Source organism: Cavia porcellus, unplaced genomic scaffold (assembly GCF_034190915.1).
Source record: "Cavia porcellus strain 051 isolate PalLab524CR breed Dunkin Hartley unplaced genomic scaffold, mCavPor4.1 scaffold_15, whole genome shotgun sequence".
Classification (NCBI taxonomy): Eukaryota; Metazoa; Chordata; class Mammalia; order Rodentia; family Caviidae; genus Cavia; species Cavia porcellus.
In genome coordinates this window covers 12475310-12547398 of record NW_026947498.1, presented here as the reverse complement: position 1 = coordinate 12547398, position 72089 = coordinate 12475310, and positions in this window count along the sequence as shown.

The following is a 72089-nucleotide window of genomic DNA, read 5'->3' as shown; positions in this document are numbered from 1 at the left end:
GCCACAGTGGTGCCAAGATCCCCGAATGCCTTTCCCAGGATATCTTCTCCTCAGTGTGTGCAACTGAGTTTTAATGTACAGCTTAAAAAAAAAGGCCCAGTTCCACTACAAAAGGCTGATTAGTGTAATTGTAGGATGAGTACCCTCCTCTCAATTTTCAGGTTTCAGTGGTTCTTTGGAATGTTCTTTGCACGGCTGTACTCTCTATAAATAGCTATGCATTTGAAATTCCCTGATAAGCGTCTCCAAAAATGAAATTAGATGAAGATCTAATTTTATCTGCTAGACTTTGTGCATGGTTCCAAAAATATTATAATGGATATTTGATTTATTATCATACCTTGATAGTTTAAATTTCATTGTATTGCCAAGTAATCTCTTTTTTTATGAATCACAATGGAACTTCATCTTCACAGTGACCTGACAATTGCTTCAAAAGTTTATTTTGTTCAAGCCCTTTTCCCACTGCAAAATTTCTTGTCTTCTTACATGCTAATATCATCCAATGTTCTGTGAGGACCCTTGGTCCTTTTTAATGCTGCTATAATAAAATACCACATAATACAGGTGAATGATAAACAGTAAGAGCTTAGTGGACTCACATTCCATTCCTGGAAGCTAGGGAGCCCAAAATCAAGGAGTAGTACCTGAGGATGCACTTCTTGCTACATCCTAACATAACATAAGGAATCATAGTAAAAGACAAAGAAGAAAAATAGACTGAACTCACTTTTTTATAACCTATTCTTGTGATAATAGATTTAATTTTTTCATGGCACTGATGCCTCCCATAACCCAATCACCACTTAAACATCCTATCACTTAATATTGTCATAAAGGCAATTAAATTTCAACATGTGTCTTAGGGATCAAAATTTCAGCATGCAGTATACACCAAGTTCTTTGTTACTTTTAGTGAATACATAATAGTTGATTGACATTATAAAATACTACCAAATAGAAAATAAATTAACTGACAGCACTTTTTCAGAATTGGCATTTGCCTCTTTAAAATTCATCCTTTTTACTTGGTTGTGAGGAAAGCAATTTCAGCTGCAGTTGGAAGGCAGGCAGGATGCATAACTCTTTGCCGAGCACCAAACTGACAGAGTTTTCCCCAGCTTTTTATTAACTCTTTGCCTTGGAATTTCAAATTAGATTTAAATTTCAAATTAAATACGAAGTTCAAAGTTATTATTTATGTAAAGAGTTGATGAATGTTCTTTTCTGGGTTTGTTTATTTACCATGCATATTTTCAGCTTTAAGTTTTATGAGGTTTGCATATTTTTCTTGATGAGATTTCTAGATCCCTTGGACTCTATGTTTTCTGAATTTTCTCTATCACAAGTGCAAAAAAAAAAAAACACAATGTAGATGAAAGCAAATATGTTTTGAAAATAATACTAAGCATGAATCTGATTTAAAGTTTTCAGTTCAATACAATAAAATCAGGGTATCAACAGGTCTTCATTTCTAGGCTAAAAAGAAAAATACGAATAAAATGTTTGATAAGTATTCATAGAAAGCTTCTCTTTGTCTTACTCCTTCTGTCTCCCCTCTCTGTGATTTGTATATTAAAAGTACAATTTCCAAAGTCTAAATATACTTTGTAAATTAAATGATACCCTAAAGAGATGGTATTTCAGGATAAGAAAAAAATACTATTTTAAGAACCTATTTTATCCTAGATTCCAGTGCCTCAGTTAAAGAATAATATCTGTATCTGGGCCATGCTGGGTAGTTCATAGGCCTAAATTGAATAATAAAGTAAAAATTAATGAATATGAGTTGAAATCTATAAGCATAGTAGGTTATATTTTAAAATTTCTCTGGCTTATATAAATTAGATATGGCAAATATCTATATATAGACATATAAATATAAACTATATAGACATATAAATGACTGTCAAAAAAGAAGACATTTATATCCACAGACACTAGAAAAACACAGGTACCATTCAGGACACACTCAGAGGCGCCAGGGCCCAAGGTCTGTGTGGACACAGACAAAGTGGAACCTGACTAAGAACTTTCATCATGAGCTCTGTAGCAAGAAAATCACGAGTAACGGAAAATGGGCTTAGAATTGACTGAGTTTAGGAACTGCAGTGGACCACTGGCTGTAGGTGCCGTCCTGCATTATCTAGTATCTGGCCATGTGACATTATGGTGGGGAAATATTGTCCAGGAGTGGAAGAAGCTGCTAGGTAGGTAGAACTCTGAACTGGTTAACTAACATATGAAGGGTGGCGCATTGTTCATGTAATGAACAATGTAACTTTATAATGTAACTGACTCTAGGGAGAGTCCTTCCAGTGTCAGCAAAGCCCTAAGATGGTAAATGTCTATATAAACAGGCATGCTTAATACAGATCGCATGACTTGTTATCTATTATTTTTGTTTGATAGCATTTTTCTTTCTTTCTTTCCTTTTTTATATGGAAAAATCCTCACATCTATTGAGTATGAGTGTAGAAAGGGCTTCCATCAAGCGATGCTGTCAACCTGAAAGTCAAGCCACCTCACTGCCTGAAGAGGGTAATTGAGCTGTCGACAAACACATGATTCAAGACTGTTCTTATCTAATTGTGATAAACGTTTTTCCTTCACTTGGATTTCTCAGTGAAGAATAAGACAAGAGAAAGTCTTTTTGCTTAACAAATTTTAGCTGATTTTTTCAAATTACAATCAAAATAATCTTGAGAGAACGTCTTTAATTTCCACAGGAAGACACTGGAACCAATCCTAAAATAAAAATTAACCTTAACCCTGACCTCTACTAATATCAAAAATTCTTAAGTGGTTTCAGCTAGGCCTATAAACAATAGACAATTAACTCTCTTATGAGTAATGAATTTTCTATCACACACATTGGTATAATTGAATCTGACATATCTACATGATATTATTATAAAAGTTACAGATTTGCATGCATATATAATTTACATATAACTTGCAGTTGACAGACACTAATGGAATAAAATTGAATGAAAACGAATTGAAACATTTTGTGATTTTAAGTAATATAAATATTTTAAAATGAATGTGAGATCAAACTAGAAATTGTTAATGAACTTGTGCTCATCTACTTATTTTTCACATGTAAATACAGCCTGTATATCAGGCTAAGTCTCAGTATGAAAAGTAAGTTCAATAAAATACTAATAAAATTAGTATAAACACATGAACAAAAAATAAAATTTAGTAAATTCATGCTTCTCTGTTACACTGCAATATGATCATAAATATTTTTTAAAAAGCTAAATCTTTGGATATCTTGCTTATAGGAATTGGATAGATACCAGTTTAAGACTTAGGCAAATTTCCTTTGTACTTCTCCTGCCTAGAATACCAAGAAATGTTATTTCTTTTCTCACTTAGCAACTAAAGGTTTATGACCCCAAGTAGTATCAAAAGTGATAAAATATTATTTAGATTTGTATCTAGAAATGCTTTTCCCTGTACACTTTCTCATCACTATTCAAGTCACCTGTACACTTTTATACAAGTGGCTCCATTCAGAGTTCTAAACTCTGTTTTTCCATTTTATTTTCTCTAAGTTTAGCATGTTTTGAAACCATCCATGTATAAATTAGAAAACTCATATATCTCCACCTTATTCAGAACTACAAAGATAATAAGAATTCACATTTTAATGATGCAGTCTTTTCCTCTATACTACATTCTAACTCCACAAAAAGTAACGTTATCAGAAACATATCAGAAAAAGAGTGGTTGGATCATCAGTGCTTTGCTCTTTCCTTCTTGCTATCTATGCTTAGAATCTACACAATACAATGTACACACTGAACTGCTTTTGGGTGAATCTGCAATGGCCTTTTCTCAAGCCTCATGTGTGCAGAGGAAGGGTCATACAAGGTGACTGGATTGTAGGACTGGTGTGTTCATCAATGGATTGATCCACTGACAGCTTCCTGTCAAGAGCGTGCTGTGAGGAGGTGGGACCTATATAGAAAAGGGGAGTTACCAGGGGCATGACCTAGAGGGGTACATCTTTCCCCACTCCCATTCCTCTCTGCTTTCTGGCCATGATGACATGAGCACTTTGCTCTCAGCGGGGGACCTTCCATTATCACCTTCTTGCCTCCAATCGGCCAACTATGGACTGAAACTTATGAAACTGTGAGCCAAATAAAGCCACTCCTCTTTTAAGCTGTGAGGTTCAACTGTTGTCTCCATCAACATGAAACTGACTAAGACAAGGATTGCTCCTCTGAATAAAATCATGAGACTTCTGAGCTTGTTCTCATCCTGTTGATGTCCCTACGCCTCTGCTTATGTGCTTAGCTGTAATTCCTCAGATCCTACTGATGTTCTTTACAGACTAATTATTTTCGAGACCTTAATAGCAAATGATTTAAATTGTAATGCCTTTAGCTTTCATAGGTTTTATGATTTTTAAGCAAATAAAATGAGATGGCATATGATACACTGAAAACATAAAATGATGTGTAACATCATCTGTCATCAGGGAAATGCATAATTGAGACAAAGTCCAAAACACTAAAAAATACCAAATGCTGGCAAAGGTTTGCAGCATGAGGAGCTCTTGTGTATTGCTGACTAGAATACAAAGTAGAACAATGTTTCAGCACAGCTATTTGGCAATTTCTTACAAAACTATACACATCCTTACCCTAAGATCTAGCAAACACACTCCTTTGTATGTATCCAAAATTCTTAAGTAAACTGCATACAAAAACGTGCACATGATTATTTATAATAACTTAATTCATAATTGCCAACAGTTAGAATCATTCAAGATGTCCATCAGTAGATAATTGAATAAATTTAAGTATCTGTAGAATGGAATATTTTTCAGTGCTAAAAAGAAATTATCTGCTAAACTATGAAAAAATACAAAGAAAATACATGTAAGTGAAAGAAGTCTATTTAAAAGCATTTAGACACTATATGTTTCTAACTATATGACATTCTTGAAAAGACAAAACTATGAACACAATAAAAATATCAGTGGTTTTTATGAAGTATGAGGGAGAAACGGCAATAGTAATGACAAGAATCTTTAGGTAAACTACTCCGTGATGCTATAACAGTTGTCATTATACATTTATTAAAAGCAGAGAAAGTAAAAGACCAAGCATGAACTCTAATATAAACAATGAATTTTGGATTATAATGATATTTGGGATGTATGTGGATCAATTATAAGAAATGAACCACTATAATGGGGACTGTGCATAAAGTACTAACAGAGTCAACGCATATTTTGCTCAATTTTACTGTGATTCTAAAACTGCTCCAGACCTTCCCAGGGGGAATAGAGGTGTCTCCTCTCAGCACACTGAGGACAAGCAGCCAGTGGAGGGAAAAGCCCAGGACTTGGTAACTGACACCTAACTGTCATTTTTTGGCCTTCTTTGACTTTTCTTTCTTCTCCTTCTTCCTCTTTTCCTTTTTTCTCTTCCTTTTTTTTCCTTTTTCAACTCTATTACTTTTTCTCTCTTTTCTAGATGCCTGCAGAAAATTAATCCTATCCCCAAAACCAAAAGAACAAGAGAGTTCAGATATTTGGAAATATTCCTTTATTCTTTCTTTTCTACCCCCTTCTTAATGTTCTATATACCATTCTCCATAAATCTCCCCACCACAGAGTAAAAACGGCCTACCAAGGGAAAATGCCTTGGTTTACAGACACTTAATTGAAGATATAGACTTTGCTATGATGTTCTAAAGCACAAAATCAATAGTACCACAGTTTGTCAGTTTCTAAATTGTGATTTATGCTATAGTTATTGCTAATTTTACTATGTTAGCTAGGATGCCCTACCTGTAGTATTCAAATGTTCTATCCTCTGTAAAAATATTTGGAAGTTCTGGGGTAATAGTCTCACCACACCCCTACACACAAGGACCAGAGACTGAGCCAAACAAGTGTCATCATCCCAATCTTAATAAATGAAAAAGACAGAATCTTGGGACAAATACAAATCATGAATCTTGTAAACACAGAATACATTATTGATGAACAGACTTTTCTTAGGTCTTGTATACGAGTTAATATAGCTGCCTCCTACAAAAACTCACAAGGATTTTGATAAAAAACAAATTACAATTTTTTTTCAAATATAAAGTGACAAGACAAAAAAGAAAAACACAATTTTACAGTTTCAGCCCACCCAGAACAAGTCCAGAAGCCTTGAAAACAGAAGAAATTGGAAGACACATACTTAACATTTCTGCAAAAATAGCAGTTGAAATAAAGAAATAAATTCATGAGGCTACAGAGGAAATCAAATCAGAAATACTCTCAAATAAAAAAAGAAATGTCAACATCTGTGAAGGAAATGCTCAGTGAATAGAGATAGAAAAAGAAATAGTAGATGATAGGAAGAGGATAAAAACCATAAAAGACCAATATAGGGAGGAAATAGAATGCATGCAAACAGATATCCCAGAAACAAAAAATTCTACCATAAGCTGGCAAAATCACTTAATGAAGCTAAAGGCAGAATTTCAAATCTTAAAGACTGTATTGTGGCAAGCAACCATGAAAGTTCACTTGAAAAGAACAAAATATCAGGAAGCAAAAATTCAATAATCATGAAATGAAGCAAAGAAAAAAAGCAGAAGTCAACATAGATGACATTTTTAAAAATAAAACTATTTGCAAAATTAATAGCAGAAAATATTCCAAGCATGGGGAACGAATCAGACAAACAGATAAGCAAGGCATACAGACCTTCACTTAGACATAACCAAAATAAATCTACATCCAGAAATATAATACAGATTCCAAACATTAATCAGGACAACAAAATATTAAGAACTGCTAGAGAAAAGAAACAGATTTCTATGAAGAAAACTCCATCAGAATTATGACAGACTTCTCAATACAAATCCTAAAGTCTAGAAGCTGGAGTGAAGAATTTGAAGTCCTGAAATAAAACAAATTCCAATCCACACTTACTTATCCTACAAAATTATCCTTTGAAATTAATGGAGAAGTAAAATATTTCTATGACACAGAAAGTAACCACCAAACAAGGCAATCAGTTAAACAAAGGGAAAAATTTAGGGAACCAATGCAGGAAATTAACATGAAAAGGGAAACCAATATATATCAGTTATACCATCAATGCAAATGGCCTCAATTCACCAATCAAAAGAAACAGACTGGCAGAATGAATCAAGAAACAAGATCCAACAATATGCTATGAACAAGAAACTCATTTAACTGAAAACTGAATTCACAGACTAAATATCAAAGGATGGAAAATTAATACTCCAAGCAACAGGAACACAGAAAAATATAGGGGTAGCTATTCTCTCTGCAGATGAAGTAACCTTTCAAACCAAGAATGATCAAAGGTAAAGAAGGTCACTACACACTGGTTAAGGCAAAAACTCAAGAAGAAGATTAACAAACATAAATATATGTGCACCAAATACAGGGGCACATAACTATATAATACAAATCTTAATAGCCATGAAAAACCAAATGCTTGATACGACATATTAACAGGGACCTTAATACTCCATTATAAAGAGATAGATCAAATAGACAAAAAGTCAGCAAAGAAATAACAGAACTGAATCAAACCTGTGACCAAATGGACTTAGTAGACATTTACTGAGTGCTCTACCCCAAAATATCAAAATATACATTCTTCTAGTTGCACATGAGACATTATCTAAAATAAATCATACAGGGGCCAGGGATTTAGTTCAGCAGCATAATCACCTGCCTAGCAAGTATAAGGTCATGAGTTCAATCCCCAGTACCAAAACAAAACAAGACAACACCAAGAACAACAAAAGCAGACCATATGCTAGATCATAAAACATGCTTAAGTGAATGCAAAAGAATTGAAATTATCCCATGAATATTATCTGACCATAGTGCAATAAAATTGGAAATTAATAAAATAAATCACACAAAATATACAAATACATGGAAAGCAAATAATAGGCTCCAAAACAAGCAATGAATCACAGATGAAATTAAAGAAGAAATTAAACTATCTACAATCAAACAAAAATATAAATAAAACAACAGAACCCATAGGATTCAATAAAAGTAGTTTTTTATAAGGTTATAAAATTCCTGAAAAGCTTTTAAAGTTTTGCCTTGTCTTTTTCCAAATGAAAGTGAATTTCACATATGTTATAATTTCAGAAGCAAGTTTTTTTTTAAAGTTCAGAGAACCTATAGTTGCAGTAAAATTGATTAAATGGTTTCTAAATGTCAGCTACATGTAATTTATTTTCCCAGTCTGTTCTATTCCTTGTGTCTACTTATTTTATGATAAAAACCCTTCTTTCTCTGGAAAAATTCTACCATTTTTGTCTTCTTAAATATTGATTTAGTTACACACAGTTTCTTCACATTCACATAAGACTTAGAATCAGCATGCTATGTACTACAAAGTGTCCTACTAAATTTATTATGGGATAAAATTAAACTTATGGATTACTTTGAGAACAATTGATATTTTACAGCAGATTCTTTCAAACTTTCCTCAATATGAAATAATTTTTCTAGTAAACATTGACTTCTTCTGTTACTTTTTATTTGGTTCCTATAGTAATTTTTTCTTTAAAATTGTTTTTATTTAGTACTAGTTATAGAAATCTTTATGTTCTTATACTCAGCAATGTTATGAATTTTGTATGTATCATTTTCAATAGTAGAATCTCAAATTTTTATTTTCTATGTAAACAATTCTACGATCAGCAAACACTTGTGTATTTATATTTTTTTATCCATTGACTTTTAAAATATAATTAAGTTCATTGATATATTTTAGATATACTCAATGACCATAATGAAAAGATAACCCTTGCTCAAGCATAGCATCAACACAGTTAAAATAATCGTATGCTCAAAACTGTTATATAGATGTAATGCAACCCCTTAAATTATCATTAACATACCTCACAGAACTACAGAAAACATTCTTAAAGTTCATTTGGAACCAAAAGGGATCTAGAATGGCAAAAGTAATTCTGGGCAACAAAAAAAGGCAAGGAACATTATAATTCCTAACTTAAAATTACACTCCAAAGCTCCTGTAATACAAGGGAAAAAATAAACCAAGTAGTGGCAAACAGATCTGAGGAGCAATGGAACAGATTAGAAGACGCAGAAACAACTCCAAGCACTTCTGCCAATGTATTTTGACAAAGGAGCCAAACACATTCACTCAAAGAATACAGCCTCTTTAATAAATTGTGCTGGAAAAACTGACTTTCCACATGCTGAAAATTAAAACTCATGTCTATCACCAAGTATCTATTGGCTTTTGATTCTGAACAAGTTTGCTGTCGGAGCTGAACACTCTTGACTGGTTCCTGGGCTCCTCACACAGACACATACTCATGGTGGCCAAGTCAGCAAACCAGCTTCTTTTGATGGGTCAGTTGAGTAAGTCTGTTAGATGAAGCACATTTGTCTTTCATTATTCAAAGGATTACTTAGCAGGACTTCAAAGGAACAGAAATGCCATTATCACCTAAAACCTAGGCTAACAATGAAAAAATAATGCTATTGCTATGTTATTTCTAACAAGTCAAAAGAGTAGTCCAGATTTAAGGGAAGAAAATTTTGCCATATATTTTCTCAAAAGTAGTTATGAAATCACAACACAAAAGGGACATGGGTTTGGGTAAAGTTATCAGTTCACAGTGCATAACATGATCATTATACTCTCCTGCATATTTTATTAGCATTTTTGTTCACCTTATGAAATAAAGAAGCACTTTATCATGTATTGTTTGGGATAATTTTTTTATGCTCAAATCATTTATAATATAAAGGTTGGTTTACTTTACCAAAAAGTGACCATGAAATAAATCATCATATGAAGTGATGCTGGCAAAGAATATTAAGATACCCATACCAAAGTCTTTATATTATTTCTTTTAAGGTCTTTGAGATACATCCTACATATGTGTATATTGTGGTCAGAATTTACAAGGAAATAGATTTAATATAGAACATGTAATTTGTAGGATTATTTTGCAATATTCAATCACAGAGTCAAATGCAGAAGAGTGCCAGAAAACTGTCCACCCACTATTGACACAGAAAATCTAGCTGAGGTCCTAGATTCCATGGCAATGTCCTCCACAAGAACAATGTAAGGCCTAGAGCCTAGGGGCAATGTCATGCAAGCTCATGCAAGGTTGCATCAAGGATCTAACTGGGAAGGTCCAAAGGTCAATGTTGGAAGCTAGAAAGTCTATACCAATAGAATGAAAGACATGTGACAACAGACTGAAGGATCTGCACTGGAACCAGGAAGCAATGCTCAAGGTACAGATTAGAGCTCTTCCAAGAAGAACCACAATCATCCTCAGGGAGAGCAAGGGCCCAAGCACCTCTGATGCTAACAGTTGAGTTCATATCAGGAAAACCAGCATGACAAGTGTTTCCAGGAGAATCAACAGCCCGCCATCTCCCCTACAGTTCTGCTTTTATACTGTTGGCAACATTCAAATAAATGAATATAATTACATCTTTCGAAGCACAGCATTCATAATCCCGGTTTGAGCAAGTTGCTTGCTTTCATATTTTCTGCAGTCTAACAATGCTCATGAAGAGCGTACATTGTGACAGCACCCTGGTCCTGCAACAGGCATTGAGGCTAAAATGATCAAATTTGCTGTTATTTATTCCTCAAACAAATAAACCTCAGTACACAGGAAAAAATATTGATAATATTTTCAATCACCACTACTACTTTTATTTTCAGATTAATTGTATTTTGTACAATGAGTGAAAATATGTCTACTTCATTTTCAAATTTAAATTTTTTCATTGGTAATAACTTACATAAATGAATGTTCAGGACACTTAGAGAAAGAACAATGGAAAAGAAGGTCTAGATTGCAGAATTTATCACAAATCCTGGCCTTCAACTTTACAGTGGATTAGTTTGCTCAAGAAGCTCAGCAGGGAGTGACTCTTGTCATGTGTTGCGTTCATGTAGTGGTATATAATTTCTATGATCCCAGCATGCTCTACTGTCTACATGTCAGGAGCGTTATGGTTTGACTCTTTATTAGCCTGAGAGTTCTGTAAGTTATTCTGAGTACTTGGTTATTTTTCAAATCTATTGTCCCATCTTACTGCAGTTTCTTAAAAATGTACAGTAATATCTGATAAAACAATGGAAAAACAATTTCATATGCATTAAATCCAGGAAATAAATGCTTAATTTCTCCAGAGTGTCTTGGTTTATACATATTTGGAAATGTGATCAAGAGCATACTCCTAGCGCATCAGACACTAACTGACATGCATTTTCCCTTCATAGCATTAAATATATTTCTTAAGTAACATTTTTAAATGAGAAGAAATGATTATTCAACTCCCTTTTAAAAGGATAATATTGAAAGAATGTAATGTGGAAAATTCTTCTAATCCAGTGAGTCTTACACGTTTATGTCAAATCTGTTCTCTATATCATCTCTGAGAATTTCATGACTGTTTCAAATACATTTTTTGGAATATCCACTCCTCTCCAATTTGAACACAGTGATTGTTCAAAAATTAATATTAATTTAACATTTACCTAGCCAAAATCAGGTTTCTTCTTATTAAATAAATGGGGTACATATGCTTACTGGGATATCTGTTTAATGTCTGGAATTGGTCGAATTTTTCCATGTGTGTTTAAGTCTTGAAGTAAATTTGCCTATGTACATGCAGGTATTATTTGAAATTCTGTTCCACAACACACACATATGCATATACACACACAGAAGGGACTCCTTCCTTAATGATTATGATTTGTATAGTAAGTCTACAACAATACATTCTCACCCCTGGTATTCATAAAATGAATTAACGGTCACACTAAACAATGTAGCAAGGGTTGAAAATCTAAATTCCTTAAAACATGCTTTTAGTAGCTCATTCTCTCCTCTGTCAGAGATTTTGCTGCAGTTAGAGAGTTAGATGAACTCTCTCTGTTTGTGGGTGGAGAATTCTTTGGGTAGGTTCCAGGACTGAAAGGTTTATTATCACTTTCGCATCATCTTTGTAACAGTTAATCTAGTTCTTTTAAGGCCTTTCTGCAGACAGTCAAATCTTTGGCAGCATTTTGGCATCAAGGATTGATTCTGTAGTTGTCACTTTTTTTTTTTAGAATGTGGAATGAAATTCCATTATACTCCATATAGGGATTCTAATGTTCACAAATCTAATGTACACTGCTCTGGACCTAATTTGTTCTAAATATAATAGAAGCAAACCCATTCATATGTAGTATAGGCCCCAACTGCTTCTGTTAATACATTAAAAACTATTTAGCGGCTGCTATTTAACAACTATCATGTTAAAATGAAGATGTTAGCTTCTTAAGTCATCTTTCTCAAAATGTCAAAATCAGTGCTACAATAAATATCTTATAGATCAAATGTGCACTATTAGGGAAAAAGCTAGGATCATTGAACAAACCATATATTTTTATTTTGTAATGACATTGGTTGTTGCTAACAACTATAATATATTTATAGAATCTGCCACTTATCTGGTAATGAATTTACAGAACATGAATGTCTGGGCTTTGTTTTTTCAATATTTGGCAATATATAATTGCTTAAAATTGATAGTTTTTAAAGTGCTACAAATGGATGAATATATTTATTGTTTTCCAGTCAACATGAATTAATTAAAATCCATTAGTGAATAAAATGTGCCAATTCTTTTCAGAAAATTAAAATCTAGGGTGGAAGTATTATAAAACAATAAATGATATTTAGTGAGGAAAAATTTTTCTGAAGAAATAAAAATAGGAAAAGTAATAAACACTAAATTTTCAAGACATGGTAAAATTGAAATTAATACCTTTAATGGAGAGAAGCAAATTTTTAAATTTTTGCTTGTTAGTTATCTAAATTCCATTTATATCTAGAACACTACTATTTTAATCTTCTTTTGTGTCTTCCTCAGTGAAATCTTCCAAAATTATTATTTTAATCTCAACATCTATTAAGTGCTCACTGTATGTACAGTTACCAGTACAAAACACAATCAATTTGGAGTGGAACTGCTTCAGCTTCTTTTTCGTCCTCACTTTTAAAGAATACATTTTGTGGATAAAAGCAACAAATTATTATAAAGGAAAATATTCAAACTATGATATAATATGACAAAAAAGAAAAAAAAAAGTAAACAATTTGTTTTAAAAATATGTCAAAGGTGGGGTAAAGAGCAGAACTAGAGGTCTCCTGTACTCACAAATAACTCTGTAATATTTATCCAAACCTACAGTATATAGTTCTGTGAGGAAATAGGAGTACAGAGAAACTTGTGGGCTTTCAAGGGAGTCCCCTCATCTAAACCATAACCAATTCCAAATGCATGAAAAATCTGTAAAAGAAAACTGCAAGATGGCAGGAGAGTTAGCCAAAGAAAGAGGAAATGTGGGTTGAACTTGTGGTCAGTTTAACACCAACTGAACCAAATCAGCACGGAGCTGAGTCCATCTGTGAATTGCTGTCAACATAAAAGGACATCTGGAAAAGAAGAAGCTGTTGCTGTTTGGTAATGTTGGTTCTCCTGTTGCCATGGTTCTCCTGGGGAGCTTTTTGAGCTTTTTTTCTTATATGAATGTGGCTGTTCTCATCATCAGAGGAACTCAAGACCTTGTTGCTGAGAAGGATGAGTACAGTTCACTTTGGGGGAGCTCAGGTCCTTACACTGAGCATTGCCTCCTGGTTCCAGAGAGGAAGACGTGTGCTGCTCAGTCTCCAGGAGGAGCTTGTCATGCTGCTCCATGATATGAACTCGGTTGTTCTCATCATTGAAGGAACTTGGGATCTCATTGCTGAGGATGGCTGTGTTCTTTACAGGAGAGCTTTAGCTACTACTTTGAGCTCTGCTTTCTGGCTCCAGTGCAGATCACTCAGCCTGCAGGCACTGATCTTTCACCTCACTGATACAGACTTTCTGGTTCCCACTGCTGACCTTTGAGCCTTCCCCAGTGCAGATCCATGAAACAGACTTTCATGAGTCATTGTTATGAGCTCAAGGTTTCCAGTCGCACTCGTGGAAGATACTGTCATGGACTCTAGGTCTTCAGTTGAACTCGTGCAGGATATTGCCATGGGATCCAGGCCCTCAGCTAAATTCTGTAGGTCTTTAGTATGTGGACAGATTTCCTGCACTTACTTTGTATTTGTATTTATCTTAAAGTAACTATTATAAAAGTATTCTGTAAATTATGTGTCCTGTATTGTCTTGTTCTTGCAATCCAAGACTTCAATAGTAAGGCTTCTCAAGGTATCACATCATCATGTTCTGAGCACTAGAAATGGACCTAAAGAGATTCACATTTGCCCTACTGAAGTTCAGTCTTGTTTCTGTCTGACTCTCTTCTATCCCTTTATCTCTCCATTTTTTCAGTAGGAATATTACCCTGCACCATTACACTTTGGGAATCTCTATATTTATCATTTCTCTCTATTACCTCTATATCTATCAATTCTGTCTCTATCTCTATCATCTCTATCTCTATCTCTATCTCTATCTCTATCTCTATCTCTATCTCTATCTCTATTATTGTTGCTGTTGCCCTCATGTTGTGTTCTGAGACAAGGTCTTCCTATCTAGTTCAGATTGGTCTTAAACTCACATTGTAGCCCAGGCTGGCATGAAACTCACAGTGATCCTCCTACCTCATCTCTGAGTATATAACCTACTTTTAAAAATTTACAGGTGTTCCTAGCTAAAGGTCTGCCTTGAGTCTCAGAGGAAATTCTGACTTTGACTTCTAAACAAGGTTCCAACTTTTGAGAATTTAGATACTGATTTATGGATTTTTTGGTTATATGAAAGTTAGTTGTATAATGATTGGCTGAGTTGTTAGCTTCTTATTGTGTTTATCTGAATAGTAAGTGTGATCTAAGGAAATCTATTTTTTTGTCAACTGGACAAGTATTGGGATGGACCAATTAAGCTTATTATCAATTTGATTTGGATTCAATGTTTCCTAGGGTATTTGTAAAGCTCACTTCTGTTATTTCTGTGTGGCACCTTAAGGTATGACCTTGGGTCTATATCTAGTTTCTACTCCCTTTCAGTGGACTGGTCCTTTTTTGTTTTTCTTCCCAGCTGCTGTGAGCTGAGCAGCTTTGCTCCATCACATATGTTCACCATGACATTTCTGCCTTGTAGCCAGAAATAATGAACAATTTCCTCCTTTAACTTTGGCATTAGGATTTGGCCCCAGAAAAGGGAAAGTTGATGAAAGAAGCTCATGGCAAAGGCAATATTTAGCATGTACAGTGGTGCCTTAGGTTACAAATTTATTTTTTTTATGATTTTAAAGATGATGTTTGCCTTTGTGTTTGTGTGGGAAAGATGGCTATGATCACATTTACAGCGTTCACAAACAAAAATTTGGGAAGTGCTTTTATTTAAAAACCAAATTTTTGGCAAATAAAAGCATACGTGAACTGAGGCAGTACATGACCTTGGGATTCTTTCCTCAGTATTACAAAACATGTTACTTTGGTTTAATCTTTTGTTTGACAGTTACTTATTGGGTGATTTTTAGGTAAGTTCATTCATATGTCTGTCTGAAATTTTCCATAATAGTAGCTTTTTACTGATTGTTATGATGATTAAAATAGTTAACATCACTTAAAACTTTGCCTATCATATTTTAAGATATTTCCATTATCTTTAAATCTGCAGTCTAGTTATTTACTTTTAAAAAAGAAAATGAAATTTATTCTTAGTATCACAATATCTGTGAACATAGTATTTGCTGTATCTATGACTTTTAAACTCATTTTTAATCAACTTTCTTGTTCTACATAATAAATTAAAATATTAAAAAATAGACTCACAATTCCTGTTTCTGTTTTTCTAATCATATTATATAACATGTTATTATATTATATAAGATGTTAGAAACATAACTCTTAAGGTAACCAATTGACATGCTCAATCTCATGGAATCGTCGGAACACTGAGATCAATAGGAATGATCACTAAATTATTCAGATGAAAGATTGAAGTTGATAAAGATAACAAAACTTCCCTTATATCCTACAGTTATCCTACAATTAAACTATAAATCTAATTCTCTGAAATTCTGGTTCCTAATTTATTAGCCATTACATGATACTACTTTTATTAAACATAGGATACAATAAAACATAAATTATATTTTCCATTTCATACTTCTACTTTATACACTTTGCTCAAGTTTAAGTTTTAATAAGGATCCTAGTCAAAGTTTCTTGTTCAAATGACAAACTATATATGCACTCTGTTCATAACAGGTATTATTGGTTAACGAGATTTATAAATGAGCAACTAAAACATAGAGAGATTTACCCTGTTCAAGGAGGTGAATTTCTAATATCATTTACTAATGCTTCACTAATTTTAGTACTTTGACTTTTAAGAAAATGACATGATAATGGATTTTAATAGAGATTTGTTAGAATTTAGCAATTAGTTAGTCATTTCAGCTCTGTTGCTAGATACCAAATGAAAGAGATGCTGAATGACAAAGGTTAAATAAAAAATTACCTTAATGGATTTCCAAAATCTCATCCTTTTCTCTTTAACCTTGTTTGAGAATAAAAAAAAAAAGTATAATTCAATATTTAGTATAAATGTATCATGCAGTGGTTCTTTTTTGGATTTGGAATATAGGAAAAAGAATAAGAATAAATAAATAAATAAATAATGTAAAAGATAACAAAGTATCCAAGAAAGTTTTTAGTCATGCCAAAACTCTATGTTTTGAAAACTGGTACACACTACAAATGTAGTACTTCCCATTCATTCTAAATCAAGTTTAATGGAATATTTAGTATTACTTTATAAAAAGTGAAAAAGATAGTTAACTAGAAGTAACCAGGAAAAAAGCCACAATTTAAAGTTTTCTTAAATTATTTATAATATAAGGGAGATTTTCTGTAACATCAAAGAAATGAAACGCTGAATATTCTTGTTCTGATCATTAGTTTGGGGACTGTCATGGTATAAGTGAAATAAAATTAAGTTTCTATGAATATTTTGCTTTTCTGTTTTTTTTTTTATTTTTCACCTAGAAATCATTACCCATATCAAAAAAATCAGTGTGCCTAGCAATATAAAACAAATATTAATAGGCATAAAACGTCAAATAAGCACTACACAATTGTAATGGAGGATCTCAATAACCCACTGTCACGAATAGATCAACTAAATAAAAGATTAAAAAAATCAGAACTTAGCCAAAATTGTGAACAAATAGGCTTAATAGATAACTACAGAGTGTTCCACCCCACAGCACTGCAATATATATTCTTTTCAATTGCACATGAAGTGTTTTCCCAAATAGACCGCATACTTACTCATGGAATAATCTTAAGTAAGTTCAAAGGAACTGAAATTATCCCATGCATATTATTAGACCATAGTCCAGTAAAAATCAACAGCAAATGAAATAATAAAAAGCACACATAATCTCATGAAAATTAAATAACATCTTCCTGAACAATAAATGGGTCACAGGAAATTTTTAAAAAATTAGAAAATTTCTACAATTTCATGATAATGCCAGTACAACACATTAGAACTTTGGAGATGCAAAGGAAATAGTCTGTGGAGGAAATTTATTGCAGTGAATTCCAGCATAAGGAAAATAGAGCAAACTTGAATAAACAACTTAATGAATCTCAAACTTCTAGAAAAAGAAAAGCAAGTCACGCTCAAAGCTCATATAAGAAAGAAAACTATGATGATTAGAGCATAAATTAATTTAATCAAGACTAAAACTCTATGAATTGAAGATTTGTTCCTTTGAAAGAACTTTGAAAGAATGGGCAAGCCTGTAGCCAATCTTATCAAAAAAGGAAAGAAAAGAAATCAAATACATGCAATTGCAAATAAAAAGATAAAACCACCACATCCTGCAGAAATACAGATAATTAATACCTATTCTGAGAACCTCCTCTCAAATTGAATAGAAAGCACAGAAGAAAAGGACAGATTCCTAGATACATATGAATTACCAAAGCTGAATCAAGAAGCTATAAAAATACTAATATAAGCCAAGGAAATTGAAGCTGTAATTAGAAACTTATCAACAAAGAAAACACCAGGTCCTGCTGTACTTACCACTGAATTCTATAAGAAATTAAAATCTAATGGCACTTCTCAAACTCTTAAATGAAATTGAAAGGGAACTAATATTTCCAAAGTTATTCAATTAAGCAAACTTTACCCTAATAAAAACGAGAAGTATCTAACCAAAAACATAGAACTATAGTCCAATCTTTCTAGTAAACATAAACACAAAAATTCTCAGGAAGATACTGACAAACAGAATGCAGCATATTATCAAGAATATTACATTATTATATACCATGACCAAGTAGGATTCATCCAGGAATGCAAGGATGGGTCAAAATACATAAATCAATAAATGTCGTGTACCGTATCAGCAGAGCCAGGAAAAAAATCACAGGATCATCTCAATAGGTGCAAAAAAGTCAAAGCTCAACAATCATTCATAATAAAATCCTATAAAAATTGGAATAAATGGTCTTTAATCTCAAGCTGATAAAGGCCATTTATGACAAGCCAATAGCTAACATAATAAAAAAAAAATGGTCAAAAACTAAATGCTTTCATGTTAAAACCAGGAACAAGGGAAAAATCTCCACACTTACCATTCTTATTCAGTATATTTCTTAAAACATTAGCCAGAGTAATTAGATAAGAGAAACCAAAAAAGGGACAAGGATAGAAAAGAGAAAAATTAAATTATGATTATCTTCAGATATGATACTCTACACAGAAGATCTCAATAACTTCACCAAAGGACTTCTAGATTAAATAACCAAATTCAGTTGCATAGCTACAGTAAACACTCAAAAATAAATAGCATTCATGTACACAAATAACAAACTTGAGGAAAGCACACCTTTCACAATAGCATGAAAAATACGAAATACTTAGGATTTAATCTAACATAGTAAATAAAATATCTCTGTATTGAAATCTACAGTGCTTTTGTAAAGGAGATTTAAGAACACAGCAAAAAATGGAAAGGTATCTCTTGTTCTTTAGTAGAAATGTTTTAGTTACTTTTCTCATTGCTGATATAAAATACTCAACACTCAAAGATAACAGGGGAAAGGTTTCTTTAGCTCACAGTTTGTAGAAGTTTAAGTCCATAATTAGCTGGCTTCAAAGCAGAGTGGCACATGACGGAGGGGCACCACTTCATGGCAGTGGAAGACAGCAAAAGTAACAAGAGAGGGAAGAAAGTGAGAACAAGCTTCTTTCTGTCTCATAGATTGTATACAGGCTGCCTTCACTAGGGCAGGTGTAGCACTTGGACCATAATCTCATCACGTCAGAAACTCTATATTCAGCCAGCTCTGAAAAGCATGCACCCGATGACTACATGAGGCTGTGGTCATATAAACATAACACAAATCACATGGTTTGTTGACACATAAACCACAACAGCATATAACCAACATAGTGGAAATGGTCATACTATTAATGTCATACAGATTTAATGCAACTCCACTCAAAATACCAATAGCATAACTCACAGAATTAGAGAAAACAATCCTAAAACTTATTTGGAGTCAGTCAAACGGACCAAGAAAAGCAAAAAGAGTCCTGGGCATCAAAGGAAAGGCAGGAGACAGCGCAATCCCTGACTTGAAATTTGTACCACAAAACTACTGTAATAAAACCAGCATGGCACAAAACAATACAAAAAAAGAGCCGATGGTCAGTAGAACAGAGTAAAAGTTGTAGAAATAATTTCAAACATACCCAGTCATCTTGTCTTTGACAAAGGGGCCAAACAGCTTCCCTGAAAGCAAGATACCCTTTATAACAAATGGTGCTAGTAAAACAGCCTTCCTATGTGAGGAAGAGCTATGAATCTCACGATTTAAACTAGAACTATGTATCTCATGATGCACTGAAGTAGTATGAAAATGGATGAAAGATCTAAATATTAAAACAGAAACACTAAATCTGCTGGGAGGAAAAATAAGTAGAACTCTTGAAGATATAGATGTAGACAAAGACTTTATGAACAAAACCCCAATTGCATGAGAAATAAAAAGAATCAACAACTAAGATCTCATTAAAAAGCTTTTACACATGAAAAGAAATCACTAACAGTGAAGAGACAAAACACAAAGTGGGAAACACTTTGTATCAGCTGATCTATAGACAAGTAATATCCAGAGTACGTAAAAATTGAAAATATCAGACCCTCCAACTTAAGAGGCCCAAATCAATGTTGGGCCTCTAAATTTATGAATGAAATGAAATCCACTTTGCAAATAAAGATATTAAATAATATCCAACATTACTGGTCTTTCAAGAGATGCATATTAAAACAATGCTGAGATTTCATCTCACTCCAGAAAGTTTGGCTGTTGTCAAGAAATCACCAAATAAGAAATGCGGTGCTGTAAGGAAAAAGGAGCCATCTTTATATTTCATGTCAGTGTCTTCCACTCTAAGTAAGGACTATGAAGATAATACTAGGGGCTGCGGATTTAGCTCAGCAGCATAAGCACCTGCCTTGCAAGCAGGCAGTTGTGAGTTCGATCCCTGGTACCTATAAAAAGGAAAAAGACCAAAAAAAAAAAAAAAAAAAAAAAAAAAAAAAAAGATAACAATACTCAGTGCATAACTATGCATAACTATGGTACTCTTCTATTAGCCTAATGTGAAGCTCCATCTTGGTTTTTTTTTTTTCTACTTTTCCTCTTCTTTTCTTTCTTTAACATATTTTGCAAAATGAAACATTTTTCCCACTCTTGGTGGGAGTTGCAATTGCCGTGGAAATCAGTGTGGAGATTTCTCACAAAACTGAAACTATGGCTTCTATTTGACCCAGCTATTCTCCTTCTTGATATCTTTCTAGAAGAATTAATATATATGATTCTAATAAAAACTTTTTTTCTTTCTGATGTCAAGATAACCAGATATATGATATAGATAATATATATTTGATATATCTACATGTTATATATTTATGTAATTCATGATAACTAAAAATTGAAAATAGCCCAAATACCTATCAGCTGATCCATGGTTATAGATATTGTTCTTTTTATTCTATGGTGTACTACACAGCCATAAATAAGGATAAATTTGAGACATTTCTAGATAGTGGATGCAACTGAAAACTGAAATAATTTGGGAATACATATATAAATATCGCATTGTTTCTCTAGTATGAGAAACAGAAAATATAAATAAGAATCAAAATATATAATAGATACTATGAAAGAGGAAGAAGATGTTCACATGTGAAGAAGAAGTAGGAATGAGAAGGGGAAAAGAAGAAGAGAAAAGAAAAGTGAGAAAAAATGAAAACAAAGCTTGTGTAAGTAAGAAGGGTTTAAGGGAGAGAAGGGGGGTGAGAAAAAAGAAATCAAAACACATCCTGCACAGGTACAAATTTCCTGTGATGAATGTGATCATTATGTGTACCCAAAAAGTATCAATGTACTTAATTTAAAAAATGGATCTCTTCCTTGCTTGATATGGACATTTATTAGTTTATACCTTCCTGTATCTAACATGAAGGAATTTCTAATAAAGCTGAAAGAAAAATAATGATCCACTGGGGGTGTCAACGAGGGGCCAGAAAAATCCAAGAGAAGCAGTGACCTGTGGAGCTTTATAGGCACTAAGCATTAAGCTAGACAGAGTGTGTAAAATAGGCATTTTCTTGAAAATTGGATAGAAAAAATGTTTTATTAGGGTTTTTTTTTAGTAATTTGAAAATGTAAAATTACTTTTCTTTGGGTTTTCATGTATTATTTTATTCCACTATGCCTAGTCAGGGAAGAGACAGGGAAAAAGAAATAATTCAACCTCAACAATTTCATTTGAATCAGCAAAGACCTTCATATGTTCTGTAAAATTTCCTTGCACAAGGGCTCTGCCAATCTACTTGAAATAGGAACAGTCATGAATTTTTAGGCCTCTTTTAGCAGAAAACAATTTGGAAAGAGTAATTTACAAACCTTTAAGGCTTTCACCTCATTATTTTTGTATGCAGCTTGATCAGCTTAAAAAAGCGCTTTGTACTAAGTTACTTTCAAACATAAAAACAAATTAGGATTTATGTGCATACAATTTTATTGAAGAAAACAAAATTTTATTTTGTTTTTCCATAAAACTGTTTCATTTTAGGTTTAGTTCTCTGTTAATTTATAGCTGCTATTCTGGCTTACCAGCTAAGTAACATTAAACATTGTTGACTGAAAATAAGAATATAGGCCTCACATCCTCATATTTTTAGAAAAGGAATCCAATTTGGCAATAAAACAGTTTTTATGCATACCCTGTTCATATATTTAGTATTGCTTGCCTTATACTGCATACATAAGAACAAAAGTTTCTGTATATGACATGGTAGACCCATGAAAATTAAAATACACTCATTTAATATTAAAGTGATACTTCTTCACTTGAACCTTCTGACAAGTAATAACCTTGAACAGTGGTAAGTTGAGAGAGTAAAAATAAAACATATTGCATAGCAATATCTTTTTACTACTCTATAGTTCCAGCAGCATTCCAGGCATTATGATAATGACTTGCCATATTATTCACACTTCTCAACACAATTCATAAAAACAGATATACAATCTTTGATTTATGTGATTTTACACCAAGAAACCTAAATTTTAAGAGAACCTAAATGTAAAAGTCATTTACCTAAAGGAGAGGCAGGATCAAGATTTGAAACCAAGTCTTATTGACTTTGATAATTATAATACTTATTACTATGATTAGTAATGTTATTTATAGTAACACTACATTACATTTAGAGTGCAAATGAAAGAAAGTCATAAAGGACAAAGTAAAGAAGAACCTAGAAATAAAAGCATATGCAATATTTAATTGATATGGAATAAGTTGGGAAGAAGATATTTGCACATTACATGAAATTTAAAAGTACAAAATATTTAAAAACTTCTGATCATAGTCATGTAGAGATCTAAATATTTTACAACACAAATATTTCATTTTGAATCTGAGGTTGAGAATTAAATTTCTTGTTATCTCAATTAATAAAAAGTAGTCATTAAATTAAAGATAATTTGAAATAATTTACTACCTTAATAGTTGATTTTAAAAAATGCCAAAGTATAATTAGCATTACTCATGCCACAACTTAAATATTAATGGGCCTTGAAACTTTTCAGTGAGATTAATTCATCTACTGAACTAATTAAGCATCTTTCCTCAAACTCAGTCTCCCACTAAGTCTCAAGACTTGGGCAGAATGTTTGTGAATTTTCTACCAGATATAAGACTCATGGTCTCCAACTTCCAGTGGAATTCTTGGTCCAAGCTGAAACTTCCTGAGCCTGGTCTTTACCATCTGCATTTATATCAGCACCCTGGTCCTGAGGTCTAACTTGTATTGTGGAACAATCTCTGTTGTAGCATATTAGAACTTCTCTACTCAACATTTCCAAATCTCCCTGATAAACTTACATGGACTTCTAAACCACTTGGTCAGGTAGCCACACTCATGACTCCGTTTTTTTGTATTAAATCATGGTACAGTAACTTTCCTGCAGCTAGGACACAATACCTGACATCTAGACCTTAAAGAGGAAGTTGATTTTTGCTCATAGAATTAGAAGAGTCTATATATGGTTGGCAGGCTGAAATACAGAAATGGCATGCTAGAAGGTCCTGGCATAAAAGAAAGCAGTTCACATCATGGCTATCAGGAACCATAAAGAGAAGGCAGGATCCAGGGAAGGAGAGACACCCTTCAGGATCATGTGTCAAGTGTTCCAGCTCCAGTTGGGATGGTAAGTCAGCTACAAGTGCTGCTAGGATCCAAACGCCTTCCGAAAATTCCACCCCTGAACACATAATAGCTTTGAGGGGGAACAATCTAGATGCATAACACAATAAATAAATAACTGGAGTGGTCTGTGTTCATTAATTTCTTCCCTTGAAGGAAATGCTGTCTTTTCTTCCTGGGGAAAGACCATATAAACAAGTGCAGATCATGTAGCCTTCTGCTCATGTGGGCTTTTGTTTGTTTGGCATTTTTTTTCAAGGAATAAAAGTTCACTTGCAAGTCACAACCTAAAATTCTGTACTTGAAAATCATGGAAACATGGTATGAGATGATAGAATACAGCGAGTCCTGAACATTTAAATACAGTATTAACAAGATTTTCAGCAAAATTCCAATAAATTACAATCAGAATTAGTGGGAACAGATTCCATTCAAAGAAAAGATGACAGAGAAACAAAAAGGTAATTGGAGAAAAATAATAAGCACACTAGAGAAAACTGAGCCCCTGGCATCTATGCTCAAAGCAAAACTAAGGAAATCCTAATCTCCTAGACAGATACACTAAATAACGCCAAATAACTTTTACCTTACTATCTATTGCAAGATTTAAATCATAACAGATAAATATCTGAGTGACTCTCCTTTCAGCCAAAAAATTGCAAAGGCATACTCAAAGGTTAGCAAACCACAGGATGAATAGCCAAAGTCAACAACAAAATTAGGCCTAATGTGGTAGATACTTTGGAATTACCACGCCAGGAGTTTAACATAACTGTGATAGCTATGCTAAGAGATCTCGTGGAATGGGGAGACAATGTGCATGAATAGGTGGCAATAGAAACAGAAAAGTTGGAATTCTATAAAAAGAATCCAAAGGATGTAAAAGAAATAAAAGCACTATTACAAAAGAACAGGTTTATCAGAAGACTGACAACAGTGGGCCTATGTATGCAGCAATTGAGAAGCTTCAAAACAAACAAACAAAAAAACTTCTTTTTAGGGACAGAATACTGAACAACAATAGGAAAATTTTAAAATTATAATATATGTAAGGAATGCCACAAGAAGGAAAACAAACAGAAGAAATATCTGAATTAATGGCTGAATGTTTTCAAGGTTTATACCATACAATCCAAAGATCCAAGGTACTGAGAAAACATACAGAATAAATGTACAAGAAAAAATATACAACTATGAATACCATGCATACAATATATGAAGCAAAATTAAAAGTTCTTAAAAGAAGCAGAGTAAAAAGAGTACCTACAGAAAACCCAAATAAGTTGTACTGTTCTTCACTTCAAAAATATGCAAGCAAAAAGAAATGGAATGAAACCTTGAAGGGCTAAAAGGAGAAAAGTCTTCCAAGAATTCTACTTCTAGCAAAATCATTTATCAAAAGTGATAAGAAATAAAGAATTTCTTGGACTCATGTGACTTGCAAGAAAAGTTCGAATAACTTCTTCAAAGAGAAGGAAAATGACATAGGTCACAGATTTACATAATATAAAGACCAACGTTTTTAAAATGAAGAAAAACTATATTTTTTTTTAGTTTGTTAATTTACCAATCAGGTAACTACTTGTTCAAAATAAAAATAGACAACAATGTATTGGATGATTATAGTTCATGGGTAAGTGAAATGAATATTATAATTACAGGAGACTAGAACTGGGAATACAATGTTAAACCATTTATATTATCTGTGGTATGTTGAAGATCCTTTAGACTCTTCAGTGTAAAATAGAAAGAAAAACACCAAAAATCATTTTTGGAACAATGGAGCTAAGTTTAGGAGATCCAGAGAGGTACCACAGGACTGATTCAGGATTCTCATCTCCTAAAAAAATACAATTCAACTTTAAGTGAAGCTATACATGAAGAAACTGTAAATATTTCCTGAACAAAAATATGCTTCACATTAACAATGAGTATGACAGGTGTTGATTATTAAGTGCTCTAGTCAAAAAAAAAAAAAAATTAGCGATTTAAGGAAACTTTGAATGGTGTCTTTGGTCTTTTATCTGAATGTCTCGGTGATGTCATGGATGTTTGCAAATGTTTAAATCATTACATTATATTCATTAATTATGCATGTATATGTATAAATATATGTTTAGTGTTCATATGTACACTATACATTTATCATATATACATGTATAACTATATATAATGCTATATATAGAACACTCAATAAGGCTAGCCTTCATTGTTTGATCACTTTTTCATGCCTATCTTTTGTAATTTGAGCAATTACTTTGATGATAACAATTTGCAATGTGTTTACCATTATTAATCTACTATTACTTTGTTTTGAAATTCTGTACCAATGTTTTTGTTCTTTTTTCACTTTAAAATTTAAATAATGAAGAACAGTTTTATGATTTCCATAGTATGCACAATGATACCGATTTTAAAATGTGGAAGACAATCAGGCATATCAGTCCCCAAAACTAACTTTCCAAAAATGGAATACAGAGTTCAGAATACAGAGACAAATTTCAAATCGCACTCATGAATGAAAGCTAACTTAATTTTCTAACTGACGCGCCAACAAAATTCTCCAACAAAAACATTTTTAGACAGGTGAATATGTCTATAATGATAGCTTGCTAATGAAATCTGTCAATCTTGTTATTTTTGAAATCAATGAAGACAATCTTATGGAATATGTTTATCCATTTTACGAGGAAAAGTGAGTATCTATGATTATTTAAAAGAATCAAGATTCTCTGACACATGATTGGAGAGAATTAGAAAAAAATAACTACTTAGGAATCAAAGAAAACCCTACCAAACACTGTATTCTGTATCTCAAAGTGGTTATTAGAGCTGGATTGAAGACGTCAATTTTCTACAGCTCCTTGACCTATCAGGGATAATCCTCATGATGAGAAAAAAGGGACCCTTCCACTTGTAGTCAGCATGAGCCTTCATTCATATAAGCAGAAAATACAGCACTTTCTAAAATCAATAGCAAATTTATTAAACAGCCACTATGTATCATAGGATATACTCTACTGGCATCTGCAGATAAAAAAAAAAAAATGAATGTAACAGCCTGCATGCCAGGAAGTAGTCTCATTCTATTATAACTTCTTCATAATAAAACTCATAGTTTTTAATTAAGTGGACAATATAATGTATTTATTTATATTTGTGTGTTCATACCTTAAATACCTCAATATTTTCTGAAAACAAAGTTTAGTAAAAATTCTGCCATAAATTTAAGTTAAATTGGTTATAAACTATAAAAGCAGTAACAACATTTTATACAGAGAGAAACTTTAGCCCAACTGCCTCTTTTAGATAAAAATGTTCCATATCTTAGCTATGTGATCTTGGACATGTTGCTTAATTCCTCTGTGTTTTATTCCTTTCTTCTGTATGGTACAATGTACAATGTACCTAGTACTCTAAGGATGCTACAGGCTTGTTTTATTTATGAGAGTTAAAACCTACAAAATATTTAAAATGATGTTCAGAAAATCAAAAAGCACTAAATATATGTCTATGTTTGCACTAACAAACCAGTTGTTTCTATTACTGGTGTTATTACTGATACTGTTATCATTTGGTCTTAATCTTTATGAGTAACAGGTTCATTCCTATCCTTATAAGCAACAGAAATATTGACTGATAATTCAATTACACTTTACCAATTGCAAGTGTGGATTACTTGAATGATACATCTGTATTATGGGTCTTTTAATATTTTATATTTATCACCAAATCCTATCTAGATTTGGGAACATACCTAATTCTTTTAGACAGTCACTAGCATTTCATTAGGCATAGAGTTCTGGGGCATTTTTCAACAGAAAGTTATGCAAATATTATATATTTACTGCTCAATTAAACTCAACATTATTGAAATGTAATATGAATGATATTGCATACCAGATCACCACAATTTCAAAGAGGCACAGCATATATATGATGTCAGCTTTATTACAAAAATTATGGTAATTGTATGCATCCTCTGGGAAAGATAAGCTACAATTAGTTAAATTTTTCACACCTAAGATCTGTAGGATGTCACTAGAGGAAAAAAAAATGAAATTTTTAACTATCATGCTTTCCACCCTGCAATCATTTCTCATTTCTGTGAAACTTCATTTAAACTAAGTGCACTGCTAACCTTTAATATATAAACATAAAATATATTATTAAGGTTAATAGAATAATGAATATTAGAGGAATACACAGGAACATGCCCAAGAATGCATTCAACCACTCCATGTATTGCATAATTACATACACCCATCAATCTCTTCTGATCCAGAACTTTTAAGACTTTAATGGAAACAATTGTTAAAAAATAATCTCTGTAACAGGACAGATAATAATATTTTAGTTTTGTGGGCCATTGGTCTGTGTCGTCACTATTCAGTTCTGCCAATATGACATAAAAATGACACAGAAAATATATAAATGCAAATGCATGAACATGGCTTTTTTTCTAAAAAAATAAACTTTATTTATGGGCACTGAAATACTATTTTCATATAATTTTCATATTGAATTTCTCTTACATTTTCCGATAAATTAAAAAAAATGTAAAACAATGACTTTCCTTAAAGTTCACAAACAAAATAGGTATAGCATGTTATACTGAGTGTAAAGCATATAAATTTCTGATCCCCTAGCATTTGAGAATTAGAATATTTTCCACTTAATAAATTCCACTGTTACTGGAATCATGACCAAATACAGTACTGATAATACTATGTCTCAAGGTATCCATTATAGCATTCATTTTGTTGTTATAATTTATTTACTTAGTATCTTTGACAACTACACGTTGTAGTTTCACATCTAACATTTAGTATTATGACAGAATGAAGTAAACAGTTAATCACTGAGAATATTTCTTTCCTAAGAGATAGCATACAGGAGATGCATACTATCAGTAATGTTCAACTCTTCTTATACATCCACATAATCTCTGGAGAAGCCAAGTCTCAACACTCAAGACAAGTGGATTCCACAGATGAATGCAATTTACACTCAAAGAAGGAGACTACTGACCTTCTGAGATCCAGAAATATATGCCTCATATGTTTAAAGATTTTTATTTTGCTTAATAACAATGAAAAAGTTATCATCAAGTATGCAGTATCTTTGGGGTGTATCACAAAGAATGCAGTAATTTTTGAGACAGGGCTTCACTATGCACATCAGGATCATCTTCAAGTTACAGCAAGCATCCTACCTCAGCCTCCTGAGTGCTGGGATTACAGGCGTACATCACCATGCTGGCAGAATGCAGTGTGATTAAGATTAAGAAATAGTATATTTAAACATTTATTAGAACCTTTCATAGAAACTTCAGAGGTATTAAAACTTTTCATGACAGTAAAGGAATGAAAAAAGTCTTCATCAAATTTCTATTGAGAAATGCACAAAATTAAATGGCAAAATAAATAAACAAAACAAAGAAACAACATGCCTTGTATATATCAATTACTAGAGTTTAAAAAGTTCTAGAAAAGAAAACAAAACAGTTTGAAAATTCTCTATTTTTCTTACTATTTTTTCCTAGCTCACTCTACTCACGGTACTTTAGAGTTGAACAATTGCAGCATCATTCTCCTCTTTCAATTGTAATCAATGGAAATATAGTTCACAAAAATGTGCAAAATAAGCCACTTGGATTCCACAGTGTTATTCTTTTGCTTCTAACACTTTATACTGTCTAGTCACTATCTTCTCTGTGTTGGTCTGCTGAATTCTATTCTTAACTGTTAATTTCCAAAACAATAATCAAGGAAATTAGATGATGAAAAAAGCTCAGTGTTGTAGAATTTTTCTTAGTAAAGGAAATGCACACAATACTTGACAGAGCAGAACTAGTGTCATAACATTTGAAAGTATGAGGAGAAAAAATGTAGGGTGTTATGATCTGGGTTGAGTGTTGGGGATTTCAAAACCAGAAAGCACTAAAATAGAATACAGCTATGAGTTAATAGATATGAATTTTTGAAAACTCTGAGAATGAGTCTTGATAAGCTAGTTGTCTTCAAAAGTATTGTCATCAAAAGTTAAGTACATATTGATATGAGTAAAGGACTTTTGTGTTTTTTTTTTTTCTTGTTTTGCTTGCTTGCTTACTTTTAGCAACTTGAGACATGGACACATACAAATATGCTCAACACACACATTTTTATCACAAAAGAGAAAAAAAATGACAGCACATAACATAGTTAAACACAATGTAAGAAAACTGTGTTATATTTATAGCAGTGTTCATTGAATCTCTTGGTTATGCATTAGCCCAAGCTAGAAAATGGTTTATTATAAGAATATGGTTTATAAAGATCAGATTCACTCTTAGTGAGTTGAGGTCAGTGTATTGATATGCCTACTACTTAGCCCCATATCCTTTAAATATGCTAGGTTACATGACATTAAGATTGAAGATGGATTTAAGAAGTAAGAAGTAATCACCTGAATTTAAGAAGATAGCCCTGGATTATCCTGGTGAGTGCAATATAATCAGAATATCTAAAATAGAAATGAGACAGAACTTCTAAAATGACAATTTGAGGATTTCTGTGGCTCACTTCCCAGTGGAAGTAGTGAAAATTATGCTTAAAAGATTATCACTTCTGGAAAGGACAAGAGGGCACACAGCAAGTAAAAAAAAAAAAAAGCCAATTGTTAATATGATCTATGAGTATTCCTTCAAAAATAACACGTGTGCAATAATTTAACTAAGATTATGTGGGTCAGTGGTAGAATCTTTGTCTGTCATATATGAGGTGATGGATTATTCAATACCCAACTCTGTAAAAGAAGAGAAAAAGAAAAAAAACAGAGCTGAGACTTCCTTAAAGAAGAAACTACAGCAATGAACAGTAACTTCTGCTCACATTTGAGAGCTACTACAAGTTCTTCCAGGCCCACATATGACTTTAAATTTTCCTAGACTTTTCTCTTGTTGCTTGGAAAAAATACTCAACACCTAAAATGAAGGCAACATTTATTTTGTTCACTGTTTGTGGTGGTTTCAGCCATAATTATCTGGTTCCAGGGCAGGGTGACAGGACACTGGGGTAACACTTCTAGGTAGCAGCAATCAAAGGCAGTGAGAGCATAAAGGAAGAAAACAAGCCTCCTCTCCTTCCTTTTATTGTGCACAAGCCACCATTTTTCCCCCCAGAGTGGGTGTTGCACTCATAAAATCTTTGTGCCCTCCTCTTGCTCAGGATGAGGGTTTTTACAAAGTGAGGATCCTGGCTCCCTGCTGAGTCTCTTAGTTAAACTTTTAAACTTCCCAAGTTGACACATGTTCCCAACCAAAACACAAGCACACAAGCCAGTTCCTTATACTGTATTTAAATAGTCTTCTTTTTTCAGTTCTGTTCTTTTTCTATCCTAATTGATACAGTAATATGTGGTGTGATGAGAAGTAGCCGTTTTTACAACTATTTGTATCAGTTAGATGGAACAATTATTTGTTAGACTTTTGATGACCCAGCACTTACATAACATTTATAGTGACTAACAAAACTTTAGATTAAGTAGTCTGTGACAAGATAGCTGAGTGCTGTAACCAAGAAAAATCACTAAGTGAAAGATTATGATGTATCCATATTTAATTTCTAAAACATGGCACAAAGATGTCCAAACAGATACAAAGAACAAATAGGCATCTTTATTTGAAAATTTCAGAGAGACAGATTAAAGTAAATTAAATAAACAAGCTTTTTACCAAATTATCTAACTGAATTGCTTTGTTTCTTTGATCTTTCTGTTATATTAAGGAAGCCTAAAAGACTTGAATATATACTCAATGTATTATTATAGAACTGTAAAAACTCTCATCTCAGGGTCACTGATACACATATAACACCCCAATTTTGAACTATGACCTGTCCAATTTCATGGAAAAAAGCGGTAAGGGCCATAATGATACTAGTTCTTTTATAATGTGAATTCCAACATTCAACCTTTTTCTCAACTTGGGGAATCTTTTTTTTTAAAGATATGTAAAGGAAGAAGCCAAAACACCGCTAAATAATTAAAAATTCAAAAACAATTTTCAGCATTTTCCAATTTGAACTAAATTTCTAAAGATGTCTTTTAGTAAGAAAAATGAACAGTAAAAAAATAAAGCACAGAGTTAAATCACAGATGTTAAGAAAAATCAGCCTTTAGATTTCAGAACACTTAAGGAATATCCCAAGAAGGGGCTATGTCTCCAGTCCAAAACCAGTCATTAGGGACTATCTTGTAATTTTTTTCCCCAAAACACTTTATTCTGTTATGTCAAATATTATTTTAGTGATTTTCTGTAATTTTATCAATAATATGCCATGAGAAAATCTTATATTCAATATTAAAAACTTTAGCTGTACTATTGCACAATGTAATTATCACTAATGCCAAACGTATGCTGAAATGATGGGATATTTTGTTACAATCTAGATGAAGAATGTCCCCTCAAATCATCACAGTCTTTTGGAAGATGGCTGAATCATGGGAGCAATACCGCTGACTTGCTGAGAGGAGGTGGGTCCTATTAGAAGTGGTAGGTCATTGAGGCTGTGACCTAGAAGAGTGTATCTTCCTCCCAAGGTCCTCCCTTCTCTATCTGCTTCCTGGCCCCCATAGTAAGCAGCCTTATCCCACACTATGTTCTTTCAGTGCCCTTTCTCCCTGGGTGTTGACTGACTGAAAATATATAAAATAACTTTCCCTTCCTTGAGTTGTGGGTGTCAAGTATTGTTACTCATCCAAAATAAAATATGACTAAGATTTTAACTATTCTCACCACAAAAAAATGTACATTTGTGAGTTGTACATACTAATTAGCTGGATTTAGTCATTCCACAATGTATGTATGTATACACTTATATACAGTCTACTTAATGTGTATAGTTTTGTCAGTTAAATATTAAACATAAAGGAATTACTTGCTCACAAAATAAAAATGTAGATAAATCTAAGGCAAAAATTGGGGTTGACTCTGAATTATGGATTTCATAAAAGACCCATAAATACAATATAACCTTCAAATATATATCATTTACTTTCTAATGTTTCTCACATATTTTGGGGGGAAATTTCAAATAAAATATCAGTTTCAAAAGACATTCTTCTAAATATTGAGTTATGGGTACTTGCGGACTTTTGGTTTTCTTGCTATCTCAGATGTATTTACTAGTTTGAACCTAATGTCCCAAAGAATGGAAGTTACTGATGAAAAGGAAACAAAAGCTCTTAACTATCTGAAAGAGAAATAGAAGAAAATCAACTGTTTTATTGGCATATTAATTCAAAAACCTTCAAAAATTGAAGCAATTTATGTAATTATTAGTAAATAATTACATACAATGAAATAGCAAACATATTAGCCATATAGATATCACATATATATATATATAATAACTAAGAGATAGCTTGTAGTTATTAATACATATATCTTCAAAGTGGAAAGAGAACATGTAAAACATTCTTCTCTTGGCATCCAAAAGACTCATATTCATCTTATTTTGAAAAGTATATTTAGGACTTCTCTAAGAATTACCAGTTTTAACAGTTTCACACTGCTAAAAAGTCTAAGTCTAAATTCTTCTCTTAGAATAAAGGCAAATTCTTACTGTGAGCATCAGTAAAAATCAAAGAGAAAATGAAATACTTCCAACACATGATGGCACATGATAAACATCCCCATTTCATGATCAAGAAATGAGGGGATGAAAAGGGATGAGACCAAAGCAAGACCAAAACAAATGCAGTGGAGCAAAAATTGAATCCTGTAGCTATGTGTGCAGGACCCAATGCAAGTTGTGGTGAGATGTGAGGGCTTGGATGCCTCTGTAAAGTGTTGCTGATTGAAGCCCACATGGCCTGTTTTTTCGGGTGGCTCCACTCAAAATTTTGGCTTCCCTCATCAGATGTTCCACGTTCCTGGTGTTTCAACATTCTTATGGCCTCTGATGAGCTTTCACATTCACTGTCACTGATTCACTCACTGAATTCTCAGAAATACATTGCTTAACCTTCCATACCTTCCTCTAAAATCTGGTTGGTAGTATTCTTGATCCCACAACTCTTGCATTTTTTACTCCTGTAAAACTGAGCAAACTTGACTAGTAGATAGATTTTCTTAGATCATGGCTGCAGTGGCATCTGAGTACACAGATGGCTGAAATTAGCAAAATATATTCCTTGGAATCCTTAAAATACCTAGAGCACCTTGAGCTCTCCTTCAAAATGTAAGTTCTATAATTTTGCACCCTGAGTCTTTTCTGTTTGGATTGACCCCCAAGCTTTATGCAGTCATGGAAGTGGTTGAATCAAGTAAGTGATTGTGATTGGTTCATTGTGTAGCCATGGGATTGGTGGTATAAGTGTTAATCTTTTTGCAGTCATACTTTCCATGACCCCATTTTGTAGATGGTTCTTCCCCATTGAAGCTGAAACCTTTTAATGACTTATTGGTTTAATATTTCCTGTTGATTTTCACTTTTGGTCTCCCTAAAGGCAGACAGATGTACCCATGCTGCACTATAAACATTAGATTACTTTGAAATTTCATCCTCCAGCGTCTGCAACTCTTAATCTCAGTCTCAAGCAATGTTTCCAGACATGGATTGCCACAGCCAGTGCGGGGAAGGAGTCAGGAGAGAGACTGAAGACGCAAGGAGACCGATTGCTCAGGAGGCAAAAGGCGATTTATTAAAGGACTCTAGAGTTTTTATAGTGTTTTAAAACAAAGAGCACTATAAGTCACATTAGGACACTTTCTTGTGCATACAGCCAAGGTAAACACGTTTTTGGGCCCATGAGAAACTTCTTTGTTGTGCAGCCCAGGAGGTAAACATGTTCCTGGGCACATGAGAAACTTCTTTGTTTATGTTATAAAGCTATTTCCAGGTTCATATTAGCGCAATGCTTTATCTAAAAGGCTGAGGTTACTGCAATATAAGAAACTGGTTGAGGTCCAGCTTCAGTGTGTGTTTTTTCACACCTGTTTATTGCCGGACCCCTGGTTCCTGCTCCCAACAATGGATAAAACATAGACAAGTTTTCTGCCAGAACAAAATACACATGGCCTCCAGTCCAACCACCAGTGAAGACTTTAATCCCACCTGAAACCTGCTGAACCTGACTTTATCATATTTCTATGGTCATTCTGATAAAATCACCTTCAACCTAAATTTCCAATTAAGTTCAGTTTACAATATTCTAGAACTTCCCTAGCCCATATCTCCAAAATTTTCCAAACTTTTCCTAACAACAATTCCCGAAGGTTTCTAAGCCACATAGTCAGGTTAAGTGATAGTAATAATCCTAGTACTGTTGAACCAATTTCTTTTATTTTTAATATTTTTTTATTTAAAGAGAAAAACAAAACTAAACAAAACAGTAAAAGGGTACAAGAAATACAGAATTTCAAGAGAAAAAATATACAGTAACCCATCACTAGTTAATAGATTGCATATTGTCATCTCAGAAACAGTTGTCCAGATTACAAATTTAAAGCATACAAAGTGGACATTAATATAGTGAGATTGAGGAAAGTTCTGTTCAATGATCCAACAAAAACTCAGTAATATGGTTTTCTATCCTACACACTTAAATATACATGCAGTTATGTTCTTTAGATCACTTTCCTCTCTTTTTTACGATAACAATTACACATTTTGGGTTTTATTACTCCCACAGTTCTTACAACTTTATCTTTGAAGAGGAAAAAACAAAACAAAACAAAACAAAACAAAACAAACAGAACAACAACAACAACAGCAAAACCCAATGTGACAAAGCAAAAAGGAGTCAGTTAGAACAGGAGGATGGACCTAGTAGATAATGCAAAAAGAGATTACCAGGTGATCAACAATGGTTACCATTAGCCTCTTGCTATCTTAAAAAGAGTTGCCTATATCATCTAGTATAGTAGAATTGAACAAAAGAGTACAGAAAAGACCAATAAAACCCACATTGGAGACCTTACAGAAATTCCAAAGAAGACAATAGTCAAAGTACAATGGGCATCATAGACTATCTTGTTGCCTTCAAAGTGGTTGCCTATACCCTCAAACTTGATACTATTAAACAAAACAGAATATAATAAAATCAGTCAGAACAAGATGTGGAGAACAATACAGGGGTTCAAATCAGGTTAATAGGAAAATAAAAACTTATTATAATATATCCCGCTATTTTTAATTTAGTTTTCCCTTAATTAAAAATAATAAGAAATAAATTTAATTTTTTTTAAAAAAGAGGGGGAGATTGACATGAATGAGGGCATATCAATAGAACAACATAGGTCAGAACCAAACAAATTAAGCATCATTGTGTTTCACCATCAGATAGCCTGACATTAATAGTACCTATGATAGTGTCTCTTTCCTTGAAATATTTGAATATAACTTCGTATACTATAGCATCAAACTTATCAAGACAGTGTGAAACCATTCAAAAGAATGAAAGTATTGCACAGTATTTAGAACCAGCTATCAGAAACCGAACAACGGTTTCTATATTATCTCTTTGCCTATAAAAGTTTTTGTTTATACAATTGCATATATTAAAATATAATAAGATACAACATGTTAAAACCGATGAACACAGATGAACAACAACCTGATGGGTCTTCAAAACAGGATGATATTAAATCAGCACTAGCTATTACACTGTCTTATTTTCATCAAAATAGCTATTTGTACTATCACAGACAATAAAATCAAACATCCCAGATTAAAACCATTCCAATTAATGAGTGAAAACATTATATGGCTTCAAATCAGTATGACTTGGAATCATGAGTACTACATACTTTAAGTATTCTTATCATTTCTTCCACTAGGGAAACTATTCAGTATTTATACATGTGAGTTTGATTTATTTCACTTATTAGTATGGTCTCAAGCTGTATCCATTTATTTATAAATGTCTTAATGTGATTATTCTTTATAGCTTAGTACTCCATTGTATAAAAATACCACATCTTTTTTATCCATTCCTCAGTTGATAGACACTTAGGTTGTTTGCAAGATCTGGCTATTACAAATTGTGCTGCTAAAACATGGGTGCACATATATTACTGTGGTATGATGTTTTCAGTTCTTCTGGGAATATGCCAAGTGGAATAGCTGTGTCAAATGGGGCTTCCAGTCCCAGCTTTCTGAGATATCTCCAGACTGACCTCCACAATGGTTGCACTAGTCTACACTCCCAGCAACAGTGCAGGAGAGTTCCTTTTTCCCCAGAGCCTCTCCAGCATTTGTTGTTGTTGGTTTTCTTGATCTTGGCCATTCTTTTAGGAGTGAGATGAAATCTCAATGTGGTTTTAATTTGCATTTCTCTAATGGCCAATGATGATGCAACATTTTTTCATGTATTTATTTGCCTTTTGTATTTCTTCATCTGAGAATTGTGCATTCATTTCAGATGCCCATTTTTGGACAGGGTCTCTGAATATTGGGGGTCTGATTTTTTTTAATTCTTTATATGTTTTAGACAGAAGTGCTTTGTCTGAGGGACAGTTCACTAAGATTTTTTTCCCAGTTTGTTGGTTTTCTTTTCACTATGTTAGAGACTTCTTTTGACATGCAGAAACTTTTTAATAAGAGGTGTTCCCAGTTATTGACTCTGGGAAGTATTTCCTGTGCGGTCTAAGTCTTGTTCATGACTCCTCTACCCTACTCCTATGTCTTCAAGGTTTTTACCCAATAGATTTAGTGATTCTGTTTTAATATTTAGATCTTTGATCCATTTAGATTTTATTTTAGTATATGGTGATAGGCATGGGTCTATTTTTAGTTTTCGACATATAGAGAGCCAGTTTTTCTAACACCATTTATTGAAGACACTGTCGTTCTTCCAGTGAACGTGCTTGGCCCCTTTATAAAGATAAGCTGGCTGAGTGTGTTTGTAGCTGTGGTTGTATCTTCTAATCTATTCCACTGATCTTTGGCTCTGTTTTGATTCCAGTACAATGTTGATTTTACTACAGTTGCTTTGTAATATAAGTTCAAGTAAGGGATTGTGATACCTCCTGCCTTGCCTTTGCTGCTTAGAACTGTCTTTGCTATTCTAGGTCTCTTTTCGCTCCAGATGAATTTTAGGAGTGATTTCTCGAGATCTATGAAATATGTTGATGGTATTTTTATTGGGATTGCATTGAATCTATATAAGAGTTTTGGGAGAATGTCCATTTTCACAATATTTATTCTTCCTATCCATGATCAAGGGATGTATTTCCATTTTCTGAGATCATCTTCAATTGCATTTTTCAGTTTATTATAATTTTCCCAGTATAGATCTTTCACTTCTTTCATGAGAATAATTCCTAAATATTTCATTTTTTTTGGTTGCTAGTTTGAAGAGTGTGGCTTCTCCTATTTCTCTTTCTGTGATTTTGTTGTTTGTGTATAGAGAGGCTATTGATTTTTGAGTATTGATTTTGTATCCAGGCACATTTCTGAATTTATTTATTATTTCTAGGAGTTTTCAATGGAGTTTCGGGGGTCTTCCATGTAGAGTATTATATCATCGGCAAATAATGATAATTTAACTTCTTCTTTTCCTATCTTTACACGTTTTATTTTTCTCTCTTGTATAATTGCTCTAGCTAGTATTTCCAGTGCTATATTAAATAAGAGTGGTGATAAGGGACATTCTTCTCTTGTGCCTGATTTTAAAGTAAGGGCCTTCAATTTTTGGCCATTTATGATACTTGCTGTTAGTTTGTCTTAAATGACCTTTATTATGTTGAGGTAAACACCATCTATTCCAATTTTCTGCAAGGTTCTTATCATAAATGAATGTTAGACCTTATCAGAAGCTTTTTTCTACATCTATAGAAATTATCATATTGATGTGATGGATTACATTTATTGATTTACATATGTTGAACCATCCTTGCATACCTGTGATGAATTGCACTTGGTCATGGTGTATAATCTTTTTGATGATTTGCTGCATCCTATTTGCCAATATTTTATTGAGGATTTTTGCATCTGTGTTCATTAGGAGATTGGTCTGTAGTTCTCTTTTTCAGTTGGGTCTTTCTCATGTTTTGGTACTAGAGTAATATTTGCTTCCAGGAATGACCTAGGAAGTATTGCTTCTCTTTCAATTTCATTGAAGAGTTTGAGGAGTGTCAGAACTAGGTCTTCTTTGTATTTCTTGTAGAATTCTGTAGTGAATCTGTCTGGGCCAGGGCTTTTCTTTATAGGTAAGGACTTAATTATGTTTTCAATTTCATTAATAGAAATTGGGTTAGTCAGCAGTTTTACATCTTCTTGACCTAGCTTTGGTACTTCATATGCTTCTAGGATCTGTCTATTTCTTCTGTGTTACCAAACCTTTGAGAGTAGAGGTTTTCGAAATAGGTATTTATGATCTTCTGTATTTCTATTGGGCCTGTGGTGATTTCACCTTTTTCATTCCTTATTGCATGAATTTGAGCTTTTTCTTCCCTTTTTTAAATAAGGTTGGCTAGGGGCTTATCAATTTTATTTATTCTTTCAAAGAACCAACTCTTTGATTCATTGATTTTTGGATTGTTTACTTAGTCTCTATTGCATTGATTTCTGCTCTGATTTTTATTATTTCCTCTCTTCTTTTGGCTTTGGGTTTGAGTTGCTCTTCTTTTTCTAGATGTTTGAGGTGTAACATCAGGTTATTTATTTGTATTCATCTGTTTTCCTGATGTGGGAATTCAGTGCAATAAATTTTCCTCTGAGGACTTGTTTTCATTGTATCCAACAGACTCCAGTAAGTTGTATTTATGTTTTCATTTGCTTGTAGGTATAGATTAATTTCTTTAATCTCTCTGTGACCCACTGATTACTCAAGAGTGTATTATTCAGTTTCCATGTGTCTGTGGCTTTCTTGCAGTATCTTTTTTCATTAATTTATAATTTCATAGCACTATGATCTGATAACATGCAAGGCACAATTTCAACTCTTGCATTTATTTAAATATGTTCTGTGAGTTAATATATGGTCTATTTTAGAGAATGACTCATGTACTGCTGAGAAGAATGTGCATTCTGTTGTTCTTGGGTGGAATAATCTGTATATGTCTATCAAGTCCATTTGTTCACAGGTGTGATTCAGTTCTTTTATTTTTTTGCTGATTTTCTGTCTGGTTGACCTGTCCATTGGTGTCAATGGTGTGTTAAAATCTACTGTTATAATTGTATTACTGCTAATTTGGTTTTTCATTTCTGATATTACTTGTTTTATATAACTGGGTGCTCTGGAATTTGGTGCATATATATTTAAGACAGTTATCTCTTCCTCTTGAAGTTTAGCCCTAACCAGTATGTAGTGACCTTCTTTATCTCTTCTGATAATTATTGGTTTAGGGTTCACATTGTCTGCAAACAGAAGAGCTACCCCCACTTTTTTGGGGGGTGCCTGTTGCATGAAGTATTGTTTTCCATCCTTTGACTTTCAGTCTGTGGGCATCCTTTTGGGTTAGATGGGTTTCTTGTAGACAGCATACGATTGGATTTTGTTTCTTGATCCATTCTGCAAGTCTTTTTCTTTTAATTGGTGCATTGAGGCCATTTACATTAATGGTTATAACTGTTATATGTTAGCTTATTGTTGACATGTTATACTTCTGCTGTTGCATCATTATCTTTCTGTCCTGTTTAATTGTCTGTTTTGTTTAGTGGTTTTTTCCTAAGTGTGTCTAAACTGTCTTTCAGTATTCTTTGCAGGACTGGCTTGGTGATCATGAAGTTCTTCAGCTGTTTTTTTCATGGAAGTATCTTATTTCTCCATCGACTTTTGAAGAACAGTTTTGCAGGGCACATCAGTCTAGGTTGGAAATTATTTTCATTTAGGATCTGAAATACTTCACTCCATGCTTTTCTTGACTTTATTGTTTGTGCTGAGAAGTCTTCTGTGATTCTGATAGATTTTCCTTTATAGGTAATCTGTCTTTTCTGTCTGACAGCTTTTAATATTCAATTCTTTTGTTCAATTTCTGGGATGGTGATTATTATATGCCTGGGTTTAGTTTATTTTGATTTTGGCTATTTGGAGTTCTATATGCTTCACTGATCCTGATATCAGTTTCCAATTTCATGTTTGGGAAATTTTCAGCTATTACTTCTCTAAATATCCTCTTGACATCCTTTATGTTGTCTCCTTATTTTTCATTTATCCCTATCAATCTTATTCTGTTTTTCTTTTCATCGTCTTGCAGGTGTTGAATTATTATTTCTTGATTTCTTGTTATTTTTAAAAGATCTTTCCTTTCCTGTTCACTGGCTGCAATCTTTTCTTCAAGGTCTGAAATTCTATCTTCTCATTTGCTGAGGTCTTTTTTTACAACTTTCAATGGAATTTTTTATTTCCTGTATATCTCTTTGCATCTGTTTTATATATTCTGTTTGTTTCTTATATTGTTCATCCAGGGATTCTATCTTTTTGTTTACTTCCTCCAATTTTTTAACTGTGTCTTCTTTAGATATGTTCAGCATCTCCTTCATTTCTTTTATCATTTCTTCTTTTACCTGAGAGATTATTTCTAGTTTGACTTCCTTTTAAGCTTCCCAGAGTTGCTTCTTTATTTTGGTTACTATTGTATCAGGTATTTCAGGTATATGGCATGTATTTTCTTCTATGTCATGGTTCCTAGGCTTGCTTGGAATAGGCTGGATGTTTGAGATTGCATTTTGTTCTTTCCTTTTGTCATTTTCCTATATTTCTTTGTTTCAAGTGTTATTCCAGAGTTTCACCTATGCAAGTTGGAAATTGTCTCATGTCCTGGGCTCCTGGGACTCCTCTTGTAGTGTAGCTCCATCCTTGGACAGCAGAGCCCCTGGATTAAAAGAGGGTTGCCAGGCTCCTCTCAGGTAGACCTAAAGTCTCTTCAAGCTGCACAGTTTCCCCCTCTCGTAGCAAAGCTCCCCTGAGGGAAAGAAGACCACCTGGTGTGGTCCAGGCAATCTAGTGTGGCTGCAAGCCCAGCAGACTCCAAACCCCCTATATCAAGGATCTCATACTCCCCCAGAGTTTGGATGTTGTGTAGTCATCCAGCTCCTTGGATGGCAAAGCTCCCCAGGCTGATAGAAGGTCCTCCTATGTCCTGGGTAAGCCTTCAAACCTCCTCAGCAGGGCTGCTCCATCCTCCAGGCAGTGGCAGTAGTGCTGGTGCTCTCCAGGTCAAAAGAAGGTCACAGGCAAAATAGGAGCAGGTTCCAGAGGCTCCACCCAGCTCCCTCCTTCAGCGAGCAGCTGTGGTGTGGTCCTCAGGTGGGAGAGGCCGAGTTGAAAATTCCAAAGAAAGTAGCCTTGAAGTCTTTTTCCTGTTCCTTCTTTGCTACTATATCAGAATTATGTTGGTCACTGATGAGACACTCATTAAAAGTATCAACAAATTTAATCAAACCTTCTAGCAATTCTAGTTGACTGTCATAGCCAATTTTTTCCTTAAAATTAACACTCTCATTAAAAGTTGTAAAACATTTCTATTTGAGACTCAACGCTTCCAACTTTCTTTAATATGTCAGAGATTATGCAATTTTTAGCATTATTCCTAGCATATCTTTTTGACATTAGATTCAAAAGTACCTGTATACTGCTTAAAGTATTTGGCCTGTCAGGTTATTATTGAGTGAAAATAATATTTGATTTCAAGAACAAAACAGAAAGAAATCCCCCATGTCATTGAGATTAAGAGCTTAATGAAGATTATCTCCTTGAGAAAAAAACTGAACTTTCAAGAAATTTACTTTAATCTCATTCTGCTTATCTCTTTTTGTGCAGATTTTACTTCATATCAATCACTTCTAGAGTAACAATTCTTAATTGTATTTCTGATTAAATTCAAGGATACTTGCTTCCAAGCATTTCCAAATAAGCATACAATATATGATAAGCATATAATATATGCTGTTTGAGTATATGAAACCCCTTATCTATCTCAGGGGAAAAATGAAATCTGCCCATGGGCAGATTTTTTTATGGAAAGAAAATATGGGCTAGGTTGAGATCAGATTTGTTAAAAACATGTCCTGTTTCATAGTATCCAGGTTAAAATATGAAACCTCACAAGAAAGTTTAAATCTGTATTCATTAGAAGTATTTTAGTTAATGCCTTTAAAGAATACAATACTTTCAGATAAAACAGTAGGCAGTTATGAGTTTTGCACTGTTCACATAATGGAAGAAAACTAGCAGGATTTAAAGTATTACAAATGGAAACTTGTAAAGAGAAACTAATAAGACCTTATAGTGTGCAAAACTATTTTATGAAAATATTGCATATCTTCAGTGGAAAAAAACTGATTTCTAAACATAAGGGAGAATCTATGGTTACAGAAATCTTAAAATAATGCAGTTTAGAGGTTTACTTTGGTGGGTTTTTTTTTGTTTTTTTTTTTTGTTTTTTTGTTTTTTTGTTTTGTATCTGGGATTGAATTCATGACTGCACGCTTGTAAGGTAGGCACTTATGCCACTGAGCTGAATTCCCAGCCCCTATTATTTATTTTAAAAAGAATAAAATCCAACAAAATAAAACAGAATAAAGCCAATAAAAACAAAGCAGTGAAAGTACAGATCTTTGAAGCAGGATAATAGGAAATCAACAATGACTATCATAATATATCCTGTTACCTTTAAAATAGTTGTCCATTCCATCATACATAGTAAAATCGAATAAATGAAACAGAATAAAACCAATCAAAATAGAACATTGAACAAAACAAAAAAAATAAATTGGAACAAAACAAAACAGTGAAAATCATATTGGATTTCAAAAACAAAACAGAAAGAAATCCCCCATATTTGCTATATTACATACTGCCGTGTCCTCCTAATAAATGCTCAGACTCTGGCCTTAGGCTGCAAACCCTGTAAGCATGTAATTGTTTTTGTACCTCAGTTGTTACCAACTTAGCCTATCCTTTGAACCAGCCGGTTGCTTCCTGGGGGTTCTTAATTTGATTCTCAGTCCACAAGCTGGTTGTTATAGGGCAGGCAGCCTGGCTTCTCTCTCCCTAAGTCTCACATGGTTTGTGTGGCTTACTGGAAGGGTAAATGTGCTTCTTGTAGTGATCTTCCAAGACTCAGCATAGTTTTGGCCAATTAAGGGGAAGGGTGAACTGTCTTCTCTCTTCATGAGATCCACATAGTTTGTGTGGTTTACCAAAAGAATAACCTGGCTTCTCAATGTGTTCCTCCCAGGCACAGCATGGCTTCTGCCAATTCATAGGAAGGGAAAATTTGAGTTTTACTAGTTTAAGTGCAGCTGCTATTACACAAGGACAAGACGTGTACATTTCTGCCACTGTTTTGCATGAAATTCTGTGTTTACTGTTGATGACTGATGCTTCTCATGAGATTGAGTCATGACATAGGACATCTCCAGATCACTCAGTTACTAACAGGTAAAGGACTATGAATCATAATAATGTAGTCTGACAACTGAGAGGCATTAAAAGTCTCTTTTTAAATTGTATAAACTCCATTTTTATTTTTATGTCCAAGGAAAATTTTTAGTTACCAAAGAATTGGATGTGTAAAAAGCAGCATGGACATGTCAGAAAAATTTGGAAACCATTCCCTACTGGAAACGCTGGAATTCAAAATCCTTGGGGAACAACCTTTGGGTAAAGCACTTTGTATGTAAACCCCTCTCTCCTAAAAATTCACATTTTCTTGGAAATGTTAAATTCTTTCAGAGTTTAAGTAGTTGAGTACACAGAAATAATGAAAAAGGTACACCTCACTCCATGATTAGAACCTAGCAATAGGTCATTATATAAAGTTACTAAAAGTTCTGTAAATCTTCAGTATACAATTGTGAAAGAAAATGCATTGATAAGTCAGATGTTTGCTCAGTGTTCCCAAGCAAAAGAAGTAATCACAGAACATTTACCCAAATACTACTTAGAAAAGCAGAATATTTGTCTGCTCCAATAATTTAACACAGATGTTTGGACAGTATTTGTATTGATGATCACAATCAAGTATAAAGTGATTATTTAGGTTCTTGAGTTGTTTAATAGATCAACACCCTCTTCTGATAAGTTTCTTGAATGAAGCGATAAAATTAAAACAGATATGAAATCTGTTAAGCCTGTATTTTCCTAGGTTTCTAAACACAGATTTTGCTTTAGAGTTTCTTTAACTTTTACTATTAAAGTTTGTTGAGCAAGCTTTCTTAAAATTATACATGAATCAGTGTATGCTATGATGAATTTAATTTGACTGTGTCAGTATCAATAGAAATATGAATTCATAAGGTATTCTCCACTCTTTAGACATCTTCTATTTGGGTTCAATTTAGGCATAAGAATGCTTTGAAATTGTGCCCAAAGTGGAAACAGGGATGTTCTGGGTATTTTCCTTAAAAAGCCACATATAGAAAGTAACTAGCCATCAGTAAAACATGTGATTTCACCAAGGAGAAAAGTATGCTTCTCAACTCAAAGATCTAAAAAAGATGTTTGTAGGCTGAGAAATGGAGACTATTTGAACATGAGGAGCTGTATTTATCATTTGATTAGTATTTTACTTTGATGAAGAAATTATATATAATAAAAAATTTTAAAGTGGATGTTCAATGAAAACCCAAATCAATGAAAAATTTGCATGTTTTCACCTAGTAAGTTTAAATATAAAATAGTAATTTAGGCAATTAATTGTCTCTCAGAGCACTTTCATTGAACGTTCAATGTATTTTTTCCTTCAGTGCCTTAGATGTAAGAGATATTTTCCAGTCTTTTCTGTGTACCATACCAACATTTCATCATTAATCAGAAGGTCCTTTTACTCTGCTGCTTAAATTGGTGTAGTAATATCTGATAGCTTTGTTGTAAGGTCAGTAATGTACATACTTCTCTATGTCTGTCAGCTGTCTTTTTAAATATATCTACAGAATTGTTGGCATTCTGGTATTAGGGTTCACTATTATTGCGGTATCTAAATGCACATGCTATGCCTTATTTCTGACTAAGGACTGTTCCTACAAAAGAGCTGGTTTCAGACTTGCTTCAGTCCATCGCCAGTGGGTTTATTCTTTCCTTGTGCAAGATTAGAGTTCAGTCTATTCTCATAATAAGGACATTATAGTCTCCAAAAAGTCTTAGTTAATATGAAGAAAGATTTTTTTTTAATTCCTTTAGTTTTTCATATAATGGATGGACTAGGGCAAGCAGGAGTTTTTCTCATTAGCACTTTTGGGGACCTACCCTCTGAATTTATCTTTCTCATTTTATTGCTCAAACTAAAGGACTCTAGATTGGTAATAAAATGCTAATATAAATGATAGAATTGTGTATCTTGCCAGAACTATTCTAAATACTTCTGTATCTTTCCAATGTGACAAGGCCTGGAAAGTTCTTTGCAAAAGTGAAATTGGGCTTACCATTCAGACATAAGGAGCTCACTCCAATCTAAAGAAAGTTTACAGTAATTGAGATACAGATACAAAGGTTTCTTATTGTAAGGAAAGTAAATAGTTCACATGGGGAATCAGAGCAGAGTGTAATGCAGGATTATTGTGCATGTAAAGCAAATAATGGAATAAGGACTTGCAGATTTGAGATGGAATTTAGGGACATAAAAACAAAATAGTTCTATATTTTTAAATAGTTTTCATTTGATTTGCCTACAAAATATCCTGCAGTACCTATTTTACAGTCTGAATATCTTTGGGAGTTTTATCCTTGCAATAAAACACAAAGAAAGACAAACTTTGGAATTTTGAACTTTTGTTGGTGGAGTTCTAAGTTTCTTTTTAAATGCATGACTTTATTTATATTAGAAATCCTCCAAATATCACTTAAAATTTTAAATTTCTTTTAGAGAATTTATGCTATATGACAAGTTAATTGCATAGAGTTACAGTAAAAACCTACGAATGAAAGTGATATTTGTCCCAGATTTTGACTGAGATAAAACCATCAGACTCTAGCAACAGGTCAGTAAAATTGGGCAAGTATCATACTGTGAGCTGTGATCTGATTGGTTAATTATATTTAACTTCATACTTAATGAATTTACAATTCTTTAATTTTAAAGGACTTCTCAAAGTGCTTCTTTTTAGGCCCAACTATTATGCACAAGTTTATATAAGGCTATTCGGCAAGCTCTAATAATAAGGCGGGACAAACGCTCAACGGATATTTTTTTCCAAACTGTTTGGCATGGCTTCTTGAGTTCATCTACTGTGAGATGAACTGAAAATATGGATTTATTATATCTGTGACCTATTTCTTCTCTAAGAACTTATTCACATGAATTTAGAAATGAATATGCCAAGAATAATGTGTGTATGTGCATACAATATATGCATGAGTGTGTGTGTGTGTGTGTGTGTGTGTGTGTGCCTGTGCATGTGTGTTTTAGGAATAAAAGTAACATTCCCTCAAAAATAAGAATTTGAAGTCTAGTCAGAAAATAATTTCAAAGCAACATTTCTCATACAGGGTATTTAAAATGAGCATTTCAGAGAGTAAAGGCAAAAACTGGTTCTTAGACCAACTGGTTATTAGAACTTATTTCAAGTAAATAGTTGTAGGCTCTTGGGAGAGGATTCAGGAGTCTGCAGGAAGAATGCTATTTATTTATCTATTTATTGACTGTGGTGATGTAGATTGAACCCAAAGTTTACACAGGGTTCCTTCTTTTGGTTCATGATTTTTAGAAAACTTTTATTAGTGTGTGTTTGCAGTCCATAATGATTGCATTCACTGGAAGATATATATATATATATAAATGTATATAATATATTTCAATTCCCTTCTCCCCTCACTCTCCACCCTCTTTTTTCTGAGAATTAGATTCATTTATTTATAAGACTAATGTAAATTATCATATATACAGATTTAAAACAAGACTAATATTCCAAAGAACATATGAAATGATTGTACTAGGAACATGTAAAATAATTGTACTAAATCAAGGTAAATTCTTAGATACATTGTCTGAACTTGATTATCAGTTTTCACCTACCTGTCTTTTAATTCATTATGTGTGTATATTTATAAATATGCATATATAAATATGCACATATATGTGCATAAAATATTTATGTACATAGCCATGGTTCTATCAAAAACTGAGCTGTATGAGAACTGAATCATTTTCTCCAAAAGGTCAACAATGAACCTAAACATTGAAATTCATTACTTCCTTTTCCAACTCAGTTTATGATCAGAATTATGGAAAGAATTAAGTTCCTGAACCAAGGTACCACTATAAACAGAGTTTACCCAAAAAAATTCTACATACATTTCAGCACTTCATCATACTAACAAATGTCTGGAAGGAAGTGACCACCACATTGAGCAGCTCTTGTAACTGTAGAGGACAAAGGTAACATATCAAGCTCATAATGTCTCAATAAATTTAGCATAAAAATATGTAAACACGTATTTTTATCTTGCTGTATACATTGTTGAAAGACTATTTATTCCAGCAAAGAGAACTGAATCTTGATAAATATGCTGCATTATTCTTATCTCCAGGCACAAATTTTCCTGAAGAAAGCAGATCTTTGTGGTCTTAGTATTATTTAGCATAAAACAGGAAAACTACCTATACAATAAAAAAGATTGATCCATCATTCAATATAGATAGATAAATAGATGGACAGACATATAGATATTATCAATGTAAAATTTTGTCACTTCTGATAGTCATACACATTAAGAGTTTCCTAATCACTATGACAGGAGGATAGAAATATTGATTTTGTTAAAAATGAGCAGTTTTTGAGCAGTTACATGTTTTTAAGAAAAATTGAGAATGAAATAGAATTCTCACATACTCACCTTTCTTAGTTTCAGCCATATTGCACATTTCTGGCATATTTGTTGGGTTAATGAACTGATGTTAATACGTGTTATTAATATAATGTTCTATATGTACAGCTTTCATTCTTGTGTCGTAAGTTGTTCGACCCTGACAAACGTAATGTATTGTATTCATGATAGGAACATCCATATACTTGTCATTTTGAGATAAGACTTAGTGGTATAGCACTAGCCCAGAAACAGTAAGACGCTGACTTAAATCCCCAGGTACAGACACACAGACACCACACACACACACACACACACACACACACCTGTATAAGTTCTACCTAGTTGTCTCCACTTATCTTTGTAGAAATGCCTGGCAGTATTTTATCTATGTATTCTCCCTACCTTTTTCCTCTGTACCTTAAATTTACCTTTTCCAGAATGTCACATATAAAAATCACACAAGAGATCACTTTTTGGATTGGGTTATTTCAATTAACAACATGTATTGCAATTTCTTTCATACATTTTCTTGACTTCATAACCCATTTTCTTTATTTTTGAATAATATTTCACCATTTCAATGTATTACATATTTTATTTTCCTTTATTTATCAATTGAGTATTTTACTTGCTTCCAAGTTTTAGTAGTTGTAAGTAAAGCAGTTATAAGCACCTGTGTGTACATTTTTTTGTGAATATATATTTTAACAAGTTTATATGAATACCAAGAATTACTGAATCATATGTAATGAATATGTTTATTTTTGTAAGAAACCGCCAAACTGTCTGATGGAGTATCAGTGAATGAGTTCCTGATTTTCCTCATCCTTAACAGCATTTGATCTTGCCAGTGCTTTGGGTTAAAGTCATTTTAAATAGATATGCACTGATATATCATCAACAATTTGTGAATTCCTAATTAACTATGATGATAAACATCTTTTCATCTGTTTACTTGTTGTATAGATATATCTGGTGAGGTATTTGTTTATACACTTCATAGCTGATTTTTTTATTACTTTTTTAAACATTCGAGAGTAAAATTTACAAAGGCTTTCTAAGATTCCAAAAGCAAATAGAGTACTTAAATATCTTATTTAGATAAGCACATTAGATTCCAATATGATACTAATTATATAAATAGTACTCAATTATTTCAACAATTATTAGTTTTCTTATAAATTTTCTATTAAACCACTCATATTTTGAAATATTTGCCTCATAAAATAGGTACTAACAGTTCTTGGTAAAAGATTTCTCATGTTTACAATTAATGAGATTTTCTGACAAATTTCAACTGTGAAATTAAAATAAAGTACATTATGAATAAAAATTTTAATTTGAACCAAAAACAAATTAAATAGTGATATAACTTTGCAAAAATATTATTAAGTTTATGTGTAAGCAGAAAACAATTTTGAATACTTAGTATTGCATAAAGTTCTAGTGACTCTAGTTTGAAATAAGTGGTATTAAGTTGCTCAGCCCAGAGGTGTCTAAGCAATATCTTATTATTAAGCCTATTTTTTCGTTGTTTTCAGTGTTGTGTCCTTTTAACCATAGATATTTTAAATTTACTTTGAGCTATTTCTCTCCATCAACACAGATAATGATCTGGTTTAGGGCTGACCTTCATTCTAAAATTAACTATGATAATAGGCAAAATTGATTGGCTGCTGTTTCCCAGGCACTGTGCTCCAGTATTTTATATAAACTTTGTCATTACTCTTCCTAATAACCAGAAAGATAGGCATTGTGGTACCTAACTTTATAGACAGGTACACTGAAACATTAACAAGTCTAGAGCATACTTTATTCCTAGGCTTTCCTTTTTAAAATTATGTGTATTCTAGCCAATGTAACTTACATAAAATATAATCACATACTTTTTCATTTAAAAACTCTGCAGTCAGTTTCTATGTCCTGTAGGTTAAACTCACTGAACTGTAAAAATGGAGCTTCATAATTTACTTCAATGTAAGCATTAATTATGTTTGCTATGATCTATGACAAAAGCAGGTAGATAGCTTTAGGAAATTAGAATAAAGGTTATTTTGGCTATAAAATTCCAAGTAGATAATATTTGACTTAGATCCTGAAAAATAAATAAGTTTGTATCAGCAAAAATATGTTGAGAAAATACTTCTAAGGAATAAAACATCTATTTTGTCTACCATCTAGCTATGTATCTATATATCTAATTATCTGTCCTCTATATCTGTTTATACAGATATGTCAATATATATGTATGTATATATATATATATATATATATATGATTTTTTACATGGAGTTGTATATTATGATAATTTATTGCAGTGTCAACTTGAATTGATTAAAAATGTGAAGCAGCTTAATGGAGAACGGTTATGATTGTGAATGCACAATTGATGTGTAAGCCACACTACAGAGAGACCATCTGCCCTGGGTGTGGGTGGGGCCAACCAATCGACATCCCTTTTGCTTCTTCTTTGGAGCTCCAGTCTTTGGCAGCCTTTGGATATAAAGATAAATTGCCACTTTTTATGAAGAGCATAGAAGGACAAATGAATTAAGCTTAGCTTTCTTCTTTCTATCTTTAAAGTCTTCAGGATCACTCAGTAATATCACCTGTTACTTTTTTTCTATTTGCTGGTGTATCAAATACTTTAGAATGAAAAATATTATCTGGATTCTAAAACAAGTCACCACAAGAAAAAGTATGAGTATTCCTTTCTTTCATTTTTCCCATGCACACACAAGTCATAAATATATAAGAGAACAGGAAGATGAGCACAAAACAATAATACAAATACTACAACTGGGGATATGAGGCTCCCTCTTCTTCACTAGCACTGAGCCTCTCCCTTTTACTTACCTATACCTATACACCCCAGATGACACAGAAGGATAGATAAGAAAAAGAAACATTCCCAAGCCTGTGCACCAAAATTTCAAAGCAAAACACATGTGCACAGACTTGGTAGTATCATTTGCAATAACTTCTGGTCATTTGGTGCTCATTGAAGGCTCAGGCATATGGATTGCAGCTCATATATCTAATTATAACAGGGTAAATTATCAGAAAGGATTTGTACAACGGATGCAGCTGAAGAGACTCAGCGCCTTATCATTCATGCTGTCAATCATGCTCTGAAAGAATCCAAGGAGCATCACCAGAACCACCTCAATATGTTAAACCCCTACGACTTATACCTCCAAGTTTTTCCTTCTGAAAGCATGAGCCTGCTCACTCTGAGCATATCATTACCTTAGTAAATTGTGTTGCTTGTTCCTTACCATCATGTGTCAAGCCCAATTCTTTGTTCATTAAGCACAAGAATCTAGAAACCTGTCTGGAACCCAATCACCCCATGGTAACAGCAATATATAACACATTTCCTTGGACTTCAGATATAATTAGATTATTACTGCAAACACGTCCCAGAGCTCCAAGTTAATCATTGACAGCAAAAAAAAAAAAAAAAAAAAAAAAAAATATATATATATATATATATATATATATATATATATATATCAAGTTCTACTTTTAGGCAAAATGAATTGACACAGTTGTTACCAAACTGGATACACATAGTGAATGCCAATCACATCAGTCCTTAGGCTAATTTTTGACTCTTATCTGTTCTGAATTATTATTATTCCAGATGCTCTAGGAAATATAGTAAAAGCAAAAATGACCTCTGCCTTCAAAGAATGCAAAAATTTGGGGTGAATAAAGAACTATGGAGCTAGCAGGGGCTGGAATCCAGTCCAGGCTCTGAATGCGCATGTGGGTTGAATCTCAGTGCACAGGGAAATCTTAGAACTTCACTCTCAGTTGGTAAGACCATGCCCCATATCTGAAATCACCCATGGACACATGGGAGGCACCCGCAGGGCCTATCAGGGCCATGGACAGCAAACTCCAAGCAGACATATGGGGCCGGAATTCAGTGGTGGGACCTGAATGCATGCAAGTTGAATTGCTACACACAGGGAAGTCTTAGAACATTGCTCTCAGGTGGTAAGTTCAGGCCTTGTGTCTGAAATCACCACAGAATGCATAGGAGTCACCACAGGCCTAACTGGCCCATGCCCAGTGATCTTAAAGGGGCTAGAAGTTGCCTGCAGTCTGCCCCAGGAGCCATAAGTGGGCCAGGTGATTCCCGGCACATGGGGGAAGCTTTCAAAAACTGCTCAGAAACACAAACATATAGGAAAATGACAAAATGAAACAGCAAAATGCAAACTCAAACTTCCAGCTCAACCCAAGCAAGCCTAGCAAACATGAACACAGAAGAAACCCTAAGCCATACACTTGAATTTCCTGAAATGATAACAACTGCAATAAATACACAACTCTGGGAAGCTATAAAAGAACTCAAATTAAAAATGGTTTCCCAGTTAAAAGAAAAAAAGATAAATGTAATGAAAGAAAAGCTAAATACATCTAAAGAAAACATAGTTAAAAAATTAGAGGAATAATGCAAAAAGATGGAAACTCTGAATAAACAATATAAGAAACAAACAGAATGCATGAAGTAGATTCAAAGAGATATAAAAGGAATCAAAAATTCCACCAAAAGTTGGCAAAACCACCTCAAAAAAATTGAAGATAGAATTTCAGACCTTACTGAAGCTAGTGAACAGGAAAGGAAAGATTTTTTAAAAAATAACAGGGAACCAGGAAATAACAATCCAACAACTGCAAGCTGATGCAAAGTAAAACAACAAAGGGCAGATAGCATAAACAAACATGAAAATGACAACACTAATAATATCAAGAAGCTACATATAGAAGTAATAGCTGAAAATATCCCAAACATGAGAATGAAAACTGACATACAGATCAGTGAATCATATAGAGCTCCAAATAACCATAACTGAAATAAAACTATGCCCAGACAAATAAAAATCAACATCCCAGAAATCCAACATAAGAACATAATAGTAAAAGCTGCTAGAAAGAAGAGACAGATCACCTATAAAGGAAAGCCTATCAAAAACACAGCAGACTTCTCAACACAAACAATGAAGTCAAGAAGAGCATGCAGTGAATTATTTTAGAACCTAAAGCAAATGGCTTCCAACCCAGACTGATGTACCCTGAAAAACTGTCCTTCAAAATGGATGGAGAAATAAGATATTTCCATGACAAAGAACAGCTGAAGAACTTCATGACCACCAAACCAACCCTGCACAGAATACTGAAAGATATTCTAGAAAGATGTAGGAAAAAACCACGAAGCATGACAGACAATTAAACAGAGTGGAAATGTAAAGAATCAACAGCATAAAGATAAACTGTCAAAAGTAAACCAGTATATGTCAGTTATAATCATTAATGCAAATGGCCTCAATTCATGAACTAAAAGAAACCGACTGGCAGAATGGATCAAGAAACAACATCTGATCATATGCTATATACAGGAAACCCATCTAACCCAAAAGGAGACTCATAGACTGAAAGTCAAAGGATGAAAAACAATACTCCATGCAACAGAATCCCTCTCAAAAAAGCAGGGATAGCTATTCTATTCTGTTTGTAACAACATGAGCTTCAAGCCAAAATGATTGCAAGAGGTAAAGAGGGCCACTACATACTAGTTAGGGGAAAACTTCAAAAGGAAGAGGTAACAATCTTAAATATTTATGAACCAAATTCAGGAGCACACAGTTATACAAAACAAACATTAACAGAAATGAAAAACCAAATAAGCAATAACACAATTATAACAGGAGACGTTAGACACCATTGACCAAAGAGACAGATCAATTAGACAGAAAATCAGCAAAGAAATAACAGAACTGAATCACATTTTTGAACAAATGGACTTAGTAAGATGTGTACAGAGTGTTCCACCCAACAACATCAGAATATTCATTCTCAGCAGCACATAGAACAGTCTCTAAAATAGAGTATATACTAGTTCACAGAACATGCTTAAGTAAATGAAAAAGAATTGAAATTATCCCTTGCATGCTATCATATCATAATGCCATGAAACTAGAAATTAATGACAAAATAAACAACAAAAACCCCCACAAACACATGGAAATTGAATAATATACTCCTGAACAATCAGTGAGTCATAGAAGAAATTAAAGAACAAATTAAACAATATTTACAAGCAAACAAAAATACAAATACATCTTATCAGAACCTGTGAGATGCAATAAAAGCAGTCCTGAGAGGAACATTTATTGTGATAAAATCCCAAATCAGGAAAATAGAACAAACACAAAAAACAACCTAATGTTACACCTTAAACATCTACAAAAAGAAAAGCAAGTCAAGCCCAAAGCCAAAAAAAGGGAGGAAATTATGAAGTTCAGAGTAGAAATCAATGCAATAGAAACTAAGAAAACAATACAAAGTAAAAATGAACCAAAAAGTTGGTTCTTTGAAAGAATGAATGAAATTGACAAGCCTCTAGCCAATCTTATTTAAAAAGTAAAGAAAAAGTTCAAATTCATGCAATAATGAATGAAAAGGGTGAAGTCACTACAGGCCTTGTGGAAATATAGATCATCAACACCTATTTCAAAAATTTCTACTCTCATAGACTTGATAATACGGAAGAAATGGACAGATTCCTAGAAACATATGAATTACCACAGCAGGGGCAAGATGTATAACTGCTGAATAATACAATTTCAATTAATTAAATTGAAAATGTAATTAAATCCTTACCAACAAATAAAAGCCCATGTCCAGAGGGATTCACTGTGGAATTATACAAGAAAATCAAAGAATATTTAATGCTGACACTCCTCAAACTCTTCAATGAAATTGAAACAATTCTCCCTAACTCATTCCTGGAAACAAACATTACTCTAATACCAAAACCTGAGAAAGATACAACCAAAAATGAGAACTACAGTCCCATCTCCTTAATGAACATAGATGCAAAAGATCTCAATAAAATTTTGGCAAACAGAATGCAGTAAAGATTATACATCATGAAGAAATGGAGTTCATCCCATGAATACAGGGTTGGTAAAACATACAAAAATCAATAAATGTAATCCACCATATCAATAGAGCCAAAAGTAAGAACCACATGATCATTTCTATAGATGCAGAAAAAGCTTTTGATAAGGTCCAACACTTATTTATGATAAAAACCTTACAGAAAATTGGAATAGATGGTCTTTACTTCAATATCATAAAAGCCATCTATGATAAAGCAACAGCCATCATCATATTAAATGGCCAAAAGCTGAAAACCTTTACACTAAAATCAGAAATAAGATGAGCATGTCCATTATCACCACTCCTATTCAATATAGTGCTGGAAACAGAGCAATTAGACAAGAGAGAGAAATAAAAGGAGGAAGGATAGGAAAAGAAGAGGTGAAATTATCATTATTTGCAAATGACACAATACTCTACATAGAAGATCCCCAAAAGTCCATTGAAAGACTCCTAGGCATAATAAATAAATTCAGTAATGTAGCTGGATACAAAGTCAACACTCAAAAATCAGTAGCATTCCTACACACTAACAACAAAATCATTGAGAGAAAAATAAGAGAAGCTATACCCTTCACAATAGCATCCAACAACATGAAGTACTTAGGAATTAATATAACAAAAGAAGCAAAATATCTATTCAGGGAAAATTATAATTCCCTGAAAAAAGAAATTAAAGAAGAACTCAGAAAATGAAAAGGCATCCCTTGTTCATGGATAGGAAGAACAAACATTGTGAAAATGGCCATTCTCTCAAAAGTGATAAACAGATTTAATGCAATTGCAATCAAAATGCCACTAGCATATCTCACAGATACAGAGAAATTACTCCTAAAATTCATCTGGAACTAGAAGAGACCTAGAGTACCAAAGGCAATTCTAAGCAACAAAGGCAGGTTCAAGGCATCACAATCCCTGAGATGAAGTTATACTACAAAGCTACTGTAATAAAATCAGCATGCTACTGGAATAAAAACAGACCTGAAGATCAATGAAATAGATTAAAAGGCACAACTACAACCACAAAAACAGTCATCTACCTTATCTTTGATAAAGGGGCCAAACATATTCACTGGAGGAAAGATAGTCTCTTCAATAAATGGTGCTGGAAAAAATGGCTCTCCATATGCCGAAAACTAAAATTAGAACCGTATCTGTCACCATGTACTAAAGTTTAAATGGATCAAAGATATAAATTTAACAGAAACAATAAATCTGTTGGAAGACAAAGTAGGTAAAAATCCTAAAAATATATGGGTAAGTAGAGAATTCTAGAACAAGAATCAAACTGCATGTAAAATACTTCACGGAATCAACTGGCATTGTGTCCTATTAAAGAGTTTTGCCATGTCAAGTGAAATCTCCTGCATAGTGAAAAGCAAACCCAAAATTTGGGAAAAAATCTTAGTGAACAGTCCCTCAGACAAAGGACTTCTGTCTAGAACATATAAAGAATTTTTAAAAAATCAAGTCCCTAAAATTCAAAGACCCATTCCAAAAAATGGGCATCTGAGATTAATATACAGTTCTCAGATGAAATACAAATGGCAAATAAATACATGAAAAAATATTCAGCATCATTGGTCATTAGAGAAATGCAAATTAAAACAGCACTGAGGTTCTATCTCACTCCAGAAAAAATGGCCGGGATAAAGAAAACTACCAACAAAAAATGGCAAAAAAGGAATTCTTCTGCACTGTTGGTGGGAGTGCAGACTAGTGCAGTCACTGTGGAGGTCAGTCAGGAGATTCCTCAAATGCTGGGATTAGAGATCCCATTTAACTCAGGTATTGAAATTTTGAGCATATTCCCAGAAGAATTAAAAACCTCATACCACAGTGATATATGTGCACCCATGTGTATGGCAACATAATTTGTAATAACCAGATCTTGGAAACAACCCAAATACCAATCAACTGAGAAATGGATAAAAAAGATGTGGTATTTTTATACAATGGAGTACTACTCTGCTATAAAGAATGATCATATTGAGGTATTTATAAGTAAATGGATGCAACTTGAGACCATACTCATAACTGAAATACATCAAACTCACATGTGTAAATATTATGTAGTCTCCCTTTTATAAGAAATGGTAAGAGTAGATAAGATACAAAAAACTCAATAAACACAGTGAAAGGACAAGAATCTGCTTAAAGTGGAAAATAATATCTCAAGAATAATTACGAAAAATAAAAAAGATGGGAAAAGAAAAATTGTGTAAAATTATATGAACAAACTTAGGGTAGCTAAGATGATTTGCTACAAATTTCATAAGTTCTTTGAACAAAACAGGACACAGTCATAGGATTGGAACAATTATGCATATTTTTGTATGGTGCTTTGAGGAACTCTTGAAGATCACTATGTAAAATAACAACCATAGTTATGCTCAATCCACCTTGTTTTGAAGGCCTATATTGCCAGTGTTCTGCGCTCTTTGCTATTGTTGCTTATGTTTTTTTCATTTCCTGTTTTTCTAGGAATTTGTTTTGTCTTGTTTTGTTTTTTCCTCTAATATAGAAAGAATAGGTATACATGTAGAGACTCACGCATACCTAGAACTTCTAAACAGTTCATTAGAATCAATTGTACAATGCACAATGAAATGAGCAGCTACTTTGAAAAACAAGAGATACTAAGGTACCCAGTGCTGATCCCATAGCATCATGATGTGAAATCCATAAATATTTTATTCTTTGTTTGGAGTGAATCAGTGTGTTTTGTATTGTTTAATTTCAACATATATGAAGGTATGGACAGCTACTTTGAAGAGAGTGAAAGACATTATGGCAGCCATTGTTGACTTTTCTATTATCTGGTCTTGAAGACCTAAAATGCCTTCATCACCTTGTTCTGAGCAGCTTTATAAATATTTGTTTTGCATGAATTCATTCTGTATGAAGTTATGGATAATTATTTGAAAGAAAACATGAGACAATATGATAGACAGTAAAGATCTCCAGTTGTCTTGCTTTGAAATTCGTGTCTTTTACATTGTTTTCTTATGATGTTTTGTTCTGTTTAATTTTATCCTCTTTAAATTAAATTTAAAAAATTAAAAAGAAGACCTATAATGTTCAAAAATATCCATTTCCTAATTAATGTACTACATACTATATTACAAAAAGACCTTGAGAAAGCATACACATAAAAGACTAATCCATTTTTTGTAAAATATCGATTTTATATATGTAGAGACATAAAAAGAAAAAGCTTTCAGTTTCAAAATCAACAGAATTTTTCACTTTCATTTTTCTGTCATTTTTATATATAGTTCCTTTTACTAAAGTATAATAAAAATGTTCCATTAATATTTTGATATGATATATTCTGGTAAATAGTAACTGGCAAATGCCAAAGATTTTATTAATATTTTAAAACAGGTTTATGTGCTCTAAAGTAACTATTAATACAGTTTCATCACAGCATTACCAAAACTTTTCAACTAATGTGCATAAGAAAGCAACATTTGAGAAAGACTTCTTCCTTTGTGACCTCAGCTTTTCCATGGATGGATGTGTCATGACATGGATTAACAATTCCTTGTCTATTTAAATTTTTCTGCATAATAAATTCTATGTGATGGAACTTTCATTTAACAGTCTTTTAGACCTTAAGGATGCTGGCAGAATAAAATATACTCCTAAAAGATAACAAAATTTTTCATTTGCTTAAAGTTAGGCATTGATTTTATAAGCATCAGTTAGTAAATTAAAAATAAATGGGGGGCTGGGGATTTAGCTCAGCGGCATAAGCTCCTGCCTTGCAAGCAGGCAGTCATGAGTTCAATCCCCGGGACTGATAAAAAGGAAAAAGATAACAAATAAATAAATAATATATATATATATATATATATATATATATATATATATATATAAATGGCCTCCCATGATTTTACTGTAATAGTTACTTACCCAAAATCTTTGTAGATCAATTTATGTTTTCAATTTGTTTTGTTACTACATAGTGCTCTATTTTAGATTACTATTTTAGCATCTGTTACTTTAATGTAGTAAATTATACTTTTAATTATATATCATATTTTCTATAATGATATATATTATGTAAGGGCATTTACTAAACAGGCATGAAGACCAGAGGTGGGGTGGTGCACAAAAGTCACTAACATGCTGGAGAGATAGAAGACCCAGTCGGTGCTGAAAGCTGCATAACAAGAAGGATCAGTCTTGCAGCACCCCTCCAAGGCTGAAGGCCTGGAGGTCACTGGTGTAAGTGCCTGGCAAGAATGAAGAAACTGGAATGTGGTATCCGTACATTCACATGAGGGCAACAGCAAAAGATGCACCCACCTGAAGTAGAATGAAACTTTAAAAAATATACCCACCTTCTCCCTTCTACTTATTTTATTCCATCTGGACCGCAAGGCTCTTGAATGGTGGTGGATGGTGGGCTTTCCTCCCTCAATTTGCTGGACGAGACAAATTATCTCCAGAAACACAGACATACTTAGAAGTGAGCTCTACCAAACTGTTAGGCTATTCTTAATCGAGCTAACAATCATGATTAATAGGCAAATCTTCTCACAGAGTAAAATTTGAGCTAGAGCTTTTCAACTTTAGTTTATTCCTCTGTTTCTGGCTCATATCACTGTATTCAAGCAATAATATCACAGCCAGGGAATTCAAAAACAAGTTCTCCAAGTGACAATTGTGAATCTAAACAATGCCATGGTACTGTAGAGAGAAAAAGAAAATTGCATTTTGGAAGCCAGGCCAAAGTGAAATCATCTAATTCCACTGCACAAGTAGAAGATACTTGTTAAAAGCCACTAGGTGCTTATTTTCCAATATAAACACAAGCATCATTCTGAACCCAGTTCTAAGCCATGCTCCCCATTCATGCAGTGCTTTATGGCACTCTAAGTGCAATACATCTGAAGTAGTTAATGGTAGTTCTTCTGATATAAAAGCTCTGACTGTGGTTTTTCGGTTGTTGAAGGACATGTCATCAATATTCTGTCAAAGACCTTTGATCAAATCTAACAAGTGTCAAGTCATATTTACCTGGAGGCAGGAATCATTTCCAAATGACTGCAGGATGCGCCTCCAGTTTCAAAATCCATCAAAATGCTCACAGATTGGAATCAGTCAGAGCAGCAAAATCTAAGAAATGAAAAAAGTACAAGCAAAAATCTTTGAACAAGGCTTTAAGAGTAGCAATTAAGTATGAAATAAATTTTGCTTCATTAAAAATGAAAATTAATCTTTAATATTAAGTAAAAGGAAATACAATTATCAAACTTAGAGGGCTGGGGGGAGGATGGAGTATAAAACCGAGTGTTCCTTCTCTGCTTAGCAAAGAAATTTAACAAGACTATAAATTCTGAAGTAAATGATGTTTTACAATGTTTTTGGATTTGATTTTTATTCCTTGAAAATATATTAGCTGTATTCTCACCTTGTTTTACATTACATATATTTTACCCTTTAGTGTAGGTTATTTGATAACATTTACAATAAAAATTATAGTGGGGCATAATGTCATATACTCATAATCCCAGCATTCTGGGAGGCTGAGGCAGGAGAACTACAGTTTCAAACCTAGCCTGGAAAACAACAAAACTCTGTTTAAAAATACAAAATTTAAAAAGAGCTGAGTTGTAGCTAGATGCAGCCTGGCAACAAAATGACATTAAACATGTTGGCTAGTTCTCTGAATACTGATGGCCTTACAGATTTTAAAGCATTGGAAACCAAGTTAAAGGATGATAGATTTATCCAACATTTACTAGAGCGTAAAAATTCTATACACTTTGGTATATTTTCATCTGAACCTTTGAGTGTATGTTTTGTTCTTGTTCAAGTATTTATTCATTCACAAAATACAGCACTACAGTTTATTCTATGTCTGGAATGATTCTAAGCACTAGGACTAAGTATTTTAATAATAAGTTATAAGGCTAATCTTTCTACAGAGCAGGCATTAACTATTTCTCTTCATTTCTTGATGAGAAAAAAGTAAGTTAGTTTTATATACTATCATGAATAAATTAAAACCTTTTAATATTATATAGACACTGACTCGACTAGCAATAATATACATACTGACTGGCCCCTCCAGGAAGTGATGCTTGAACTACAGTTTTACAAGAAAAAGCCAACTCTAAAATTATTTGTCAGGGCAAAAATTTAAGTGTTAAATCAGATAAGGACAAGATTCTGAAGCAAACACAAATATGGAGCAATCAAGGAAGGAAGAATATTTCATTAGCAACTGTTTGTTGTAGTTTGTGTCTGAATGTTTCTCCAAAGCTTCATCTAGTTTTATATGTGGCTATATATTACTGAATCTAGAGTGTGTGAATGATTCATGGTGGACTGCAGGGATTGAAGACGCTGATGTCAAGGGTGGATATACTGCTGGATCAGACCATTGACTGAATTGGCATCACCTTAATCCTAGTAGACTGAATGTAATATATGAGACAGAAAAAGGCTTGTCTCTTCCTTTCCATACTTGATTACTCTCACCTATCTGCTTGTCATGAACTAGTTCTCCTCTGTGATGTTGCTCTGCCATGTGGCTCCCTTGCCTTAGAGCTAGGTGGTTGTGGGCTGAAACCTTTACAAACTGTGAGCTAAGTAAACCTTTTCTCCTCTAATTTTGGGTGTTGGATATTTTGTCTCAGCAAAGAGAAAAGAAATCAGGCAGCCAATTTTCAAAAACTGAAACAAACACTAAACCCAAACAATTTAAAGGAGGCAATGTTTACTTTGGATTACAATTTCTGTAGGCTAGTCCATGCATAGTCACCTGGTTCTAGTAGGCAATGACCTAATGAAGGAACATGAGGAGGAAATCTCCAAAATCCATCACAACCAAAATGCACAGAAAGAGATGCCATGGGCAAAACACACCACTCCAGGTCACACTCCAGTGATAAACCTCTTCTGACTAGGCAGCCAAATGTGACAACATGTTCAATTATTAACTATATTAATTCACATGTATTAATTCACATGTTATTTATATGTATTAATTCACTGGTGAGAATAGCTCTCCACGATCTAATCCCAATTCAAAGTACAACTTCTGATCACATAAGACTTTGGGGGAGGGTGTTATACCTGAACAATAATGTTCTGCATTCATTTAGTGAAGAACTTTTGATTTTGGAGGAGTCATGTTGCCTTGTTTGCTTTTGTTTCTTTTCACATTTCTTGTGTCTTTATATTGTGCATCTGTTGAGATAGACAATCAAATGTGATAAATAATCACTTTCAATTTTATGTGTGAACTTGTTAGTGACTGGTCTCAAATAATAAGACTCAATCTTCAGTAATACTCACAGAAGATAAAGTATACTGAAGTACCAATGACAATATAATGACACTCAAATATCAAGCATCAATGAAAACCAGTAACTATATCACCATTAACAATGAAAAACAGAAATATAATTAATTAAAAGGTTAAAAATTAACAATGATTAATAATAATGATATACTAATATGGATTAGGAAGAGAAAGGAATAAATATAAGATTTTGAAAAGATGAGGAAAAAAACAAGAGAAAAGGAAAGTGAGAAAAAATCAAAGAATGAGTATATAAATAGAACTACATAACTAATTTGAAAATCATAAAAATTAAACAAATATAAAAGAAATTAAAATAAAAACAAAGAAAAAAGTACAAAAAAATCCTTCATAACAAGATATCATAATCTATAAAGTTTCATTTCAGTATTTGTAACATAGGAATTCATCAGCTGTTGTTATGGTTTTGTCTAGATGTCTCCCCAAAACCTCATGCAGTTATACAGTTTTCTTGGAGTTGACTGAATCTAGAGTGTCATTGATTCATAGTGCATTGCTGAAATGAAGATTGCTGGGATTCATGGAGTGTGATACCTGGATCAGTTCACTGATTGGATTGGCATCACCTTAAGTACAGCAGTCTATAAAGGCCAGAAAGAGGCTTGACTCCCTTTCTGTTCTCTCTTGTGCTTTTGCTGTCTCTATGAACAGCTGCCCCTCTGCCATGTGCCACACTGCCTTGGAGACAGCTGATTACGGATTGAAACCTACAAACTGTGAACTAAATAAACATTTTCTCCTTTAATTTTTGGTTAATTTCTCATTGCTAAGACAAAATTACCCAACACCTACATGTTAAAGAAAGAAAGGTTTTATTTTATGTCACAGTTTGTAGAAGTTTCTCTTCACAGTGTAGCAGGCAGAAAGTAGCAAAGCTCAGGTGGGAGCAAAGATGGTGGATAGATAACAGCTGGTTTCTGAGGCTCCCTGAGATAGTCATATTAGAATTCAACATAATACAACATCAGGAGCCCCTAACAGAGGGAGATGAATTCTCATTCTCAAGAAGAAACTAAGGTAAGAAGAACCAATCAAACAAACAGTCCTGATGCTATTATTAGAACAGCTAAAGGATCAGTGCTCCCACCACAACAGGTGACTTTCCCAGCAGGTCAAGGTCCTGCCACTTTGACTTACTGGAGGAACAGTCACACTGAGGTCAGGGGTTGGCCACTCAAATGGAGAGCTGAGCTGGTGGGGAGCCTGCATTGACCTGTGGTGAGTGATGGGAGTGAAGCCACTCCACAGAAAGGCGGGGGGAGGGGGTGCCTGTGGATGACACTCTGGGGCCAGGTAGGACCGGCAAGTACAAAGAGCAGTTATGCCTTCTGTCAGTTGTTCCCTTCCTGAATGGGATTGGTAGAGTGAGCTGGACCTGGGTTATGTGACCTGGATGAGACCCAATAGGTTATCCAAATCAACTCCCTACAGTGGTGGCACAAGCTAACACAGAGAAGCTTCAGAAGTTTGACTAACCTGGAGGGGAAGCAGCACATAGTAACACAGTGCAGGACTCAGCAATGTGACTGATCCCGAGATGAGGGGCCAGCTTTCACTGCCCCTGTCACAAATCACTAGCACACTGCAGTGGGAAGGGTCACCTAGCCAGCATGCTTCAAAAGAATTGCAACCAACAAAGAAAGAAAGTGGGGTGTTGGGAGCCGCAGCCCCGAGCCCGGTCGCCTTACTTGGCGGACGTGAGGCCTGTAGGAAAGAGCAAAGCCTGAGCTAGATTACCCCTCCCATCGAGTGTGCTAAGATGGCACTTATCTCCTGCTTCCTGCTTGGTAAACAACCCGCCCTGTAAGATCTCCTGCTTCCTGCTTGGTAAACAACCCGCCCTGTAAGATCTCCTGCTTCCTGCTTGGTAAACAACCCGCCCTGTAAGATCTCCTGCTTCACAACCCGCCCTGTAAGATAGTCTGCCTAGCAACAACTGATGTTAGCCAATCAGCCCGCATCGCGCACTTTGAACTGATTGGCCACTGTAACCCTATAAAAGTGAGTGCCTCTCCCGCCACGAAAAAAGAAGCAGAAGAAGCACGCAAGGAGCCGCGGAGAGCGGACCGGTAGAGGCTTCGGGACAGACTGTAGGGAGAAGCACGCAAGGAGCCGCGGAGAGCGGACCGGTAGAGGCTTCGGGACAGACTGTAGGGAGAAGCACGCAAGGAGCCGCGGGGAGCGGACCAACAGAGGCTTCGGCCGGGAGGATTCCCGGGGCAGGCTGTACGGAGAAGGAAAATAAAAGAAAAGGTTGTCCACTGCCAGACTTTGTTGTGTGTCCTTCCTGCCGGCCGGGAGTGACACCGACAGTGGGGCCTCCTGGAAGGAACAAAAAAGTTGGGAAGAGGAAATAAAAACAAAAAGTCCCCAGGCCCCAACCCTGAGAACACTGACCAAAGATAGGTAAATACAACATAGAATGAGAACAGCAAACAAGCAATATCAGAGACAGCACCAGTGGATATAAAGAGATATGTTCAGGACCTCATAGATGAGTTCAAATGTGAAATATTTAGCCAAGTGAAGCAAGATGTAAGAAGATTAATAAAAGAGATGTGAAAGCACCCCTCAAGCAGACACAGAGGAAGAAGGGAGGAACTCAAACAAAGGAGAGAATCATTTGATGAAGAATATAAAGAAAATATAGAATCTATGAAGCAGATTTAAAGAGATCACCAGGAAATTAAAAACTCTATGGAAAGATGGCAAATCTGCTTGAAAGAAACTAAGGATAGATTATCCAAACTGGAGGACAGTTTTGCAATGTAAGATTATGAAAGGAAAAACTTTTTAAAAATAACAAGGAAACAAGCAGTAATGATACAAAGGCTAGAAGATTACAAGAGAATCTACAGCTTGAGAATAAAGCATGTGAATGAAGAAGCAGGGGTACAAACAAGGAACTACAAAGGCTGTTCACAGAAATAATTAAGGAAAACTTTCCAAACATAGGAAAAGGAAATGATATTCTGGTGTATGAGGCATACAGAACACCAGCCACCTACAACCAAAACAGAGCTATACCCAGGCATATAATAATCAAGATCCCAGGAATTCAATATAAGAACAGAATATTAAAAACTGTTAGAGACAAGAAACAGGTAATCTATAAAGGAAGGCCCATCAGAATAATGGTAGACTTCTGGACACAAACCATAAAGTCAAGAAGAGCCTGTAGCAAAATATTCCAAGCCCTGAAAGAAAATAACCTTTAGCACAGATTGATATTGCCTGCTAAACTGTCTCTAGAAATTAATGGAGAAACTAGATGCTTCCAAGACAAAGAGGAACTTGGAAAATTCACAACCACCAATCCAACTCTACAGAGAATACTGCAGGGCATCCTAGAGAGAGAGAAAAGTAGTAGGATTCCAGGAACGTGGCAGAGAAGCCTCAGTGAATAGAGCAGAAAACAGAACAGAGAAGATAAGCAGACAACTGATGGCAAAAAAAGAGCATAACAGAAATGAGGCAAAGAAGGTTGGTTATAATCTCTAGTGTAGATGGCCTTGATATACTAAATTTTAAAAAAAAGAGAACCACATGTGGAATATATCAGGAGGCAGGGTCCACTGAGATGCTATTTATAGGAAATATTAACATGAAAAAGAATACATGGACTGAAAATCAAATATGAAAAAACAATGCTCTATATGACAGAGAACCAGAGAGTAATAAGGGCAAGAAGACCAGTATTTGTGGGTAGGTTGCAAAGACAGACTTTAATAGGTAAAGGAAAATAATTAGAGATCAAGTCCAGGAGAGAGAAGATTTGGAACCACTTAGGTAAAAAATAGCAGGTTGTGTGCCCCCCCCCCCCCGGAATTTAAAGCCAAGGGTCTTGGTCAGACCCAAAAAATGTGCAGTGTACTCTGGGGAAGTGAAAGGCGAGGAAGAGTCTTAAAAAAGATGGCAGAAGATGTTGTTAATAGTGTATCTAGATTTAAAATCCACATTACTCACACCACTCTGCTTAGATAGATTTTATTATTTTTTGATAGATTTTATTCTGTCCCAGTTTGTCTACTTGCATTAGATTTGAGGGCACAGATAGCTATCCCCAAAACATTGGGATATAGCACAGTGATCATCTTTAATTACCTATTATCTTAATCTGGAGCCCTGTATGACTTACACTGTTTTATCATGACTGATCTTTGTTAAATCTGGTTTGTTTGATTGCTGTCTGGTATCGACAGATTTTATTCAAAACTTTTATCATTGATAATATCAAGTCAGAGTATAGGCAACTAGACTGAAGATGACAAGACTCTATGATACACATTCTGGTTTGATAACTGCCTGAGTTTGAAGTTTTATACTATATACAAAGTTGTGTTTTTATTAATACTGTTAAGTACTGATATATTCAATTATACTATGTCTGATGATATAGCCAATTCTCTTAGAGATAATAAGAGACAACATAGGAACTATGATAGAACTCCTTATACAATGAGCTTATATGTCTTTTTCATTTCATATGTTTATAGTTATATGATTTGTTTTGTCTTGCTTTATTTTGTTTCTCCCTCTAATATTGAAAGGATATAAATATATGTTAAGACGCATGCATGTGTAGAATCTGTAAACAGTTTATGAGAACTGATCTTATGATGCATGATGAAATGAACAGATACTTTGAAGACAGAGAGACATTAAAGTAGCCAGTGCTGATCCTGGAGTGTCATAATGTGACACCCAGCAATACCATTATTCTTTATTCAGAGTGATATTAGACTGCTTGGGTTTGTTCAATTTCAACATAATTGAAGGTATGGATAACTACATGTATGTTTAAGTGTATAGAATTGATAATTATATTTTTAAGTTTTTGTTGGATAGTTGCACAGAACTGTTTGCAGTGTCACTATTTGAATCCCCACTTTATATGCTCCACTTTATTATCTTGAATAACTATCTGAAAAAGGACAATCTGTAATCATCAACTGGTGATTTCTTACTGTTTATTTTTTTCTTTGAACGTATATATTATTTCTATCCATTTAATGTTTTCTTTAATCTTTCTTTAAATAAAAATTTTTTTAAAAGACACTACATTACCCAGTGTTGATTCTGGAGTGTCAATGTGACACACAGCAATAGTATTATTCTTTGTTCAGAATGATTTTAGCCTGCTTTGGTTTGTTTAATCCCAACATAAATGAAGATATGTTTAACTGTATGTTTAAGTGTACAGGATTGACAACCATATTACTGAGTTTTTGTTGGATATTTAAACAGAACTGTTTGCAGTCTCGCTGTTTGAATACCCACTTTACATGTTCCACTTTTGTGTCTTGGACAACTATTTGTACAAGAACAGTATGTAAACATTAACTAGTGATTTGTTACTGTTTATTTTTTCTCTGAATGTATGTATTATTTATACCCATTTTCAGTTTTGTTTAGTCTTTCTTTAAATAAAATTTTAAAAGTGTAGCAAAGCTGTCAGCAACGTCAAGCCTGTTTACTGTCTCGCTTTATATTCCATCCAGGTTATCGTGTCACCCACACTCAGGGTGGGACTTCTTTTATCCACATCCAGAATTGTACTACATCCTTTTAGTTATCACAAATCTTTAATCCCAACACCACACACCCTAGATCCAGCTATTCCTGAAAAGTTCCACTTATGAGCATGTGATGTTTTCCAGGGAATCTAGATGTGTATGTATGTGGACTGCGCAGTAAGGCACATGGGAGACCTATTGAACTTTTATCCCATCCCACTTTTCAGGTGGGGCCTGTAGAGATGCTGAGCCCTGCTCTGCCTTTTTCTCTGGGAAGACCCAGACAAAGATAAATTACCTAACTCAGGCCTCCATTTATTCCAAATGTTTCTAGCTTTTTCCCCTTCTGTTGTAAAAAGATCCACTTTTATTCTCAGCTAACTTTTAAATATGAGAGCCACTGAGTTCCTTACTTGCTGCAGAGATCTGTCCATGCAAATAGTGATGTGGCAAATATCGAAGAAGTGTCATATCCCCAAATATTTGTTGGTGGTTTGGGAGAGTCAACAGGTGCTGAGTTCTGTATTGAAAGGAGGAATCAAAGAAACCAAGCAAAATTCAGTGAATCCAGTGTCAACTCTTTCAAACTGAGCCCCTTCAGAAAATGATACTCAGCGCGCCTCAATTTTCACTACCAAAAGACAGTGTTGCAGACCACTGTGCCCTTCATAGCTGAGCTCATCATTTCTTAAACTTCCCTGACAATCTGAGATGAAAATTCCTTCTCTGCACAAGAGTTTCACGTGGCTGTCCCAACCCATGCACTGCACAGAATACTCCGCAGGAACCTGAAGTATATTATTCTTTGACTTTTGATTACTGCAATAGCTAAGTCTCAAACCACAAAAGCCCTTTCAAGGTGTCTTCTGGTTATGATGTTCTAAAATCTGACAGGCATTGCAGTAAGCATCTTCTCCAAACTTGCCAGCCATGTGGGACAACTTCCATTTAAACTAAATCCTTGCACTGGGTTTATGGCTTGCAACAATTCCTCTGATGGTGAGATATGCTGATTCATTTTTCATCCCTGGGGCTTTTCTGAATTGTCTTCTTGATGGATTTGGGTTGCTTTCCTCTCAAAAGCTAGCATTTGTGTGGTGGAACTTCCTACTTTTGTTTTCACTGCCTTTCTGATTCTCCTTCCTTTCTAGCTTTCCCATCATGTTTCCTCATTCTCCGAGTTCTTCTCTTCGGCTCTCCTTGCCTCCTCAGAATCTAGCTTCTTTTCATATCTCTTAACTCCTGCACCTATAGATTCACATAAGGCATACTATTTTCCAACATCTTACATGGGACCTTTTTAATTTTTTAAGAAGATGCTGAGAAAAAGCATGGAGATCATTCTACATTTTATGCCATTAAAGTATAAGACAACTAGAATGGTAAAAGTTAATACCATCTTTATTTATTAGAAGAGGTTTACAACATATAAATAGCTAAAATAATACCTTAACAAAAAATTTTCAAGCTATAAATTGCATGCCTTTAAGTTAATTTTTGATTTATGTCCCTTTATGACTAAAATATTGCATTTATAGTTATACTATCAAATTCATAGAAGTCTAAAAGACTGTATTCTCAGAATAGAAAAATCACAATATCAAAGTAAACTTAAAAATTTTCAAGCAATTAGGTAAGAATAGGTATGTATACACAAAGCAACCAATTAGAAAATATTTTAATTTACTTTTTGTCTTTATATTAATCTTCTTGCTTATTTATATTTTCTTAAAAAAATTAGGAAGTCACTAACACATAAAAATAAAATTGAAATAGAATAGTAACCCTTTGACAGGAGAGTAACATCAGACCATAATTTATAAACAAAATATATTTTAAAGAATGTAATATTTTATTTATTTCCATCCATATCCATATATTCATAGTCAAATTATTTAAGATAGCTCATTTCACTTCAAGTTGTGCATTTAAAATTGAGGGAAACAACCTACATGTATTACAAATTTTCCCCTAATGGAATTATTTTCTGCATACGTAATACAATACTCTATCTTCTAGTTACTATACAAAAGAAAAATTTTTAAGTGAACTGTGGTTTTTACACCACTATTTGTATGTTTCACACTATTTGTATGCTAACAACAGTTTTGAAATATTTCTGATGTTTTATTCTGTACCAATGACTGTCCAAAAAGAAGCAATCTAAATATATTATTATTCCCCAAAAAAAAGGAGAAAGGAGGAAAAAAATCAAACAATGTAGAGGGAAAACTGTGTTCAGACAATGGGATAATAGTATTCAGAAACCCCAGGTTACTGAAGAAGGAAACTTCTAGAGAGAAGTTTGGGCTTCTGAGACTGCAAATGCCTCATGCTATTAACACTGCAAAGATTGCTTCCTGAAACTGTTTATTCCTCCAAGTGAGTGGGGAAATCTTATGGCCAAAAGAAAATAGCACAGAATGAGTTTTCTGTATGTTTTGAGATTTGGAGTTTGCTTTTCACCTTATTTTCTCGCAGTAGAAGATGAAACTTGGGAGAAAAAGCAAAATTTGGCTCATAGATGCAAAGGGAAAGAAAAGGTGGCAGGTTTAGTTAGAAAGGTCAAAGTGCTGCCAGAAGAAGTTTGTTTCCATGTTCACAGAGTTGACTTGGTTGTTTTGATGTGTGAAATCTTTTCAACCAGCAAAATGTTGAGCTAGTTATTAAAGGGATCTAACAATGATTATAATAACAAAAATGTCTCTTTTAGCACAGCTCACTGTTAAGACTAAAGTACACAAATACATTTATTGTTGTGTTGCTTCTGTAATGATATAAATTATAATACAGTATGACTGTTATAGTCACTTTGGAGATAATAATTCTGATTAGATTCAGAGAAATCTAGGAAATTAATAGAGTATCCTTCTGATTGTGTCTACAGGTATATCTAGAAACAACTGAATCATCTAACCACAACAGTGGATTAATCCTTTGGTGAGATAATGAATTGATGGCATTATTGGGAGATAACTGAAATTCAGGAATGGGGGTAAGAGGGAATGGCTCATTGAACTGTGATGTTTGTAACTACATTGATCCTGTTCTGTTTTCTACAACTTTTTTTCACATCACACTGCTTCCTGGCTACCAAACGTGAACAGATTCTACTGTGCTTTACTACCATGGGTTTCCGTCTCACCACAGGCTGAAAGCAGCGAAGCTTGCTAACCATGAATTGAAAACTCTGAAACTGTACACTGAAATAAACTTTTCTGCCTTTAAGTTGATTTTGGCATAATGACAGGAACTTAACTATCATTAGTATTTATTGCTGTCTTTATTAGCATCACTAAGAAGCTAAAGAAAGAAACAAGAAGCTAAAGAAAGAATTGAATTAACTATGAGAGAGCTGAAGTGTTCTTTTTTCCTGCCTCAGTCTCTTTTTCCACTCACCTCTTCACAATGATTCTCTGAGTCATTCCTTCTGGAGCTTTTATCTGCCAGGGCTTTTCTTGCCTTTAAGCTTTTTTTATATGTTAATTTACTACCTACCGGGTCTATAGTTTAAGGCATTGAATGGAAAATAACCAAGCTGCATCTAAAAATGTAAGGTACAACATATTCTGTCAGTATTCTTCACATTGTACCCTGGACAAAAACAAATTAAAAAATGTTCACATAAGAGTTTTAGAGGTGACTCTGTTGCCAACGTTCAGTAAGGAGAGGAAGATTCAAATCTGTGTCTTTTAGATAATCATGTTGCAT